Source organism: Parasteatoda tepidariorum, chromosome 11 (genome assembly GCF_982258835.1).
Source record: "Parasteatoda tepidariorum strain Cologne lab strain chromosome 11, Ptep-v5.0, whole genome shotgun sequence".
Lineage (NCBI taxonomy): Eukaryota > Metazoa > Arthropoda > Arachnida > Araneae > Theridiidae > Parasteatoda > Parasteatoda tepidariorum.
Genome location: NC_141765.1, coordinates 8,926,919 through 8,994,505, shown reverse-complemented (window position 1 = coordinate 8,994,505; position 67,587 = coordinate 8,926,919). Strand labels below are relative to the sequence as shown.

Here is a 67,587-nt window from a genome sequence, read left to right as displayed (position 1 = left end):
CCTCCAATAGTATGCTGTTTCTTGCTTTTAGCAATATGATATGCAACTTTGAGAGATGTCTCAACCAGAGGCTTTTGTGGAATACCAAATCCAAGTTTGTCTAATGTTCCAGATTTCAAAAACTGAGCTTTCTTCTTAGTAAAAAGTTCTAGATCTAGTAACCTGAGTGGTGAGTAGATCTAGTAACAAGGTGTCAAATATACGTAGCTTGAAAGGGGATAGTAAAAATAGTGTAGCTGACGTCATCAGGGGGTTGCCCCTGATGGTGCAAACTGAAAGCCGGTTAGTGGAGGATGTTAAAAATGACAGGGATATTAGAGGGCTGTGTGCAGTCCGTACTGAATTTGAGGTATCTCGATCACCTAGTTTCAAATATGTATGTATTATCACCTTTTAGAAAGAAAAAAAAGATCAATGTTATTTCAATATTATTGATCCAAACGTTTTAAAAATTAGGAGTAGTCGGTGGACCCCCAAAATATGACCCATGGACCCCTAAGGGGTTCATGAACCACAGGTTAAGAAACCCTGCTGCAGAGGAATGGAAAGAAGAATTAAAATCTTTAATTAAAGGATACAAACCAAAGGACATTTTTAATTGTGATGAAACTGGTTTGTTTTTCAGGATGACATTGGCATTTATGAGGGAACCCTGCCACGGTGGAAGAAACAGTAAGGAACGATTAACCATTTTATTATGTTGTAATGCAGATGGATCAGAAAAACATTCCCCTTTTATTATTGACAAGTCGAAAAAGCCTCGCTGTTTTTAAAAAAAATAAAGCGACTTCCCTGTGAGTACTCAAGCAATAGAGCAGCATGGATGACTTCTAAAAATTTTTTACCTTTTCTTCATTCATTTGAGAAAAAAATGGAAAAGAAAAAAGAAGAGTCCCCCTTTTTATGGATCAATGTCCAGCCCATCCACGAGACTTGCCAACTTTTAAGCATATCAAAGTAGTGTTTCTTCCTGCAAACTGCACGTGCAAGTTACAGCCTTTGGATTTAGGCATGATCCGTTCCTTGAATGTGCATTACAGAAAAACATTGATTTGTCGATATCTAGCAGAACTGGAAACAGGGAAAGCAGCCGACGTAAAGATTTCAATTCTTGACGCTATGAATATGGTATGCATTGCATGGAGAAGCATTGGACAATCCAGCATAAGGAATTGCTTCAAAAAAGCTGGATTTCTATTTTCAGATGAAAATGAATTTATGAATCTTAACGAAATTGAAGAAGATTGGGATATCGATCTTTAGTGATAACGAATGGAAAGTTGTATCTAACGAACTTGTTTCTTTTAATGAATTTATTGTCTTTGATGATAATCTATTAACAACGTAATTCAGTTAGAGACATTGATGACATCGTTAATGAAATGGAGGATGAGAACGTGGAGGATGATACTGACAAGGATGATAAAGCTCCTCCAAATCACACAGCAGTATTAGAAGCTTTAGACACTATTCGTGACTATTTACAAATTAATTCTTCTGAAACTCCCTTATCCCATTCATGTGAACTGGAAAAAACAATTTTTGAAGTACGTCGGAAAAAACAAATACAAACATGTATTAAGGATTATTTTGTAAGAAAATAAATTGTCTTTAGGTATGTTAAAATTTTTTTTGTATAATTACAGTAAATACCAAAATAGTATAAATATTAACCTTTAATCTTTAGAAACATATTTATTCATATCGCCACTGCAATTTACGTTGAGTTTTAGAATTTTGAAGTTCTTCACTTATACGCCTCTTTCACTTATGCGCTTTTTTCTGTTCGCCCCTTACACCGGTGCATAAGTGAGATCATTTTATTATAATTGATCATAATTAAATTTCCTGTCGTTTACATGTGGTCTGTTACCTATTATAACAATCATTTCAAAACAAATGCGTTTAATCGTTTTGCTTTAGCAAACAGATTATGTAAATAAAATATAAATAAAACTGATACACTTTTTCAGTTAAGCTGCTACTCTATTTGTGAATTTACAATAAAATTAGGATTCAATAAAATTCAATATGAAAGCATATTGTGCGTTATAAAGTAATCGCTCACGCTCTTATCAGTTTACACCTTACAGCTGTGTTTCCCAAACTTATGACTTTTGTGTACCCTCTCTCAATTTTTCGTAACGCTGTGTACCACTAAAAAAAAAAAAAATGTATTTTTTACTATAAAAAAATTGCACAAAAGTTAAAAATCACAACTGGCTGTTGACACCACTAATTATTAACTGATAACTCTTCAAAAAATAGCCAATAGAAAAATACGTAATCGTAAATTTTCATGGCTAGCTTTGTTTTGAAATTTTCGTTTGTTACAAGATATTTTGCATTAGAACGCGTACCCCCGCTAAACTGTTCCCGTACCCCTGGGTGTACGCGTACCGCACTTTGGGAAACACTGCCTTACAGAAACTCTCTTTCTGTTGTTATTTTTCACAGAAATGAAGTTCAAAGTGAAGTAATATATAACGGTTCAATTATAAAATTGATTTATTATTAATTTAAAACTTTAACTGTTTTACATTCAACATATTAATTGTAACATTTTTAATTGATTGTAATAAATAAAATAATAATTAAAATAAAATTTTAAACACTACTTTTTTCAAGTGAGCGAAAAAGAAAATAATTCTATTTTGTCACACCTAAAACAAACAAAAAACTGTAAACGCATTACTGTCAAAAGGCGGAGAAGAGGAGTTACCTAATTACCATCTTTACATACAAGAAAGCGAGTTAATTTCGTTAATAATAATAAATGCTGTAGGTAATAAGAAAACGTTTACAAATTCATGGAGAATTGTCACAGGTTTCTCATCATTCTCAGATAATAAAAAAAAGTTACTTATCTTTATTGATTATTAATTCCCTTTCAATACTGAAATTTGTATGTTTTCGTATTCTCTATAAAAATTCGTTCCAGTTCGATATTTTTTAAATTTTTTTTTATGAATATTAACTTGAGACCAACAATGAAAATATTTTCAGCAAAAATTTAAAAAGCATATTAGAAGACACTACGCAAAACCCGAAAAGTTTGATTAAAAAATCGTGTTATACTTAATGAATTTAAATGAAAAAAAAATAGTTTGTGGGTCATGAAACATTTTTAAAAATTAAATAACAAAATTGTCAAAATTATTTTAATTTTGTTCTAAAATAGCAGGATACGTGATTACCGTTGAAAACCCTCCAAAGAGATGAAAAATTTGTTTTCCATCAGATCCTCAGGAAAAAGGATAAAATTTGGCTTTTATGTAATTTTTTTATTTGCATTGTTGTTTTTAATTACATTTAAGGGCTGAGGCTCTTAATCTGTCTGTGGTTAAGGTCCATTTTCGTCAAGATTTAAAAACTCGCTGACGAATTTATTTCCATTAGATGGCGCCACGATACATAGTAACATATATATAACGCTCTCGATTTTATTTTAATGTATTAATAAAAGGTGCTCTAAATAACATTATAACAAGTAGATCATAAGCTTAATTATTACGTCTCCAAGCAGGTCACTACATTGTAAAAAATTAGCAAAAAAAAAAAAATGCTTGCTTATTAGATCACTATACAGAGTTGAGAGTAGTCATAAAGTAAAAAAAAGGAAATCCAAGAATGAATAAGAATCGAGATATTTGCAGAGCATGGACTTGGGATTTCTAAAAGGCTTGTTTGTATTGTTTTGACATAATAAATAAAAATTTACATGACTGATTGAGCAAATAAATATTTTCAGCGCAAAATCCACCTCCTTTTTTTTTCGTTTGCTTTAACGCCAGAAAACAGGAAGCAGCGACGTCGGAATTACGAAAATACAAGCTATCCGGCAGACGGATAAAAATACGGAAAAAAATTTTCTGTGCGTAAAATCGGACAAAATAGCTAAAATAAGTAAAAATGCGGAAGGGTTAGCAGATAGGACGTAGTTAGACTTTTCTGTTTATCTCTGAAAATCGTAAATAAATATATTTTATTTCAACGACTGAATTTTCAAAAAAAAAAAAAAAAAAGCGGGATGTTTATATTAAAAAAAACCCAAAACATTTAGAGAATCGGAGTTTTTGATAAAAAGGCTGAAACTTGAGACAAAAGCGAAAATCCGCAACAAAGCGGAAAAATCTCATCCCTGTAATAAAGGTCAACCAGTTTTATCCCAAGGGAATGATTTTTTGCGAGACTTCAGAGGGAGGAATGAGAACTTCAATACTTTCGCTCCGCGGAAAATTCCTCATAAAATATTTTAACTTGTGCAAAAAAAAAATTTCACGCGGAAATTAGGGGGAAAAAATCTGGAGAAAAAAAAATGGAAATCCGTGGAAGAATCACATCCCTGTATAAGAGCCCAATGAAGGCATTCTGCACAGGACACTCACTTGACAAGCAGCTTCGAGCTAGGAGGGCGTAAAAGCTCCATGCATCTAATCAATTCACTTTCGCTTAAAATAGCGCGATGCCGCAATAAATTATGAAGAGTTTAATAATAATCCACAAAGAATTTTCCTTGAAATAAATGAGTCTCTAAAAGCTTTTCTTGTTTAGTTTAAAAAAGGTTTTTAATTTAGCCAAGGTTTTTAATTTAGGTTATTTAATTTAGCCAAGAAGCAATTGATATGGCGAATTTAATGTTTGGCATTACATCCCAAATGACAAAGTCAAATATAAGTTGACAACGTCTTTGAGGAATGGGATTAAGATCAGGGGACATCGCAGGTAACTCCTTCGACTGGACGTATTCGTCCAACTAAGCTCTATGTCGACGGACGTTATCGTGGAAAAGTATCACATAAGGCGCAAGGATCTTGTCACAGTACCTCGCTCGAACACAAAGATCGGCATGTCCGTCTACCTAGACAGCTGTGGCCCTTTTCAACAATGTTTGAGGGCCCATATCGATTACTGGGTTCATTCAAGATGAGAACGTCTTGAGTCACTGCCCAGACTTAATGGTGACTATCAATGAAGAGAATTCGCCCCCAAACATCCTGTCCAAGATAGGTGTTCTCAGCACCAGGCTAGACAGTCCTTTCAAGAGCTGCAGACTACACCTGCATTAGGCCTCTGGGCGACTGTTATTTGTGAAATGGACTTTCTTGTTGCATTATACAGGTCAGTCCTGTCGAGGTCCTATCCTGTTCGGTTAGATATTTCAACTATCTTGACCAGGTCAACATAATGGCCACATTTTCCGAAACCCCCAGGTGTCAGCGAATAGCGTAGCTATCATCTGATACTTTATCTGCATTATAGGCATTACCTATTTTTTTTTTCTTTACAAAAACGGTCCTCCCTATTTCATAAGTTTATATGTATATATGTCACGGCGAAAGACCGAAATCGGTGGTTGTTGGCTTTCACCGGTGAATATCGATAAACACCAAATACGTCGGAGAAAGATCGTATATTTCATTACATTCTTGTATATTCGGACCCTCACCGCTGTATGTCGACAATCACAGATATGCTTTGGTGAATGTCCGAAATATTTATTACATTCGATTTGATATGAATTTATTCAAGGATATAATTACATTTATTCGATAGTTTAACCAACCCTACACTGATGGTTTTTTAAGGTTAAGTGCCACTGCCCGGTATACCCTACACTGATGTTTTTTTAAGGTCAAGTGTATATTATTATATATATTATATACACTTGAGACACACACTACAGTATATATTTGCCCGATACTCCAAACACTGATGTTTCTTCTAATCTATCGTCAGTAAGTATTAAAATATAGAATAAATATAAATATATCAAATAAATATGATAATATTAACGAATAAATTAATATAAAGTTGGATATAACAAATATTTCGGACATTCACCAAAGCGACTATGTGATTGTTGATATTCACCGGTCAGAGTCAGAGATAAGGGTATTTAGCAAATATTTCGGACATACGCCAAAGCGACTACATGAATGTTGACATCCACCGGTGAATGTCGACATTCTCCAGATTTCTGTGTTTCACAGTAACATATACACATATAAGTTCCGCAAAAATTAGTGCTTTCCGACATTGCAATAATACATCTTTAAAAATATATCTATATAAATAGGGTAGGTACACTAATAAAATTTTAACTCTTCTCATTGTTGAACGTTCTTCCATCAATAAAATGCAAAAACATTTTCAGACTTTACTGTGTGATCATAACGAAATAAGTAGTTTTTGACAAAGGGCTCCTTTTTTAATATTATCCACCATAACAATTAAAACTAGGGTGACCAGACGTCCCCGATTTCCGGGGATTGTCCCCGGCGAGGACCTCGTGTCCCCGGTTATAAAATTAAAAAATTTTGTGTAAAATATTTGATAAAAATACGTTATATGCAATTTTTATTTTCTCAAAAATTTTCATACAAATTAATGTAAGCATTGAAAATTAAATGTAAACTAGTTTTTGAGAACGCACTATAACTTATACTACAGAAATTTTGGAACACATAACTTTAATATCTAGTTATGTTTACATTTTTACTAGGCTGTACGCCAGACAAGTTTATATAAGAAAAGAAGTTTAAAGCAAGACGTAACATGAATATTAGTTGCTGCTTTTAAAACAATTAATATCTTGGGTTACATAAACTGCCAATATTAGCTAATTTCCACTAAAAACAACAATTACTACATTTCCGCTTTATTTTAGAAAAATAACTAAAACATTTTAAAATCAGGTAAACATTTTATAAATATCTAACCAATAAAGTATAAAACCATTTTTTATGAAATTATTATTATCACTTACGACTAATTAATTTTCATAAATTCTAATTATTCTACATTTTGAAAACCTCATAATTTGTTATCGTAATAGATATTTAGAAAAATATTTTTATTTCTTTAAAATAGATGTCAATATGGCAACATAAACAAAAAAAAGAAAATGTCATTATTTGGATGATTGGAAAAACGAGTTTCCATTTATTGAACCGAATCCTAATAATTCTTCCAAAGTAAAATGTACAATGTGTAGAGCAGGGGTCCCCAACCCTATGCCCGCGGGCACCATGGCGCCCTTCGATCGGTTTAGGTGCGCCCGCTACTTGTGCTCAACAATAAAATATTTCCGTTTTCAATTTTCCCATAAAACGTTATATAATTTGTTTTGCTTTCTCAATATGGATGATAAACCTAACCAAAATAGAAATCGCCAGGAAAAGGATCTCCATTCCCACAGATATAAGCACAAAGCAAAATATAGCTGACCACTCGCGAATTGAATATATGAACTCTACTTTGTATGTTTTTCAAGCAATTTCGTAATAATTTATTTTACTCAAGGATATTAATACTAATTATATTCATATGTTAAATAAAATTTTTTGTGCATTACATGCAGTGTATATTATTTCCTATGTCTACCAACTATAAATTTATCTTGCAAAAATTAATGGTGCCCGCCACTCGACCGATATTCTGGTATTTGCTCTTAGGTACAAAAAGGTTGGGGACCCCTGGTGTAGAGCAACGTTTTGAGTTGGAAGTGGAGGACGAACAGCTATAGCAGATCACATTCTTACAATTAAACACAAAGAAGCTTTGGCAGCAAAAACGAAATCGGTCAGTTTTTTCGTAAGCTGGAACCATCCAAAGAAGAGTTTGACTTAGCAACATATGAAGGAACGCTTGCATTTCACACCATTCGTCACAACCAATCGTTTCGCAGCATGGACTGTACTTCAAATTTACAAAAGAAATTTGTAGACAAAAAATTTTCTTGTGCCCGAACAAAATGCGAAGCTATCGCTGTCAATTTTTTCTCCGTGGGCATTTCTTGAATTGAAGAAAGATTTACGATACTTCCAATCTCAATCGTGTAAAATTACTTCCTATTTTAGTGCGGTATTTTCAGTGGGACAGTGCTAAAGATCCAATTAATAATAAACTTGTATCACTAAACGAAATTAAAGGAGAAACTGTAAAGATTTTATCTTCAGAAATATTAAACGCACTATTCGAGTTCCAATTGAAGGATAAAATGGCTGGTTTGTCTGCGGATAATACTAACACTAATTTTGGAGGATTGTTAAGAAGAGGAACAGAAAATGTTCATGCTAAAGTTCAAACTGAGTTAGGAAGAGATATTTTTGGTTTTGGGTGTAATGCGCATATTATACATAATGGCGCTAAAACTGCTTTTGATTGTTTGCCTGTAGATATTGAAGTTATGGTATCTAAACTTTTTAGTTATTTTAAAATTTACACAGTCCGAATTGAAAGACTGAAAGAATTTTGTGAGTATGCTGACCAAGAATATCATAAAATTTTAGGACACATTCATGTTAGGTGGTTGACATTACTTCCTGCTGCAGAAAGAATTCTTAAAATTTATTTATCTCTTAACGAATTTATGTTGTCTGAAAAAAAGTGCTCAAAAATCTTGAAGAATTATTTTGAGAGTGAAACAACCGAGTTATGGTTGTTTTTTGAGCATTCGCATGCTGCAATTTTTAATCAAAGCATCTTGAAAATTGAAAGCGATGACAAATGTGTTATTGAATCTGGAACGGTTGTCAAGGATTTGATATTTAAATTGAAAGCACTAAAGAATGCCAAATTTGTTCCACTTGTTATAAAACCTGAATTGATTGCTGAGAATATCATTACTGAAGATTCTTATTTAGAAACGTCGAAAGAATTCTATGAAGCTGCGATTTCATATTTAGAAGCTTGGAACGATAACAACGATGATATGTCTGATTTGAAGTGCCTTCTTTTAGATTGTAAGCCTTCACGGTCTGAATTCGACGAGGCAGTTCTGTCTCTCTCTTCAAAATGTGCAATTTTGAATGTTGATTCCGACGATTTATTTGACGAGTTTACTTATCTTGAAGGTTATTTGGATTCAAAAGACGATAAATGGTACCAATCCGTACACATAACAGACAAATGGCGCGAAATAAACAATTATTTTCAAAAAAACAATATACCATTTACAAATATCAAAAGAATTGTTGAGCTTGCAATGTGCTGGCCAAGCATCAATGCGCCTGTAGAACGGGTATTTTCGCGCGTAAATAACTATTGGACTAATGAAAAATCGCGAATGGATGTGAATACAGTGAAAACGGTTTTATCTGTACTGATTAATTTTGATTTTTCATGTGACATATTTTCTCAATTACTCGAAAAAAATCCTGAAATTTTAAAGAAGATTCATGCTTCAGAAAAATACGGTGCTTAGAAATAGTATAATTTTAAAAGCAATACAATTGTTTTGTTAACAGATTTTAAACTTGTGTAAAAATGTTATGATCACGATTTTAACGATATAATTTATATACTAAATTATAAAAAAAATGTAAACGAAAAAAAAAAAAAATTATTTTTTGAGATAAATGATCAAATTTTTTTAAAATTTTTTTCTGTCGTTTAAATTGGGGGGGGGGGGGGGGGTAGAGATGAGTGTCCCCGGAATTGCCCGAAAAAATCTGGTCACCCTAATTAAAACACAATTTTAAATATTTTCATATTGAGCCACTCATTCTATTTTAAAAATTAATAATTACTTTGATAATGTAAAAAAATTAATTCAAAATTATAATTAAACTATAATTTAAAAAAGTTATTGGTTGTATTTTTTAGATTTAAATAAGAGTTATTTATAACAGTATATTTTAAAAAAAATCAGCAAGATTAATATTATTGATCATACTGAATTTGTAAAGATATGTAAAGAATAAGGCAAACTAAGAAAACCTTTATAAATTCATATTACAAATGTAAATTAGTGAATAGCTCCTTTTCAATGTTTATTAAAATGTGTAACTTGGTTCAGTATTTCTTGAATAAAATGATTTTACAAAATTCAATAATTTTGAAATGTAAATACAATGATTATTGAAGCTGACATTTGTCAGGAGTAAATTATTATATGGTCTCTACATTCATAACGTTAAACAAATCTGAGTTAATTGAATTTATTTCAATTGTTTTAATACTTAATTAAGAGATTAATTAATACTTTTTCTTAGAAAGGTAAATCTGAACACAAGATTTTTCATTGTATTTAGTGTTGAAATAGTGAGTAACTTCACTTTTTAAAAATCTTGTCTCAGAAAATAACTTTAAGAGCACTGAAAATTTTAAGCCTAGTAATACAATAGGTTAAAAGAAAAAAATAATCAAGTACAGAAAGAAGTTTAAAATTTCTAATGCAATTAGTGGACAGTGCTACATGTAAAAAAAAAAAAAAAATCGAAATTTTTATCTTTATTAAATTAAACAAATAAAGGAAATTGAAAAATTCAAGATGACATTGCTACAAAAGAACTTGAAATTAATTTGCTTTTGATGACATGAAATGCTAGCACAAATAAACATATTGACAACAGAGAACAAGTGACACATTCTAATCAAATGGTGAAAGTGTGGACCTAATGCAACAACCCTGAAAGTATGAGGGAAAGATTACAGGATCTTCCACTGCTGAAACCAATGTCCGCACACATTTATACAAAGATGCCCCCAACAGTTTTACAGGGAAAAAAGTCGAACTTTGCACAGTAACCCAATTAAAGAAACTTTCAAAATTTAAAAAATTACAATTGAAAGGAATTTATATATATGGATACGAAAAATTCCAGTAGATTTTACAAAATAGAAATTTCATAATATTATTGCATACTATACTAAATATTTGATATACAAGGAATTTTAGATATTTTTTGTCATCAAAATACAAAAACTTCATTTAACTTAAAACCGTAAAAGGTTTGCAACATTTTCTTGTTATAATTAAATAAATTTGAAATGTTATTATGTTTACACATAATTTGAATATTAATAGGCATTTCATTCAAAGATAATATAAAGATTTCTCAATTAATTTAAAAAAAAAGAGTTCTGAATAAAAATAAGCTGAGCTGAACATTTCAGAACAAAAAAACGTTTTAAGCTGATTTCCATAAATGAGACTTGCTTCATTCTGATTAGTATTACTTATTTAAATATTCAAGCAAGCAATAAACTGTGCAAAATTCTATTTCAATAGGGAATATTTTAGATAACTTACTCAGTTTTAGGGAATTTTATAAACTATACAAATACCAGGAGAAACTGGCAAAAACAGTCTATTGGAAAATGCAGTAAATGTTGGCAGCTATGTATATGAAATAAAATTCTAAGCATAATGAGCTGTTAATGGGATAAAAATTATTTGAAGAACTGAATAAAGAGAACAATTAAATTTTTTAAACAAATTATTTCCACATACAAATATTATTCCATCCTCTAAAAATAGTAAATTATTATAAGAAGGATGCTCTTTCACCTTTTTATAAGATAAAGGACCTATACGAAATATAGGAGGAGTTCTACCTCTGAGATAAGTATGTTGTAATATAAGAGCTGGAAAGATCTTAAAATTATTTTTTAAAGTAAATAGCTCAATTTATTATGAGAATAGGCTTAAGTTTTTCAAACTATTTTATTTAATTTTCAGCTTGAACAACAGTAGTTTTTTCTGACACATAAATACCATCTAAAAATTTTCTTATGTCTTTTTTCTTCACTAGTGTGGATTGATGGATCAATGCCGCTGGAAAGAAAGAAGCAATCATTAGAAAAACAGAAATGTCACAATTCTAAAAAATAAAAGTACTTATCATTTGAAAACTGATAAGAACCAAAAGGAATTTCTTTAAAGATACTATTTTTTAAAGAAAAATATTTTCGGTAAATTTATCAAAATTTAAAAAAAAGTTTATGCATACTGCACTGAAGAATGGTCTCATTATCATACAGTCAGGGTTCATACAGAGATCAGAAGAAGAAATCCAAGGAGTCCAAAATTTTAAGAACTTATCAAAAATTTAAGAACTCTGTGTAAAAGATAGTTTTTTTAAAAAAAAATTTAAAAGCAGTTATTATAAGGAACTTGCAAAAATGCATATTTTAATTTTAATTTCTATCCCCTTTGAAATAAATTTTGACTTTGTCAAACTTCGTCAAGAAAAATAAATTAAGTTATCACTTAGACACATAATACATTTTCAAATATTTTAATAAATCTTGTTAAAGTACAGACGTTAAGGATTGACATAAAAACCTACCAATCTTATATTTTTAAATTTGAATACATAAGAAAAATCTAAGGCATTTTATACCAAAAAATTATAAAAAATCACAGCAAATTATTAATCAAGTTTGCTAGTAACATGTAAAATTATTTGCCGTTATTTTTCTTCTTCTAACTCTTGCAATTCAATTTTTATTCTTTTAAAAGTTTTCTTAAACTGCTAGATTTTGACTGCTAAGTCATATCCAGTGGTGCAAGTGGCTAAACATGGCTTTGGAGCAACAAAAAAGCAATTTTGCAGCAGCGAAACGAAGATTTGGAGCATATGTAATAAAAGAATTAAAACAAGAATGTAATAACAAGAATTTTCAGTTTTGTTCATTAATAACATGTCTTTTTTTTTTTCATTTTCATGAAGGTCCCAGCATTAAAAAATTAAGTTTCTATTTGGTATCTTAAAATGCTGTTAAATATTCTGCTATCCTCGACTTTTCCTCAGATAAGAGGATCTGTCCGATTTCTATACTCAACATGTCTTTATTATTCAACCCATCTTTAATATTTTTTTCAGCTGTGGCTAAGAGATTCTGAGAAGCCTTCAATTTTTTTTGCAAATCAATTTCAGCAGCTTTCAATTTGCTTTCCTAAGTTTCAGTGTTTTCACATTCCTTTTTCTCAACCTCTAATCGAGCAGAATAATTTTTAAATGCTACATGAGCCACTTTAATCATATCTTTGTCAACTTTAAAGTTATTTAAACCCCCTATTTTGTTGATATTTGACACAACTTGTCTCAAATCATTAACACTATGCGAATTTAAACTTGCCCTAGTGTCAAGTAGCTTTTCGTTCACACTAAAACTTCTTTCAACATCGGCATTCCCATGTGGTATGCACAAAAGAGATTTAAAAAGCTTTGCTAAAAGAGGATATTTGATATTTCTCAAATTTTCTTTCTTCACAAAATAGTTTTTCCAAAACATATCAATTGGTGCATATTCATTTCAGTCAGAAGAATAACCTTCTGGTTTTCTATGTAACCTTGTCCATTCATCTAGGAACAAAGATGCCTTAATAGAAGTGTCTTCCATTCTCATTATAGGATGCAACACTTTAAGATGGAACAGCAACCTATTTTCAAGAGACAATGCTTTTAATAACTTTTTTGCACATGCCATAGACCTGGCACCTAAATACATGAATTTTTTTCTGAAGATAAGGATGTCATCACATTTGTGGTATCTAGTCCAACATCTATTAAATTTGAATTTTGCCAAATATCTGCGTTTTCTACATCGAATGATTTTAAGTGCTTTCCTGACAAACTAAGAAAAGAAGAACTCTTTAAAAAAAACGCCCTAACAATGCCTTAACTAGAGACATCATTTCATCATACAGCAAGTGAATCAATGGTGTCTCAGTTTGGAAAAGACCTAAAAATTAATTTAATATAGCCAAAATATTTCTTTAAAAAAAAAGAGCTTTTGACAAAAGCAATTTTAATAAATTCAATACAGCGTGGCTCATACTATTTCCTAAATTAATAATTACTTTATTTAATTCTGTAAAAGGTAATTCAAGACTCTAATTTAACTATTATTTAAGGTTATCGAGTGCATTTTTCTTTAAAACTTTACCAAGTACAGTATTTCACTAATGAAATGATTAAAAAAAATTTAATAATTTTTAAATGCAAATTCAATGAGTATTGAAGCTAAAAAAATTTGTCAGAAGTAAATAATTATATTGTCCCTACACTCATAATATTTCACAAATATGTGACAATTAAAAATTTTTTTATATCGATTGTTTTAAATCAAAGATCATTTAAAGATCAAAGATTTTAAATCAAGAGATGAATTAAAGTATTTTTGAATGACAAATCTGAAAAACCTAAGATTTTTTGCTGCATTTAAAATATTGAAAGCCCCTCTCTTCATGCTTGCCTCTAAATATTATTAAGTTTTTCCTTGAACAAATTAAGAGCACCGAAAATTTTGAAAGTAATAATACAATAATAAAATGCAATAAGTAAAAAACAGAAAAATATTATTTAAAAAAAAAATCAATTAAGTAAAATCAATGTTTAAATACAATATGATTTAGTGGATGGTCCTTCAGATAAAAAAATTACATTTAAGAAACTCAATTAATTTTCATCTTTATTAAATTAAATGAATAAAGGGGAGATGGAAATTTTGAGGTTATGAAGCTTTGTGATTCTTGACTGCTGAGGATCAACATGAAAATATGTACTTAGTGAATGGTTCCTCAAATTAATTCAAAGATCATGGTACTAATCTATAAATAGAACAGCGCATGAAGGCCATTAGCTTGCCATTGACGAAGTTGATAGCACTTCAATAACTATGAAATAAACAAGAGAAATAGAATTTTCTCTTGCCATTAAAATTTGGCAATGTTTAGTTGGTCCCCGAAAATTCGACAAGTTTCGGTTACATTTCAGAGAGTGGAAAATGAAGCCTGAAATTGAGAATATCTTGCAAAATAAAGCAGAGTTGCACATGAAAGTGCAAGAATCCTTCCCACTGAATCCTGAGCAACCCACATGGCAGTAGCTTGGTTGCCGCAAAATATCCTTTTTGGAGCAATTTAAGCCAACTACTTCAATTTGGAGCATGTGGGAGCAGGTTTCCACAACTGGCGTGGATCGGTGCAGCACTTGCACCACTGCATATCATTTAGTTACCCAGCTACGACAGCAAATTCATCAGCGGACTTAGCAAGTTCATCTATGCAAAGCAATAATCTAAGGAGTTATCTAAGGACTAATTTGGAAATATAAGTTGTTCCAAGTACTCCTGGGAGACTTTTATTTCCAAGGAGTCAGTACGCACCCTGCATATAGTGGACTTGTCTAAAATATGGGCAACAAAGCTAGTTAGCATAAATATATTTCTCTATGAACTATGCCTTTCACAAAATGTAAAATCTTTTATGTTACTTGAAATACGTAACAATAATTCAAAATAAGTGTTATCCAAGGAATGTCACCATGTTGTAACTTGGACTGCCGGTTCTTTTAAAAATATATTTTTCGTATACGACATACGAAATACATATAAGTATACGACAGAATTCTTTCACAAAAAATGTAAGTAAATTATTATCTTTTAAAATGTAAGTTATTCAAATTTTTCAAAAATATGTTAGACAAGAGAAAAAACCAATCAATCTCATCATTGCCTTTTTATATATGCTGTTTGCAAGTCCTTTCAAGTTAGCTCTCTTCTGTTCACTTCTTCTCAAAGCATTTGATTTAATAATAAGAAGCTCGCCTTCTCACTAGAGTCAGCAGCAGATTTCACCAGCTTTGCAATATCAGCTACTTCAAGCTGCTTTTTGTTTCTCAAGATATTGTGAATGTGACTATTTTATCATCAACACTTTTCACTACTGAACTGTTGTCATTTTGCTACATTAGAATGTTTTTAATTTTTTTACTTCCATGGACCTATTTCCAAACTAATGTGGCGTCATCAAAGACTCATCACATCAAACGTCATCTTCATTAAAATGCAATGCGGCTGGAAGAAACTGATCTTTCATGATGCAAATCAGCTTTCCCGGACTGTGCGCACCTACACTCAAGAAGGATAAAAACCAGCTCACCGTCGATCAGTATGCCACTTGGATTTCAGCTCTCACCCGGAGATGTGTGCTGGACCTAAGCCACTGAGTCCCGAAGTACTGATGTCTTTCTACTTACTTTGATGATGGATTTAATGTTTTAACACAAAATAAAATAGTTAGTGTTCAATTTAAGGGAAGAGTCAGAAGTAATAAAAAAAATCACTATCTTGAAGAAAAAAAGCACCCATCAGCAAAAAATGACATATTACACAAAAGAATTACACACTAAAGAGCTCAAAATTTTTTCTTTCATGAAAAAAAATTTTAATTTTTGAAGATAAACAGTTTACTTCTCTGATAAGTTTGCATGCTCTATAAATCAATTTTAAAATTAGTATAGTTTTGTCCTTGAAAATGTTAGGCACGGCGCGTACATTGTAATAAAAATGTCAGATTTTTAAAAACTATGTAGAGATAACCAAAAATGAATGGCAGAAAAAGCTTTGTTTTCGACGTGCGTAACTTTAAGGTGCATAGCAAGTGCACCAAAAAGTAATACATACTTTAGATTTGAAATATGCACCCAACATCAAATAACAGGGTGCATAGCCAAATTTTTCAACAAAAAATAAGCACCTTTTAAGCAGGGTTGGCAAGTTTTTGACAATTGATGGCTTAAATCATTGTGTCAAAAAAAAAAAATAAACTTTAGAAAACTGTCAAAAATCACCCAAAATTTTGGCATAAGGATAAATATGTAGTATTGAATTAACATACATGTAAAATTATAAGTGTTCCATCAATCATGTTCTTAAATATTTTAACGTAAAACTTTTTGTTTTAAAAATTACTGTCGAAAATCCAAATTTTGGTGTAGAAAAAAAATATTAAGTAATTAAAAAAAAAAAATTTGTGAAATCGCAAGTTATCCAATTCCTTAATTCGTCTAAGTATTAAGAATACAAAAACAATTATCTTATTATTCATTTATCCCAGGCCATACGTGATAATTTTTCGATTACGGCGGATTAATTCAAAAACAGATGTTTACCGAAAATTTTCCGAAATTACGAACTTATTTCGTAATGTTTGCTCTGAAAACGTTTTTTTCTCTCACTAAAATATAGTTTAATTAAAGAAGTTCTCGATTAACAAAAAACAGCATGATGTCATCTACAAATGGTGTTCCAATTTGTAACTTAAGAATAATTAAAGTTAGTACACTTTATTTTTAACTCTCTTCTCATCTATATTTTCCTTACAAATATTTTATTTTCTAATTGTCACAAAACTCGAAAATAAACTCTTTGTTCTATGCATCGATCCGATTTCAGTAGGTACTTTTAGTTGTATTTCCTTTTTTTTTATTTTTCAGCGCAGGTTAAAAATTTCAGTCCCACTTGCGAGCCAATGCATTCAATATATAAGATATAGAAATAAAAACAAAAAGAAAGAAAAAATATGCTTCTGCATTAAATAAAAGCATGGGAGTTTTAAATTGACACTGATCTGCGATTGACTGATGTGAGAACTGTCAAAAATCGACTAGAAAAAAAAAATTTATTCGAAAGAAAGAAAAAACAAAAAATAGAAAGAAAAGAAAACGATATTCTTCAAAACAAATCCCACTACTGACTTTATAAAAAATATTAAAGATAAAATGGAACATTTGCTTTTGTCTCAGAAACTAAATTCATTCGCCATTGAAATTCATAATTTATTTTATTTTTTCTTGAAAGTAAGTATTCTGTTATATCTTACATAGTCTTTCGTTTAATCAATTTCAGTAGGAAAAAAAATTCTTAGCGTTTACCTCAGCATTTTCTACATCATCTAAAAATCAAAAATAAACTTTTTCAATACTTTATTATTTCTCATTATCTATGAACTTAATTTACAAATATGTCCTTTCTTGAGTTTATGATTATAATAACTATTTACTGATAAAAAATTAATATTAATCATGAATATAAGCTTATAAAGTATCTGGCTCTCCCTTACAAACAAATAAAATAAACTGTGTTTTTAAGATCCACCTTGAAAATTTGATTTTCGGAAACTTCTGTGATCAATGATTTTTTTAAACATCTGGACCTTCGATTTCCGGATCACTGTTAGTGAAAAATCTGGATTTTTTCCAGAGCAATGAGCTCTGTTATTACAAAGTAGTTTTAAATTGATTTTTTTTATGCTTAACTGTTTTGGTTAGAAAAGATTAAAATTTTTTGTAATGATAAACAATAAGATGATTTTTTAATTATGAGGAAACTTGTTCCTTTTAGAATTTATCATAGCCTTTTTTATGAAGCTAGAACGAACCCAGCTAAAAAAAGTTTCGTAACACCTGTCTACAACTAGTGATCAAAAGAACAATTTGTTTAATTTTCCATATGTTCTGCTGTCATTCCTAACCCTTCCTCACACAGGTCATTGTGCTAGAAAGAACAAAACATTTTCTCTTCCTTCCGAATTTCCCAGTTCAAAGAGGAGAGGAAGTGTATAATTTAATTTTTACTCACACTAAACTTATGTTAGGCTGTCAATGTCATAAATATTTTGGACATCATAGAATTCTTCCGTAAGTGTCGCCCCTCCTATGACTGCAGTGACCATTAATTTTCTTTTTAGCAAATTCATTTTCTTTTTAACTATTCATTTCCTTTACTGAAAATTGAAGGTCATTGGAGAATCTACATTTCGAAGGCTGCGGTTACACATGATGCACCTGGAATAAGATGACCTAGTGTGGGAAGGGGTGCCGTTTGTATTTCCACATATTCCACTGCTGTCTTCACGTTCTTCAGTTTGTCTGCCCTACCTGTTCTACAGGTCTTCATACATTCCCTTCTCTTTCTCTTACCTTACCACTACACGCTTTTGCGTGAAAGATGTTCCTTCCTTGAAGTCGGATGATGACATAGAAAATAAACTAGATGATTTACAACCGTTTGTTTTGTTCTGACAGTGAAGAATATGATTTCAATGATTTTGAATAAATATATAATCAGAAATATTTGAGAAGTAAATAAAAAAATGGTTGATTTATTTTTATTGCGTGATCAGTTTATTTTTCATCGCATACACATTCTCAACTTACGATTTTGATTGGTTATACATGCTTCTTCTGTAAGTAAGTATCATTCTCAATTCTTCTTTTTTTTTATAATAAGGGTATTCATAAAAAAAGATTTATCAATGACTATTTTTAAGTATAGAGTTTATGTTTTAAAGATTATTATATTTTAAGTGTATTTTCACACATGTGATATCTGATAAACATCGATAATTGATCGGAAAAAACGAAAGTGCGGCTTTGGCGGCAGTGCAGCCTTTAAGATGAAAATTGAAATCTTTCGCAGTGTTTTTTGCGGTTGCAGCTTGTCCACCAGATATTAACTCTTTTCTCCCAAAGCAAGCGATTAAAAAAAAATCAGGGTTTAAAAAACTCAGGAGAAATTGGGGTTCTTCATTTAGTGCTCACAAACTTAAAGTTTTACTGTGTAAATATTCATTTATTAAAAAGTGTTGTATAAGCTTAAAAATAGAAATAAATCCAAAAAGCTATTTTAATTTTTTTTATACATTTTATATTAAGTTTAAACAATGCATTATCACTAATACATATTTGAATCTTCTTAATTGTTATGTACATAATGTTTCACAATTTTGAACTCAAGCATTATAAAATATAAATGTAATAATATAAAAGGAACAAGTTTATTAATCTTTTTGTTTTCACACACATATATTTACTATATTTATTAAACATATATATATATATTACTTACTATAAAATTATATTCAGTAGATATTTATAATCAGTAAAAACTAAAATTTCATCTTACTTTTGACTTTAATAAAAACGGAAATAAATATTTAATGGTCCTTTGTGTTTTTATAATAAGATTAGTAGAAAGTGGAATTAAGCATAATTATAAAGAGTATTCGTTACTTGTCCCATTTTTTTTTTACAACTAATTAAATCTAGGAAAATGATATCATTTTTAGATAAATAACTTTAAAAAGCTCTCGCATAAAAAAGTTTTAGCTTGTTTTTTAAAGCCAGAAAATAAAACTGTTTAAATTTGTTAATGTATCACCTAGTAAAAAAAAAAAAATTTCACTTGGCGAACCCTGCAAAAAATAGTTGCCAAAATATTAGCAATAGGTTGTCGAGCAATATGCTTTTCCCCTGATCTTAACTGAGTAAGTCCCCTGATCTCGACCTAATGTTCCAGTTTAAGCGCTTGTAGGCTTTGTACACTTGGCCGATCACGTGCTAGGAACATTAGGAGGAATTTGATTGGCTTCAGACACGCTTCGTTTTTGAAGCAAGTAGTAGTGCAGTAGCGACAAACTCAGCGATAAAAAAGTAGAAAAATCTGAAATATTAATTAAAAACCGAAGAACAGTTAAAACAGGAAATCTTACGGATAAACTGGACGAGTTGGCAGCTATGACGATGGAATTGAGCATGTAAAAAAAAAAAGATTCTAAATATTAGTGCCGTAATTTTACGCTCCAATAAGTCACGTGTAAAAGGCTGAAAAATTGACAGACCATTACCATGAAATTATAGTGAATCAAATATGTCAAAAAGCTATTACTCAAGTTTACAACTCTCAAGTCTTAATAAAATAGTATAAAAAAACAAATTTGGAACTTTGTAGTAATAATTCTAAAGCCCAAGCATATCCACAAGCATACTAAATTTTAAGCTGATCAATCGCATATTGTGACATGGAATATGCTTATGATAAATCAAGTGAACCAGTACATAGAATTAAATACATATTTAAGAAGCAGTGCATTAAGAAGCATGCTGAAGTTCTCTTGAAATAATAAACGAAAATAGAAAATCTTTAAATCTATGTTACTACAGTGCCCGCCGTTTATTAAAATCACTTTCGTGTTATGCTCTTTTGATTTTATTAAGCGGCTGATTTTATTAAGAGGCGATTCAACATTTGAAAAAAAAAATAATTTTTACGATCGATTCTAAATGCACACACTTTAAAATTTGAAATAATGACCACATTAATGCTTTATTTTAACTAATTTAATTATTTTAATAAAGTAAAACCCAACATAAGATTAAATTTACAAAAGTTTTGCAAAAAACCGATCAATGGTTGCTTGAGTTGCAGTATTTAAAATTAACTTTTCAACACCATTTGAAAGTTTATAGAAGTTCTTATAGTTTTCGATATTCCTCCTCTTTGTTTTAAAGCTTGCCGCAATACATTAAGTGTTTTTCTGACTTCCATTAAAGATGGCACTGATGAGTTCATTTCATCTTCTGAGTCTGATTCCTCCAATAGTTACGTAACGTGAAAAATTCTCGTCCATTTCATTTTCTTCATTGCTGATCATTTCTTCGAAACAGTTATGAGCCCTATCTCCATCTCCATTGAAGCTTCATGTTGACTACATTTAGGAAGCTTATCATAGTTTTGCGACACTTCGAATTTATCTTTAAGACTCATATCCTTCCTTTTCGGCATGCTGATAAAATTTAACACTAAACGAACTTAAAAATGATATGTGCTCTAACTTTAATTTACTCAAACGACTTAAATAATATGGAACATGCGCACAGACAGTTTTTGGAAATCTATTCATGTTCTCTGTTAAGATAGATAACAAAAGAAGCTTCTCTCCCTTCTATGGTTCATTTAATTAAAATTAAGATAAGAATTCGACCCCCTGTTGAGTGAGATAGGTTTCTCCAAACTTCATTCAAGTCAAGGAATTAACATTGATTTCTATGAACTCGCCGCTTACCACCCACATTTTTCCTTAACTCTTACACTATGTATATCGCAGGAAAGTGCTAACCACACCTGTTTCACAGGATTGTGAGTAACTGTTGCCTCTTCTAAAAAAATCTTTAAACTTCGAAAAAATAATATTTTATAAATAAGAACAAAAAAAAAAGCTGAAATATTGCACCTTTGATTTTAAAAAGCGGCGGCATTGATTTTATTAAAGGATGTTTTTAACATGTATTAATATTGTAACGATTCGGTTCTCGCCGATTTGATTTTATAAAGCGGCTGATTTTATTAGCGGCGGGCACTGTACAATTAAAAGTTTATACATAAAAAATTTTTCAATATGAACTTATCAAATAAATCCCATCATTAAGAGTAGCAATAGATAAAACACAATGCACATGAATTAATCAAAATATAAAATTTACCTGATCGAGAAACTAATTCAATATCATTTCCTTGAAGAATTAATTCATCTTTTTGCTGGGAAGAATTTTGACAAGTTACACCAGGTTGCATTTCCACTCTTCTTACAATTTTCTCACCCAAGAAATTTCTAATTTCAACCATTGATCCATCTTTAGACGTTGTAACATTGATTGGGAAATGAGCATATACTGATCTCATTTTGTATTGATAACCCTAAAATTGCATCAAGAAATTTCAGACTCATTTTTATCTAATATCACAAACTAATGCATTAATTTATAGGGTCAGGTGGGGGTAAAAGTTGGTATAAAATCAAGCTTCCTTTTAAAAAGGCTCTAAAACCAAACCATTAAATTTATTTCACTGAAAATTTTGATGCATTTTATATACACTGGATTCATATAAATTAAATATGAAGCATAATTTATCTATTTTGTTTGATTGTTTTCTTACTATAATACATACAAAAGAACACGTTTTGATTATTAATTTCACTAAAAAACATACGTAAATATTGATTTAGAAATAAAAATGCTCTTAAATAAATGCATCATAATCATATTTTTAAAAAAAGTAAATGCTAATGGCTATTAAAACTCAGTTTCACTTCAGGAGTAGTATATTTTGCTGAATTCTACCTAATTTCATCAAAAAGCATGAAAGCTGCAATAGGTTTTGGTTCATTTGAAATATATATGAGAAAGTTAAAATAACTATAGTGGTAAAAATATTTATTTTGATCAAATCAAATTATCTATATTTTAAAAGGAGGATTTCTTATTTAGCATATACCCTACATTACCCTTGTAATTTAATTATAATTTTAATGATCTTATCAATCAAATCAAGGCACCACTAAAGTGTGACAGCCATAAGACCCCTTAACTCATTAAATGAACTGGATCAGCAATGAATCACATGTGAGAGATAGTTCAGGTATAAGTAGGTGCTATTTTAAGACTTAGCAGTAATAGCTAAATTACACCAGCCAGCCTCAGAAATTCAAAGAGACAGAGATTTTTGGTGACCACAGCAAGGTTAGGGATTTTTCCGAAAGAAACTTATTACTTTCAAGCAGGCCCGGACTGGGATCTAAAATCGGTCCGGGCATTTTAGAGATATCGGCCCTCTACTTCAGATAAACACTGCGTACGCGACTCCTAATGTATCATTTTTAGGCATTTTTTACTTATAAATTTTCATACACGCAAGTTAATTTATTGAAGTAAGAAAGTAGATAAAAATTGCTTAATAATTCTTTATAGAATATATTTCAGTTTAAAATGCATGGTTCTTATGAGGAAACAGGTTGATAAAATCAAAAAGGTGAAAGATGAAGAGTAAATAAAAATATTTACACATACACATATTATACTACACATACATGAATAATTTATACAAACATTTTTTTAAAAATAGATTTAATGTTCTTCAAAAGTTATTAAATTAAAATTTAATTTAATGACTTTTGAAGAAGCTAACTATTTTCTGCCACTTTATCGATTATGTTGTCGCTATCTAATTTCATTAATAGATCTTTTTCTATTGCCATTACCATGAGAGCATTCAAATTATCCGAAGATAAAGCACTCCTCATTCGATTTTTAATTACTTTTAATGGGGAGAATGATATTTCCCAAGCCACCTGACTTATTGACAATGTTAGTAAAAATTTTAATGCTGGACCAATTAAATTGTAAGAATTGGTCAATAAATTGAATCTCTGTAATATCTTGTAGCAACAAATAACACAATTTTTGCACGCACTGCGTGTCTTCTTCTTCTGTTTCCAAAGTAAACTCGTTATTATCTTCATTTGAATGGTCTTGTCTGATTATTTTATAATCTTCTAAGTCTGAATTTTTCAGTTTTTCCCAATGTAAAGCTAAATTTCTTAGTTCAATCCACAAATTTTCACCTATAGCTGTTTCGTCAAATTTTAGCAAGAGTTTGCTTAACTCATTTAGTTCGCCTGATTGAAGCTTGTTAAGACACCTTTCAGGGAAATATTTCGGATCTAGATAGGAAAAATCGGCGTACAATTTTCCATTTGCGGGAAACCGGCGTTCCATTGACACTACAACTATGCTGAAAATAATGTTATGGACGTTTATCTTAAATGCAGTGGTTTCAGCATCAAAAACTGTTTCATTCGGCGCTATCTCACCCGGCATCAATTTTCTTTTCTTCACTCTTTTTTGTGGAAACTTTTGTTTGAATTTCTATTTCAGTTTCAGTTACTTCTAATTCCTTATTTGCACGAATAATAAAATCATCTGTAACTTTTTGTACACCTTCAAAATCTCTCACTATTCTTTTAGTTCTGAACACGTTTGTGATACCATTTCAAAAGCTTTTAAGATGTCTAAACCAGAGGTTTGCAAATATAGTTAATTCAAATATTCTTGAGAATATTTTGGCAGTGACTACTGTTTCATATTTGCAAAATGATTCCAAAAATAGTTTTGCCTTTCAAGGATATCAGGCTTGAAATTTGAATTTTGCTGTAAAGTTTCTAAGCTTGTAATCAATGTGACATATAACGGCTTTATAGTTGAATCTGAGTTTGAAAATAAACCAAAAATTTTATTTAATGCAGAATTTTTGGACCACCAACATGCTTCTCCAACATGCTTTTCCGTGCTCGCTACTTTGTTCCCAGATGTTCATGCGTTGGAATGATTCACGCAAAAATACTGTGACCCTATTTAGTAGGCTGAAAAACGATGCACTTTCAATTAGTGTCTCCGTGGTATCTCCTAAAACTAAATTTAAGACATGTGCATAACACCAAACATGAATTTGACCAGGGGACTCTTTGGAAAGCCATGAAGAAAATCCTTTATATTCACCTTGCATATTTGCAGCCCCGTCAGTTGAATTACCGATGCACTTTGTTATATCTATATTACAAGACTTTAAAATTGAATCCACTAAAGAAAACATTCTGTTTGGTTGAAGATTTACACTCTATAACAGCGAATCGACCACAAGGAATTCAATAGTGATATTGTTAATTCCCGCAAGTAGCCGGAAGTACCGGAATTTGAACACAACTTTGACTTTTTTAAATAGAAACCTATATCTTATTTGGCATCAATGGAGAGAGTTTTTGAAAAGAAATAACTTTTACTTCAAATATTTTTTAATATCTTTTTCTATTTTCAAGATAATAGATAAGAAAAAATACATATTAAATAGATTTTGACATATTCACTAAAAAAATTTTTTTCGTCATAATGTCTTATACCTTTATTAAAACACATTTGTGCTTTTCTTCCCATGTTTTATAAAAATTGAAGCTATTTTAATAATTTAAGTTAATTATTTTTGGTAAAAATGATAAATTGAAGTAAAAAATGATAAATTGAAGTAAATAATCAGAATTTTTTTGTATCTATTATCTTGAGATATAAAAAAAAAGAGAAGTAAGAGATATAAAAAAAAATTTCAAGTAAAAGATACTTTTTTCGAAAACCCTCTCCAGTGATGCCAAATAAGATATAGGTTTCCATTTAATATATCAAAATTGTAATTCCATTTAATATATCAAATTCCGGTACTTCCGGGAATTAACAATATCACTATTGAATTCCTTGGGGTAGATCCAGTTATTAGATTTTTCATTTCAAATCAATTATTTGCTCCATCCTCGAAAAAAATGGGTGGCACGCATGGTCTGAATCACCCTGTATATTAAAACAATATTATTACTACATATATCATATGTATGTTATTTAATATTATTATTTGCACAATATGTTTTGAAATTCATGCAATGTATAAAAAAAATTTGCGCTTCTCGCTCGGCCCAACCGGCCCTCAGGTCAGACAGGCCCACCGGGCATTTGCCCGGTCTGCCTACTTGCCAGTCCAGGCCTGCTTTTAAGACACTGGAAGAAAGTGGGAAACAGAACAAAATGGAAAAACTGTCCAAACAAAACCAAAAATGACCAAAGATACTATATGTAATTTATTTTGAATTTTCCAATCCCTTACTTCCCTACTTAAATATGTACAAGTATATCTACATCAACAATGTAATTTAGCATATGTTAAAAATGTTTGATAAAAATAACTTTTTTGGTTTGGATCTGAAACTTTATAGCATGGCTGTATACTTTCTCACAGGTTGCATTTCTTTAAGTAATGACCAAACTTTTCAGTACAAATTACTAATTGGGACAGGGTAAACTATCATGCAATATGGTTTCTTTGCATAAATAAAACCATACTATGTAACAATATTATGATTTAACTTGTGAAGATTTTATCCCACACAATAAATCAAACACACTACTGTTCACCGTCAAAGACTATCTTAGTTTCTTGTCTCTAAATATGAAGATGGGTCTAATACATGATACTGAGCGACATGAATCAGAAATCACTTTTGTGCATGAATCAACCGCAAAAAGTATATGATGTATCCTTTTTATTTTTAATGACTTCATTTTTGGAAAATTACAGTGAGACTCTTATAGCTTAGCAATTATAATGCATTATTCTGTTCTGAACAGAATTAAAGAAAGAAATAATATAATAAGTTTCATAGTTTTCTCTAACCATGAAGATGGGTACCACGGTTCATACAGAGATCAGAAGAAGAAATCCAAGGAGTCCAAAATCTTAAGGACTTATCAAAAATTTTAAAACTTTGTGTAAAAGATAGTTTTTTTTTAAATTAAAAAGCAGTTATTATAAGGAACTTGCAAAAATGTATATTTTGAATTATTTTTCTATCCCTTTTGAAATAAATTTTGACTTTGCCAAAATTCGTCAAGAAAAATAAATTTTCACCTTTACACATAAATACCTTTTCCAGTTTCGAATATTTTAATAAATCTTGTTAAAGTACAGATGTTAAGGATTGATATAAAAACCTACCAATCTTATATTTTAAAATTAGAATACATAAGAAAATCTAAGGCATTTTATATTTAAAAAAAAAAAACAGTAAATTATTAATTATGTTTGCTTATAACATGTAAACTTATTTGCTGTTATTTTACTTCTTCTAACTCTTGCAATTCAATTTTTATTCTTTTTTAAGTTTTTCTTAAACTACTTGATTTTGACAGCTAAGTCATATCCAATGGTGCAAGCGGCTAAACATGGCTTTGGGGCAACAAAAAAGCAATTTTGGAGCAGCGAAACGAAGATTTGGAGCATATTTAATAAAAAGAATTACAGGGTGGCCTCTCAAATCAGATTTCAAATTTCCCTGATTTTTTCAGGTTTTTCAGGTAAAAATCTTAAAATTTCCAGGTTCATGTTTTTTTCCTCTCTTATAAAGTGTAGGATGTGTACAGTCCGCAAAAAAAAAAAAAAAAAAAAAAAAACGAATCACCATGAATAACTTTCGTTCTAATGATCGGATTTTCACGAACTGAGTGTCAATCTTAATGATTCATGGGGGTGATCTCAAATATGCTAATTAATTATTGCTAACTAGTAATTAAATTACGAAATCAGACACAAAAACTTACTTTCTCTGAATAAACACATTTTTTTTTACATATTTGGATTCTTAACCTTCAAAATATAGGGGGTAGCCGCAATCTGGGAAATATGGTCCCCATAGTTTGGTCAGGAGAGCGATCCAAAGTTCGTACCCCTTAATGTTAATTTCACTTTTTACGTTTTTAGTCATATTTTAAAAACTAATAAAGCAATTCGAAGAAAATTTCACCCAGTCATAAAACTCATTTACCCAAAGATAATTTCATGAAAAATATAATTTTTAATAATTGTTAATTATTTTTATTATTTAATTAAATTAAGGATGAAAAATTTTTGAATTATAAGGTATGAATTTTTTTATACCATATTAATCTACATATTTTTCAATTGAAAAATCTAAAGTTTCAACTGTTTTTATTTATTAGAAGCTGAGAAAAATTAAAATTAATTATTTTTAAAAAAATAATTTGGCGACAATGAAGAAATGATTAAATGAGGCGATTAATATTAAAATGTGATAAACTTGCGAGGAACTTGACTTCGCGCGCTTAGCATAAAATGTCATTCATATTTTTTTCGCTAATAATCGTTTGCTTATCTTTTCATTTTTATTTTTTAAGCTATAAAATACGATGTTTCTTTTTCAGTCGTCTAAAATTCTATTTGCAATTTAGTAAAGAATTTTGAAAAAACATTTTATTGAATAAAATACATTTTATTCAGAGAATGTGGAGTTTTATAAAAGCATGCTTCTGATAGAATATGATTATACAACAGATTGTGCTTCTTTAATGTGATTATTTTTTAGTTTTTTTTTTTCTCAATAACTGATAAAATTTCAATAATATACATACGAATGAATAAATTTGGAATAAAATATTCATCAATTTCTCGAATATATATTTTATAAATATTAATAAAAATACGTAGTCAACATTTTTAAGCATCTCTCACAACATCGTAAATTTCTCAAAATCTTATAGGGTAAACTAACCAGTGATGGAATACTTAAGCTTAGCTTGTCTTTAAAAAAAAAAATCATAAAAATTTCAAAATTTGTAATTTTAGCTAAATGACGTATTTGTTATTAAATGCATGTCAACATATTTGATATTAAATGCAAATTATGTAAAAAAAATTTAGATAACTTACATAATATTGTTTTAAGCTTTAGGTGGCTTAAATAATAAGTAGTAAGATAACCAAGTGAAGGAACAGTTCTTAAATTGAATAAACACTAAATTTTCCAGTGAATGAACACTTAATTTTGAGAATGTTCGATGCTCGTTAGGAATCCTTAGGCCACACAAATATCTGTCGGCCTGTAGATGCCTGAATTGACGGATGTTAACACAGGCAGGCATTAGGAAAAAAAAATCTTTTAAGTTTTCGTGCCCCCATTTCAGTATCTTAAGGGCCTTACGAGCTCTGTTTAAAAAGAGAGTATCATATCAGATATATATATATATATATATATATATATATATATATATATATATATATATATATATATATATATATATATATATATATATAAGAAAACAAAAATAATCATAGTAGCAGTATTTGGTGGTAAATGTAACTTATCGTAATTGAAGAATATGCTGTGCGACATTTTATGGTGAATTTGCGAACGTAAGTTTCAGAATGTATCGAAACATGTGGATGCTATTTGCTAATCATCTTTATCCAAAGAAAACCATGTAACGTAAATATCTAGCAAAATGAAGCAGTTTTTTAAACAATGAATCATACAATATGCAACATATTATTTCAATATCTTATTCTTAAACATAAAATATTTCAATGTTCTTAAAATGTCATTAAACATTCAGCAATTCATTGAGTTATAGAAAAAAGAAATATCGTAAATTATAGAAAACCTTGTGAATGTGCATTAGAATTACTATACAATCTACATTTTATTTTTCAAGCACTTTTTTTATCTTCAAACTTTCATGCCTAGGAGACTCGATTAAAGCTGTAAAAATCATTATCCCTAAAATTTTGTATATAGCTAATTTTGTATATAGCTAAAATTTTGTATATAGCTAAAATTTTGTATAAGTTATGTTAATTTGATTTTAGTATGAAATCCTCGAATAAACATAGCAAAAATAGCATAATCTAAATAATATCAGATAAAAAGTTCATGTATTTAAATTCTAAAAACTTATAAATCGATTCAAATTTTCTTTTCAAAGGAGAATAAAATAATTGCTTTTTTTTTGCTTTTTGGACATAAAAATTGTTTATTGCCTAGAAACTTTGAGATGTCTTCTATTAACTATTAATTAAACCTCTCAGAGCAATCACAAAACATTATTTCAATTTTTTTACAGTCAGAAATTGGTTGCCTAACAACCTAGTAAAATTAAGCGTTTCTCTTTTGAATCAGTCAATGGGTTATCTTAAAATATTTATTTGCGCAGGCGACTTTTTTGGCGGTTTTCTGGACTATCGCCAAATATATAAACTTTTATTGCAACCTAATTTACGACCCATTTATTTTAAAATTTTGTCTACCCCCCCTAATTCAAGTGTCTAGATTCCAAATATGTAAGAAAAAATATATGTTTATTCAGAGAAAGTACGTTTTTGTGTCTGATTTCGTAACTTAATTAATAGTTAGCACTAATTAATTAGCATATTTGAGGTCACCCCCAGGAACGATTGACACTTAGTTCGTGAAAATCCGATCATTAGAACGAAAGTTATTCAGGGTGATATCTTTTTTTTTTTTGCGGACTGTACTACGTCTTTTAATAAATGATCTTTAGAAAAAGTACATTTTGGTTTCACTACTTAATTTTTGACCAAAAAAAATTCTGACCAATTAATTCAGATGTTTTTCTGATAGCAAAGAATCATATTTCTTGATAAAATAATGTTTTTAATTCAACGTAATTTACTATTTTTGGAGAATGTCTATTAGATTATTAAATCTAGAAGAAACTTTACTAATTTAATAAAACAGGATGAGTAGCCAAATTATTCAACAAAAAAAGCACCTTTTAAGCACTCAAATAATATTTTTAAGCAATTTTTAAAAAATATCATAACTAGGCAGGGTTGGAAGTTTTTGACAATTGACGGTTTTATCTGGTTTTAACCGTCATGTCAAAAAAAAAAAACTTCTGCCATTGACAATAGTCAAAATTTTTAAAATAACGTAAATCAAAAGGTGTTTTCATATGCTACGGACTGACGATGCCCCGAAATAGATTGGGATTGAATTAATTGTGAAAACGTTGAATAGAAAAAGGTGAAGTGTCTTTCTGCATAATTCATAGTTAAAATCAACAGGGAAAATTAAGCACTTTTTAAAAACACCCAATGAAATTAGCACCTTAAAGGGCTTTAAAAAAACGAAAATAGGCACCCTTAAGCACTTTTTTAAAATGCTCCGCACCCTGTAAAAAAAATTTTAAAGTTAACTGAGATTATCTTAATATTTTCACATATAAAATTCATATATACATACCACAGTAACACCTTTAATCATATTTTCAATATGAGAACAAACTGTTCGTACAGTGGCCAATTCTTTCCTTATTCCAAACCATTTCTGAATTACAATCTTATCTTTGCCAATAACCTGCATATCAACTTGTGCATGGCGGAAACTTTTTCTCAGCAGACCACGAGGACCTCGAACTGTTACAATTCGAGAATTTACTTTGACATCCACTGTAAAAAAAACATTCAGGTATTTTAAAATCATACATAAAATTATTTTCAGACTTTGATGCTAAATGCTTTTGAAAACATTAAAGATAATATTGTATAACATCAGATATCTATAAGATAAGACAGCAACTTTTTAAAAAAAAAATTTAAAAAAAAGCTAGACATGGAGAAATAGCATAAAACAGGGTGATTGTGACAAAAACTGAAAAACCCTGAAAATTTTATATGTAAAAACTAGATATCAATATAATATAACTAATTAAACTAGACATAATATAATTTTTTGCCCACGTAAAATGACATCAAAACTTTAAAGTGAATACTTTAAGAATCATTGCATTGGATTTTAAAATTATGAATTTAAATTGGATTTTAAAATTATGAATTTAAATTGCGATTTTTAAATCGTGTAAATACGAAAATCGATGTTTGATAATAAAATTGCGGGAATATGAACCATGCTATCAGCACAGTTTTAAACATTGAAAATAAGACAAACCAAAGGAATGAAATTGGTGGCCTAATTATCGTAATTTTTTAGAATTTTTAAAATTTAAACTTCAGATTGTAAAATTCTAAAAAAAATTTCGGCGGATTATAAGCTTATAATTTGCGGGACTTAGAACCTATGGTTTTGATTTACAGAGAATTTAAATACATAACTTTTGGGGTGCTTTTAATCGAAAAATTAGAAAAAAAATTTACTTAAATTTACTTGTGGAAGTTTACTTAAAATATATTTAAAATTTTACACATACCTATGTCGACCTGGAGAAGCAATTGAAATTTACAAATATGTCTCTTCTGAAGTTTATGATTATCGTTATAACTATTAACTGATAAAAAATTAATATTAATCTTGAATATAAGCTTATAAAGTAGGGGTGCACAACCTTTTTGAGTGAAGGGCCACATTCACAGCAGATTGACCAATGAAGGGCCGCATACCAAAGTATTTAGACAGATATATTAACAGCAATTGTAGGTAGTAATCATTATATAAACACCATTGTTCTCGGCACTAAATTCTTTTTGTCAGTCAACCTTGTAATATGTTTGCATAAAATCAAATACTTTTAAATGTTTAAAATTGGAAACTGCAAAACTGATTACTTAGGAAAAAAACAGAATCAGAATTTTTTTTCCAGATAAATTGAAATAATTAAAAACTATGGGAAAAAATTTTTTTTTATCATATTAGATAATAGAAAAGTCAATTTAAACATAAATTTTAACATTAAAAAATTTGTTCACAGAATTAAATTTAAAAATAAATTTATATTCATTTAAAGAAAATTTATGTACCGTTTCTAAATTTTCCGTAACGCTAAAAATGAATTATTTACTATATAAAAATTACGTAAGAGTAAAAAATCAAAACTGGCTGTTGACACCACTAATTAATAACTGTTAACTCTTCAAAAAATAGCCAATAGAAAAATACGCAATGGTAAATTTTCATGACTAGCTCTGTTCAGGGTTGGGTTTTTGACGTCAAAAAGTGGTTTTTGACATGACAAGGGTATAATACTGGTTTAAACCGTCAAAAACTGAAGTTTGCCAAGAAAATATATAAACTTCAAAACTACCAACAGTTGCCATTGAAATTTAATTATACTATAGGTAATCAGCAGGTTTTAAAATATTTTTTAATTAAAATTAATGTATAATAACAGTTTTAAAATCTCAGAAATTGATATTCAAATGCATGTGCAGAAAAATTTTGCACAAAATTTTTTTAAATATTTATATTTTGAAAAAAAAAATTTTTTTTTTGATACTTAAGAAAATTAAAAGTTTATTACTATGCATTTTTGACATATAAGGAACATATAACTAATACTTATAAGGAACTCACAAGTTATGTTGTATAAATACAAACTTGATACAAGTGTATGAAAAAAAATTTTAATGTTATACCGAATATCTTTATTATCCAGTATGTTAATTTGAATTTAAAAGTAGTTATATTTGGGAATAATGATAAATATAATTCATATTGTTTATTATATTTATTTATAATTATTACACTTATCATTTTAAAACAATTTTTACCTCTTAATTTTTTTCCCCCACTTGTATTAAGAATACAAATAATGCATATCTTGAAAACAAAAAGTAATTATTCAACAGCTGAATATTTAGATATTCAAAAAACTATATAGTATTCAGCAAAATGAAATTCACAAGTATTTGGATAAACTAAATTTTCAGCATAGTAAATGAATAGGCTGAATATACTGTAAATCGACACTAACTACTCTGTGTATTTAACAGAAAGCACTTAAATTTGTATTGTCTTATGTTAAAAAGATTATTAAGAAGATTTAAAAGAATATTAAAAAGATTTTTCTTTAAAAGATGTCTAATGTACAAAACTGCTAATGTTTATCTTTAAAAATGTCTAATTTTTAGTATAATCTATACTATACACTAAATTTGGTTATAAATAAATTTCTTAATAATATCACTGCAGATTTACAATAACACATGAAAATGAATACATAATATTACAAAAGATGTGAGCTTTCAAAAGTAAAAGATTTTGGTTACTATTCAAAATATAAGTGTTTCTTCAAAATTTTAAATTTATTTTTTCTAGAACATATTTAGAAACGCTATCCTTTTTAAAAAATATATAAATTTTATGTATTAATTAAATTTCACAAATGAATATAGGTTTTTGACATTTTCGACAGTGAGGGTGACGGTTTAAACCGTCAAAAACTGTCACATGTCAAAAACCTGACAACCCTGGGTGTTTAATAAAATTTTCGTTTGTTGCAACAGATTTCCCGTAAGAAAGCGTACCCCCGCTAAACTATTCCCGTAATCCTGGGGATATGTGTACCACACTTTGGGAAACACTGTAGTAGGGAATACACTTTAACTTTAAAACATTTATTTTAAATTAATTATAAGATGCTGGGGCTGAGAGAAGGAAGAGGAAAAAAAACATTAATTTCGAAAAAACTATCTTCCTTAATAATAAAAAACTATTAAAATACTTGTTTACAACTTATGACAAAAAAATTTTTAACACGACACTATTTAAAATTAATACACAAATATAATTAGCAATTAATTAAAATTTACATTACTTTACAAAGCTTATCTTGATTACATTGTCCTACAGTTAAAATTTAATAATAAACAAATCATTTCCCACCATATGATCATATATGATATAAAATGGTCTAACTTGGTAGAAAATAGTTTAAAAAATTTCTTATTGGTTATCCTGCTATTTACAAAATTTTTATCATCTTTTTCGAGTCATTAAGTGAAAATCTAATGATTTTTTTCAAAGACTGCTCTGTAATTTTGAACGGGCCAAATTCATTCTGGAAAACAGTCGTCCGACCGCAGCTGTTGTTGTGGGTAGCATTAAACTTAATCAGTTTTGGAATCTGTCCCATATGGTGTTTTTTCTTTCCTGATTTTAAAATTGTGTGAATACGAATAGCGATGTATTATTTTTAAATTGCTTGACTACGAATTGCTATGTGTGATTTTTAAATTTCGCAAATAAAAAAAACGTTATTCGTGGATTTCAAATCGCGTGAATACGAATCGAGATGTGTGGTTTTTAAATTGCTAGAAGACTCACAACGCATGATTTTTAAAACGTGTGAATATGAATAGCGGTATATGATCTTTGAATTGCGAGAAGAGTAACAGTGTACGATTTTCAAAACGCCAGAACACGAATCGCAATATGTGATTTAAAATCGGGTGAATGCGAACAACGATGTGTGACTTTTAAATTGCGAGAAGAACCTTAAGGTGTGATTTTTAAAATGTGTAAATACGAATTGCGATATGTGATTTTTAAATCATGTAACAAAAGAATGAATAGGTTGGGTGTGTGTTGTTAAACTTGCACGCGTTCATGGGACTAAACAAATATACACGTGCTTTGAATTATTTTTTTGAAAAAGAAACCGCGCTTTAATATAAATTTACACATCTCGCTTTTTTTAATCTCTTCGGAAGGCGTCGATTTGGCGAAGATGCTTAATTGCTTTTTAAGTTACAAAAAAATAATAATAATTAAAACGGAATCGAATTTCACGAGTTGTAATATTGTGTTAAAATATCAGGATATTCAAAATCACAAGTAAAAGGCAGCAATAACAGGAACGGAAAACACGGTAGAAAAACCTCATATATTTATGTTAAAATCGGCATAAACCTAATTATTTTAATGCACGATTCAAACCTCCCGTGCTGTCAAACTACAGAATTAAAAATATCAGAATTTTTTAAAATCATGAGGAAAAGCATAATAACTAATAAAAAATTAATCAAAATCCTTTTACATTTGCGATGAAATCAGTGTAAATAAAGCGAGTCAACAAGTGATGTATTTAAATGCGGGATTCGAAATATAAAGTATTGCAATTGTGTATAAAAAAGATTAGGACTTTCAAAACCTTGTAGAAATGAGTAGCAATAATTGTCAAAAAAGCAGTTGAAAAATAATTTGATTTGTGATAAAATCAGAGTAAATAAACCACGACAAAAAAATGGTTATCAAGATAAGCGATTCTTTACTCGCGATAAACTAAATTTTCAGCATAGTAAATGAATAGGCTGAATATACTTTAAATCGACACTAACTACTCTGTGTATTTAACAGAATGCACTTAAATTTATATTGTCTTATGTTAAAAAGATTATTAAAAAGATTATTATAAATTAAAAGATAGAAAGATTTTTCTTTAAAAGAAGATGTCTAATGTACAAAACTGCTAATGTTTATCTTTAAAAATGTCTAATTTTTAGTATAATCTATACTATACACTAAATTTGGTTATAAATAAATTTCTTAATAATATCACTGCAGATTTTCAAAAACACATGAAAATGAATACATAATATTACAAAAGATGTGAGTTTTCAAAAGTACAAGATTTTGGTTACTATTCAAAATATAAGTGTTTCTTCAAAATTTTAAATTTATTTTTTCTAGAACATATTTAGAAACACTATCCTTTAAAAAATATATAAATTTTATGTATTAATTAAATTTTACATATGACTATAGGTTTTTGACATTTTCGACATTTTTGACAGTGAGGTTTTTGACGTGACGGTTTAAACCATGGTTTAAACTGTCAAAAACTGTCACATGTCAAAAACCTGCTAACCCTGAATATAACACATCAGTATTTATATTCACACAATTGAAAATCAGAAAAGAAAGAGCACCAGCTAGGACAAATTCCCAGTTAATAAGTAATTTGTCCTTAGATTAATACAACACACAGCAGCTTCTGTCGGAAGACTGTTTCCAAAATGTATTTGGCTTGTTTAAGGATATTTGGACATGGGATTTTGGAAAAGTCTATAAACAAAATAATTAAATTTTCATTTAATAGCCCAAAAAAGCTATCACATAATCAATTAGATAAAACTATCACAAAATTTTAAAATTTTGCAGGATAACCATTAAGAAATTTTTTAAACCATTTTCTACTTACGCTGACCATTTTACATCATTTATGATCATATACTCGGAAATTATTTATATATCATTAAATTTTAACTGTAAAAAAATTTAATCAAGATGAGTTTTGTAAAGTAATGTAAATTTTAATTAAATGTATATTTATAGTAAATAGCGTTATAACAAAAAAATTATTGATCATAAAGAGTTGTTGTTGTTGTTAATTTACGTCGCACTAGAGCTGCACAATGGGCTATTGGCGACGGTCTGGGATACATCCCGGAGGATGATCCAAAGACATGCCATCGCAATTTTGATCCTCTGCAGAGGGGATGGCTCCCCCGCTTCGGTAGCCCGACGACCTGCGCGCGAAGTCGAGCACTTCACGGTAGAACAGTTTAACGAGGACACCCTCGGTCCCTACGCAGACTGATCCAAGTGGTCACCCACCCGCACACTGACCGTAGCCAGTGATGCTTGACTTCGGTGATCTGCTGGGAACCAATCAGAGAATAGTAAACAAGTATCTTAGTTTCTTAATATTATGGAAAATAGTTCCTCCAAAATTAATGTTTTCTTTCTTTTTCATTGCTCTCCTTTTATAATTTATGTAAAATAAATGTTTTAAAGTTGAAGTATATTCCTTACTAAATGTTGAGTATTATTTTCGTATTATGTAAAGCAGGGTTGGCAGGTTTTTGCGGTTTAAACACTGGTTTAAACCGTCACGTCAAAAACCTCACTGTCAAAAATGTCGAAAACCTATATTCATAAGTGAAATTTAATTAATACATAAAATTTATATATTTTTTAAAAAGGATAGCGTTTCTAAATATGTTCTAGAAAAAATAAATTTAAAATTTTGAAGAAACATTTATATTTTGAATAGTAACCAAAATCTTGTACTTTTGAAAGCTCTCATCTTTTGTAACATTATGTATTCATTTTCATGTGTTATTGAAAATCTGCAGTGATATTATTAAGAAATTTATTTATAACCAAATTTAGTGTATAGTATAGATTATACTAAAAATTAGACATTTTTAAAGATAAACATTAGCAGTTTTGTACATTAGACATCTTTTAAAGAAAAATCTTTTTAATATTCTTTTAAATCTTCTTAATAATCTTTTTAACATAAGACAATACAAATTTAAGTGCTTTCTGTTAAATACACAGAGTAGTTAGTGTCGATTTACAGTATATTCAGCCTATTCATTTACTATGCTGAAAATTTAGTTTATCCAAATACTTGTGAATTTCATTTTGCTGAATACTATATAGTTTTTTGAATATCTAAATATTCAGCTGTTGAATAATTACTTTTTGCTTTCAAGATATGCATTATTTGTATTCTTAATACAAGTGGGGGAAAAAAATTAAGAGGTAAATATTGTTTTAAAATGATAAGTGTAATAATTATAAATAAATATAATAAACAATATGAATTATATTTATCATTATTCCCAAATATAACTACTTTTAAATTCAAATTAACATACTGGATAATAAAGATATTCGGTATAACATTAAAAAAAATTTTCATACACTTGTATCAAGTTTGTATTTATACAACATAACTTGTGAGTTCCTTATAAGTATTAGTTATATGTTCCTTATATGTCAAAAATGCATAGTAATAAACTTTTAATTTTCTTAAGTATCAAAAAAAAAATTTTTTTTTTTCAAAATATAAATATTTAAAAAAGTTTTGTGCAAAATTTTTCTGCACATGCATTTGAATATCAATTTCTGAGATTTTAAATCTGTTATTATACATTAATTTTAATTAAAAAATATTTTAAAACCTGCTGATTACCTATAGTATAATTAATTTTCAATATAATGCATGGCAACTGTTGGTAGTTTTGAAGTTTATATATTTTCTTGGTAAACTTCAGTTTTCGACATTTTTGACGGTTTAAACCAGTATTACACCCTTGTCATGTCAAAAACCACTTTTTGACGTCAAAAACCCAACCCTGATGTAAAGTTATAAAAAACATGAATTTTCCCATTGTTTTTTATCATTTCAATCTATTTTAACTTTATTCGGATAAATTGATTTTGATTTCCTGATTCTGTTTAATTTTCTAAATTATCAGTTTTGCAGTTTATAATTTTAAACATTTAAAACAGAGTTGGCAAGATTGAGGACAGAATGGATCAATCCACGTTTTAAACCATGCTGTCCAAAACCCCTTTGTTCAAAATCCGTTTCTTCAAATTATGCCACAATTTTTAAAAAAATATTGCGAAAAATAAAAGGTTAATTTTTGAACAAGAAACAGAATGAAGACAAGTTTTTGTTTTATTAAAAATGCTTATCATCAGGGGTCTGTTTAGAAGAAATTTGGGTCCGTTAACGGACCCTTCACAAAATATCTTTTTATAAAAACGGACCCTTCACAAAATATTTTAACTTAAAAACGGACCCTTCACAAAATGATTTTTCTTTTAATCGGACCCTTCACAAATTTGTTTATCTTCATTATTGTTTTGTTAATCGGATAAACCCTTTCCAGGGCAGAAAACAAGAAAGATGGATGAAAACGAATTAAGTTTTGTCTTCGGCACACGATTCTTCCATTATTCGTCCGAAATGAATATTCTGTGTTCAGCAGTATAGGCTAAATACCAAATATTTGTATGTTGCATCTCTAATTTAGAAGCAGCAATTGTTGTTTATTTTTTAAAATAAAATTTTTTTAATTATAATTTTACAGTGTTGAGCATAATTTTGTATGTCTTTACAATTTAAAAACTCCTTGAAAAAGTTTTTTTTGTTGTTGCAATAACGGACCCTATTTGCACAAATTCATAAAAGCGGACCCTGGTTGAAAGAATGTGAGTAATTTTTTCACAATTTCACGAAAAACGGACCTTTCACAAAATATCTGGACAGACCCCTGATCATTATTTTTAATATTGCATTTTTTTAACCTTATGCAAAAACATCATTTTTCAGTATTAAAAGCACATTTATTCATATTTCAAGGATAAGGTATTCACTTTTGTTGTTCAATGAATTGTGGAGCTTCAAAAGTTATAAATCTTTTCCTACAATTTTATTTTCCTTTAATAAGTTAAAGTAAATTGAATAAAAAGAGAGTATCAAATATTTATTAACATATGTAATTATTACGTGTGCATTGGTTAACGTCAATAGAATTTTTACCTTTCACCAAAGTTCAAGGTTTTGGGCACATTAAGTCAGTTTTAGTTAGTTTAGAAGAGATTTTAGAAAGAAAAAAAAAAGGAATTATATTAAATACAATTTTTTTCCAAACACGATAGATCCCTGAAATTCTTAATAGTTGATATTCACATTGAATATACCGACAAATGTCAAAACTTAGCTTCTATATAACTACTTTTCAGATCTAAATAATTTCCATGTTCAAGACGTTAAATCATTACATTTTAAAAACAATAGCATAAATATAAAACTTCTATGCCATACAAACTTTCGAAAAAGCTAATATCAAGCTGCGCATATAATTACGCCTTTGAAAATCATAGAAAAATTAAGATTTATCAATTATAATCGCCAAGTCTTGGAAACTTCAGGGCAGTTGCACGCGAGAAACTATAAAAAACATCACAGAAAGGGACCAACTCGAAAGGTATAACTCGTAGCCAGTCCCAGCAAGCATCTACATGTTTTTTCTTCAAAAAAATTTTCAAGTTTTAAAATGTATTTGGCACCTCGACAATTATAGTTGGCGCGTCAGATCACGATACGGAAATATCCCCAAAATTTACAATCAATTTAAATTGTTTACATGCAGAACACTATTGACATATACCAGATATGAAACAGAAGAATTAGGCATTATCATTATTCTTACACTAGAAAAACAAGGTTTTATCTGATAAGTTTTCTCAAAGATACTCAAGATTGTTATCAATTTCCTGAATTAACCCCTTAACTGCCGCGGGCGTATATATACGTCTCGGCCAGACGATGTGTTAACTGCCGCAGGAGTATATATACGCTTTCCCGAAGTACGATGCTTTGCATTGCGCTGCTATAAATAGAACTACACCCCTACTTCAGAATGCAGTAAAATGACCTTGAAAGTGTTTGCTTTGCAAATATATTACTAATTTCGGAGGAGGGGGAATGGGAAAAGGATGTTATGGAAAAGTGATATCGTATTAATCGTTTGCTTGTCTCTTTTTGAGTAAGGTCTGGTTTATTCGTTTTTCGATTTCATTTCCCCTGTGTATTTTGGTGCTTTTTATTCTTTCCATCAACGTCTTCAAATGCATCGCGAAAATGTGCTGCTTGTTCAAGAAAAAAATTCATCGTGAATCCCACTATCAGTGCAATGAATGTGATGTTGGTTTATGTGTACAACCATGTTTCAGGATTTATCATACAACAGCTACGTTTTAACATCTTTTATATTGTATTGTTATTATTTAATTTAAATTTTGTATTTTCTTTCTTTCCTTTCTCTTGTCTTGTAAAAGTAAACTGTTTTTAAATTGCAACGCGTGCATCATTTTACCCCACCAAAACACCACGTAAGAAAGTTCACTTGAGCGAAAAACGGTGGCACTGGGAAGTGAATCACGTAAATTTTACTCGGCAGTTAAGGGGTTAAAAAATATTTTTGAGAAAATTTTCCTACCTTAGTAGTTAAGCTTTAAAACAACAAAAAGTATCAGTCAAAAATAATCTAGGAAACTTCGAAAAGTGTGAATTTATGGAAAATTTTAATCACTCTAAAAATGAAAAAACGAAATATTTAATTTGTTCATGTACATAACAAATTAACTATTTGTAAGCAAAAATTGTGTTTCCAATAGACAAATGAAAATTTTATAAAAAAAATCATTGTGTTTCTCAACTAAAAATTAATCCTTAACTATTATCACCTCAGTATATTACACCCTTATATAAGGCAGGAGTTAAAGCTATTTAGAACACACGCTACAAATCGCACACAATGTTATGCAGGAGTTTTAATTTTATTTTCACACATTTCCTTTTTACCGATGTCATAATAAATGAATAATCATGAAATATCCAACATACCTCCTTTAGGAATCTTTACTGTTTGCCCAGCCAAAATAGTCTTCATCGTGAAGAGTTAACTAAAAATTAACAAAGTAATCAAAAAATTAACAAAGTATCAAGCTATTTGAAGATAATTTTATTCAATCAAAAATGATTAATATTTATTTTAATGCGAATCGATCACACTTAGATTAACCAATTCATCTGCAATTTAGGAATTAATCAGCTGTATCACGGATTTTATAACATGTAAGTTCAGTATATATATCGCTGGTTCAAAATTAAAACGACACTTCATGAAAACATAATTATTGTTGTTTGAATGAGAAATGAGTGCAGAAGTGTCATTTTAACTTTAAACCAGCTATATCATTTAGGTAAGAAAAAAATACTACAAAGTTTCTAAGCGATTAGCTTGATCCTTACAATATATATCAATACTCACAGCTTCACATAAATTGTTATAAATGCTATATATACAGTTCTACAGTGACCATAACTAAAAACAACATTAATAAAGTTAAGCATTACTAAACATTCCATTCATTCATCTGAACATACAGCTAGATAACATGTCAAAAGAAAAGCAATGCAAAAAATTTAGAAATAACAAAAATAACCACTTAAGGATACAATAGCACTAAACATATTAAATAGATTAATATTTTATTGAGAATTAATTTTAAGATTAATGAAGATTTTTAACTTACGATCTCGCTCTACCTAGATCGACGGCAGGACACTTGATTACAAACCATAAACCAAACATACAAACAGTGTTGCCAGAACTTATGATTAAAAAGTAGCGAATGGGAGCTCCGAAAGTAGCGGATTCGAACATTTTGTAGACCAAAAAATAAACGAGTAAATAAAAAAAAAACAATATATATATATTAACAAAATTAATATCACAGCATTAATAAAGTGTAAAGTTTGCCATGTTTTGAGTGTTCTAATTTATTTGGCTATATTTCTGTAAAACAGCGCCGTCTGCTATATTTTGGGTAGCATCATAGCAAGCTTGCGGAGTCTCCCGAATTCATTTGTGGTTTGTTTTGCTGAAAGTGTTAAATTGTTGTTGTTGTTGTTAATTTACGTCGCACTAGAGCTGCACAATGGGCTATTGGCGACGGTCTGGGAAACATCCCGGAGGATGATCCGAAGACATGCCATCACAATTTTGATCCTCTGCGGAGGGGATGGCGCCCCCGCTTCGGTAGCCCGACGACCTGCGCGCGAAGTCGAGCACTTTACGGTAGCACAGTTTAACGAGGACCAATACCGCACACCCTCGGTCCCTACGCAGACTGATCCAAGTGGTCACCCACCCGCACACTGACCGTAGCCAGTGATGCTTGACTTCGGTGATCTGCTGGGAACCGTGTCTTAACGATCAGTCCACTGCGGGACGTGTTAAATTGAAAGAACGCGTTATATGAAAAACACTAATATTATAATAATATTGGATAGCGCGTTTTTTCAAGCTTTTTAATGTGTAAAAATCAGTCGGGAAAAGTAACCCCACTTTCCAATCTTCTATCAAAATTAATATCCTGGTTGTGAATCAAAATATGTTTTTTTTTTTTTTTGCATAAGAAATATTATTTTTTCATAATCTTTTTTTAATACGTAGAAAGCTAGGTAGTTCTGTAGAAAAAGATACTATTGATAAAAATATATTTTTAAATTTCGTAATTAAATTTTTAAAATAAAATAATTTTCAGCAATATTTAATTTAGAAAAGAAGGAATAAATTGCAGAAATTTTTGAAATATCGTCTTAACACATTAGCTTATTCTTTTGACTAAGTTAACCCACTAAAAATGCTAAATGCAAAATTATTGTAGTACAAGATATTAGAATTGTATAACCGAAAGTATTCGCGATCGCAACACTCGAATACGCCATCTGGGGAGAGACCGGTTTCATGCCTTTAGCCCTTCTCCCTTCCCTCTTCTCCTCTTTTCAGTTATATAGGAATGTACTACGATATTTTCCCTTTTCTTAATATTTTTCCTTTTTTCTTAATAAAAATATTTTCTAAAATTTTCGTGATACTTTTCTTTAGAACTATGTTTAATGTAGTTTTCAGTTCCATATAGTTTTTCAAGTTAAAAGATTTCAATCTATATGAAAATCAAGAGAGAAACTAACGTACTTCCTTCCTCTATGACTTTCCACACGCTAATGGGGAAAGCATGTGAAGTGTTGCCATAGGAAAAGAGTTCTGCTCTACGCCACCTGCAGCCCATTTCGATCGCCAATGTTATCTGCCTCTTCATTTTCCTCTGTCGATGATTCCCCATGATAAATCGATGAATTAAATTTGAGCATTTTAGCTGATGGTACAAAATCATAGCAACATGTATTTCTATCTTCAAACATCATTTTAATTCGAAGAATTGATTATAAAAGTTCAAGTCTCATTCTGTTTCAAAGCTTGGTTTTTGTTGACGTTACCCTTGAAAACACTCTCTCAACTGTGGTATTGCTAATCGGTAAACTTTACATATTTAATCCAAATTGAGACAATTTCTTAAAAGCAAGATCATCACCTGCATTTTTAATTGTTGTGACCTTGCACCAGAAATCTATCCCATTTGTAGGAATGCCATCAGGAAAAAAAAATTGTCCCACTTTGTTGGTAAGAGACAGCGCCACTGATTTTATATCTCTCCAATTTGGGATTTTTGCGGTAATAATTCTATTGGCAAATCTGAAAATGGTGGACGTGTATGCGATAAGCAAATGTTCAGAGAAAATTTTTCAATTTTATTTGAAATTTCCATATTTCCTGGAATGCTATTTTTCGTGAAACTGTAAATATATGGTAATTTACAAAAGTAAAATGAATTTACTAAAAATCATTTAAAAGTACGATATTTTTTGGAAACTCATTGTCATTCACAACAACTATTTCATTCAACATGTTTAATGACTCTAGATTTAAATTTTCTGAGTTTCAAAGCGAAGCGAGTCACGTGATTTGTTTTTCCAGAAGATAACCGATTAATAGTGGTTGAAGACTTTTTTTCCCCATCACACTCTCCGTATATTTTTCCATATAAATCTTCGCGATTTCACGAGTCTACGATTTGAAACATAGATATGGACAAATCAAGAATCCAAATCTAAAGTTAAAGCGTTTTTAACAACAACAAAAAATGTCCTCTTTGAAAAGGGTAAAGAAACTGCAAACTTTCAGAATCATTTTATAACGGGAAGGGGAAAATTTAAAAAAATTTATATATATTTCTGTGAGGAAAAAAGTAGCGCATTTTTAAGATTTGTAGCATTCGAAAAATAATAAGTAGCCCAAAAAGTAGCGGGTAGCCCACTGATTGGTGAGTGTTTCGCCTGAAAATTTATATATGTTACCGTTAAAGTATATAATGCAGTTATTTCATAGAATACCTAGTTATTCCATGAAATAGCAGATCATGTCCGTTAAAGTGTGTAATATGTTATTAATTTGACACTTTAACTAGTTATTCTATGAAATAACTAGGTATTCTATAAATTAACTAATGAGAGACAGTTAAAGTGTAAAATAAACAATTGATCTAAAATGAAATAACTAGGTATTCTGTAAATAAACTAATGATAGACAATTAAAATGAAAAAGAAGCAATTTATCTAATTTATGCAGCGTATAAATGGTATTTATGGAAACGTACCAGAAAATCATTTGTTACAACAAGGATTACTAAAATGACACTTGGAATTACAAAGAACATTATTTCTAAAACAAAAACATTTTTTGTTGAATAGCTCATAAATGCAGTAGGGGTGGATGGTAAAAAATGTTGTCGTGAGGGATATATGATTATAATGTAGATTATTTTACACTTTAACGGGCTGCAGATCGTTATTCTATGAAATAACTAGTTAAACCGTGAAATGCAAGAGAGTTTTACACTTTAACGGACACGATCAGTTATTTCATGGAATAACTAGGTATTCTAAAAAATAACGGATTTCATACTTTAACGGTAACATATACATCAATCCAGGAGCTGTAAACAACTCTAGTAGGTGTTGTCTGAACTCGCAACCATCGAACGAGCTAGGGATAGAAAAATGACGTCATTTTGACGTCACGGTTCTACTCCTATGGAAAACCTAAAACCTCACGCTTTCGAACGGATTTTGCTAACGGGCTGCGATCTTCATTTTTCCTCCCATCTATCGGAAAGCTTTCACCTAACAATTTGCTGGTGAAAGCGATTCGAACGTTCGAATAGGATGCGTTTAGCGCTGGGATTAAATTAGATTTCCGATTTCAAAGATAATTTTTACCCAGATATTTTATGATTTTTTATAATCATTTACCTAGATATTTTATGAATATATTTCAGACATAATTTTTTCTCTCACAAACTTATTATTTCATATAATGAATGGATTAAATAATTAGTTTCGGTTTCTAGCAGAACTTATAATAAAATCTATAATAATCTTGCACGACTTTAAATAAAACGTGAACATTTTTTCTGTTCCAAATTTTTGTGTATTCTTAGCCATAATATGTTTAGTATAATTATTGCCATGTTTTTATTAACTTTTATTTTAATTACCTCGTAATATTTTCAAAATATCTGCTGAAAAAAAATGGAATTTTTTTCTTTAAAAAATTGGTGAGTTATGACTGAGATTAGTGCCAAATAAATAAAAAAGATTACTATAACTAAATAGTATAAAATTTAAATAAGAATTACTATAAATTGTATGCTTATTTTTAATCCGCTATGCAATTTTCTATCATAGATTTGAAAGAACTGAAGCTTTTAGAATATGATCGGATTTGTAATTTTTATAAAGTAGTTGATTAGTTTAGATGCATAATTAAGAAGCATAATTTCATTTATTTTCACTTGTCTTTTGAGTTGGGTAGTATATGAGTGGGTAATAAAAAGCATGGAATATGAAGAGCGGAAATTTTTTCGATATAATCGTTTTTGAATTATTATTAAGTTGCAGTTAAATATAGATGCATAATTAAGAAACATTTTTATTATTTTTTTCATTTTTCTGTTCATACTTTAAATGCGAAAATTTCATCTTTTATTTTCTAAGACAAAAAGATATTTTTACTCTTATATCTATCTATAATGCCAAAATATATTCGACAATTTATTTTTTGAAAAATTATCTATTATTTTTAGGAATAAAATTTGTTAAGATTAAGATTAAAAAAATTCTAAAATCACCTTTTTTAAATTTTTGTTGTTGTTAGAAATAGCATTAAAAAAGCAATTGAATAAGAAAAGCGTTTTAGAGTTATTTCTTAATCTTCTGTTTGACATTTGATCTTTTTAAAATAATTACTCCTTTAATAAAATGGTAAGTAATAAGTTTTAGGGTGGAAAAAAAACTTAAGCATTATTTTCTTTTCTGTTTTGAGATTCTCCATTAAGTATCAGCTAAGTTATTCTAAAGATATTCACTTATATTTATTTGTTATTATTAAACTAGCGTTATTATGTTTTTATTCAAGTAATACTTTAAATTATCTTAATGTATGCGATTAATTTTACTTCAAAAAGCTTTTTTCGAATTTTTGCGACGTGTAAAAAGAGAGAATTTCTTTTGAATTGCTTTTGCATAATTTATTTATATACAGAATGGTAAATCATAAGAAAAAAATATCCTGCGTCAATCAGAAAAACAATTGAGCAAATTTTGTTCTTAAAAATGTGTGCAATAAAAACTAGTTGATATTTGCATCGAGCTAAACTACTAACACTAATTTGTGATAAAATAAAATCACGAATAATCCTTATGGCTAGACCATTTTCCATTGCTGTACAATGGAAATGTATAACTAAAAGTTCTAACTCCCAAAAGTTCTAACAAAGTTCTCATGACTTGGCACCCTTGTCTTCTGAGTTGGATTCCATATAAGAGCATAATAAAAAGACCGGAATATAAAGAAAGAAAACTTTTTTAATAAAATTGTTTTTGAATTAATTGTTTTAAAGTTGCTGGTAAATTTAGATGCATAATTAAGAAACCTTTTTTAATTATTTTTTTCCTTAATTTTCCTGTTCTCAATATTCCAAGAAAAAATTATTTATATTTCTAGTCTTATAATTATGACATCGAAATATACTCAAAAATTTGTTTTTTAAAAATTATGTAATATTTTATGAAAAAAAATTGTTAAAATAAACATTAAACAATTTCTAAAAAAATCACATTGTTTTAAATATTTTGTTTAAAAATTGTACTAAAAAAATTCTAGACTAAAGAAAACTTTTTAGTTATTTCTTAAGCTGTTGTTTGACATTTGAATTTTTGAAAATACTTATTGTTAGTATTACAAATTTTAGGGAGAGAAAAAATCAAGCATAATTGTTTTCTCTGTTTTGAGATTTTTTTTTAAATATTAGTTAAGTATTAATAATTTGCTAAGTATTATTAATTTTTAAATATTAACTAATATATTCTGTTTTATCTGTATTCATTGGTAATTATTATACTAATCTTTTTTTGGTATTATTCGAATAATATTTTAAGTTATCCTCATTGATGCAATTAATTTTAATTCAAAAAGTCTCTTACAAATTTATGTGGCACTTAAAACAAATATTTTTCCGAATTACTTTTTCATAATTTATTTACATACACAATGGTAAATGATAGGGCAAAAAAAAATAAAATCCAGCATCAAATATAAAAACAATTGAGAATATTTTGAAATTGAAAATGTGTTTAATTGAGAGTATTAAAAATACTTGTAACGAGTTAAACTTTAAAAACGAAGTTGTGATATAAAAAAAATCACGAACTGCCCTTATGGTTAGAACGACAATAGTGAAATTGTGTAACTAATAACTCTAACATGAAATTCTTAAATAAAGTACAACTACTTGGCATCCTTCTCTTCTGAGTTGGGTTTAATGTAAGAGGGTAATGTAAGGCAAAAAATTCATTGCAGAGAATTTTTTTCCAAATCTAGTTCAATATAACACAACGATTGAAAATACCATTTCCAAAAAAGAGATAAATTATTAAATTTGAAAAATAAATATTGCATTGTTTGAGTTGCGAATTGTAATTTATTATAAAAAATATTATAAAAAAGAAGAAAATAATGTTTTTCTTGAAAAAATAACTTACAATTATTTGTAGTCCGTGGATCGAGATTCAGACAGAAAGTAAAAGTTTATTAACAAAAAGCAAACAAACACATACAAATTTAAAAAGAACGCCATCTGGCGGTATAAAAAGAAAAAAACTTCGTAGCTATCCTTCCCAGGGAATGACAACAATCTCCCCCTGCGAGAAGGATTTTACTTTTTAACACATATAACAATATACACATAAAAATATTAATTCTCTTAACATAAATTTCAAATTAAACTTATTTTTTCCAAAGAAAAAATTAACTTCTCAAAAGTTACAGCTTTAGTTAAAAAATCAGAAATATTATCATTAGTATTCTTATAAACAGTTTTTAAAATTTTATCTTCAATCATATCTCTTACAAAATGAAATTTAAGATTTACATGCCTGGTTTTGTTAGAAGATTTACCGTTGTTCAACCAGTCAATAGCTGCTTGGCTATCAGAAAACATAGTAACAGGAGCATCAATAAATTTTTTACAGTTCAGTTCATTTAACATATTTATTATCCAAGTAAGTTCTCGAGCTGTGTCAGCTGCAGCAAATAATTCAGCTTCACATGTTGAAAGTCCAACACATCTTTGCTTTTTACTTTTCCATGTTATAATAGAATTACCTAACATAATTACACAACCTGAAAAAGATTTTCCTCCTTCTGCATTGCCCCAACTTGCATCCGCACTACAGTTTAAAATACCAAATTCTTTACTATAAAACAAGACTCTATCTTTTGAACCGTTCAAATATTTTAAAACTCTCTTGGCCAAAACATAATGCCTTTTTTCAGGACGTTTATTAAATTGTGATAAATAACTAGTTACAAAAGCAATATCTGGTCGGGTTCTATTTGCTAAATATAAAAGTTCACCGACTATTTCCTGATAATCAGTTTGATCTACTAAATCATCAGTAGGATTAAAACATCTATCTTCACCTTTAGTTATGGGAATATTTGTTTTCTTGCAATTTTCCAAACCATATTTTTTCATTAAAAATTCAATGTAATGAATTTGAGATAGACCAATTCCGTTTTCTTTTTGTGAAATCTCAATGCCTAAAAATTTTGAATCATTAGTTGTTTCTTTTAATTCAAATGTTTGATTAAGTTTTGAAATAATTTCCTTGTATAATTTCGAATTATTAGAAAATATTGCCAAATCATCTACGTATACACAAATTGCGAAAAAATCATTATCATTAATTTTAGTAAATACGCAATTGTCAGATGCAAGTTGAGTGAGACCAATCTTTTTAAGTTCATTTTTTAACTTTATATGCCAATTTCTACCAGATTGAGGTAGACCATAAATACTTTTATTTAATTTGCACACTTTATTTTTACCATATTTATCTTCAAAACCTGGAGGTATTTCCATGTACAGAGTTTCATCAATATCATCATATAAATATGCAGTTTTAATGTCAAAAAATTTAACAAATAAATCCAATTTTGCTGATAAAGCAATTAATAACCTGAATGATTCAATATTTACCACAGGTGAATATGATTCAGAATAATCAACATTTTTAATTTGATTAAATCCAGCTGCAACCAGTCGCGCTTTGTAAATTTTGTTATTATTGTCATTTTTAATTGTATACACCCATTTACTTTTTATTATTTTATCCTTCTTAGGCCTCTCAATTAATTCAAAAACCTTATGTTTCTCCATCGAAAGAAGTTCGTTTTCCATCGCGGTTTTCCACTCGGAATATTTATTACTGTTTATCGCCTGGTCATAATTTTGAGGAATAGATGATCCTTTCAAGGCTAAGTTCGCGTTAGCTGATATTTTATTTTTAATTCTTTCAGAACGTCTTAATGCAGGAGTATTTTGATTATTTTCTTTTTGTGAATCAGCACTTTCTTGAGAAGATTTATGAGAAAAAGAATGTTCACTGCTTGATTCAGTTGGAGGGGAGTTTTGGGTTTCAGTTTCGATCTGTGGTAGAGTTATATTAAACTGGGTCAAATCCTCAATGTTCCATATGCTACATTCATTTTTGTTTGTTAGAAATTTACTTCCTCTTAATGATTCGTTAAATTTAACAGATCGCTCTTCAATTACAATATTTTTATCGACATCATATATTCTATACGCACGCCTTTCTCTAGAATAACCGACGAAAATGCCACGTTTTCCCGGAACATCAAATTTATTACGGAATTGTTTAGGTATATGAAAATAAACGACACATCCAAATACTTTTAAGTAGTTAAGTTTCGGTTCTTTTCCTGACCATATTTCAATCGGAAGATTCTGTTTATTTTTACGTGGTGTTAGATTAGAAATGTGAGTGCTAAAATTTATCGCTTCAGCCCAGAATTTTATTGGTAATTCACTTTCATATAATAATGTTCTAGCCCTCTCTACTAATACTCTTATGGCTCGTTCAGCACGTCCATTTGACGAAGGATTATACGGTACTGTTTTTTCATGTATGATCCCATATTTTTCAAGAAAACTATCAATCTCGTTATTAACAAATTCTAAACCGTTATCTGTTCTGAATCTTTTGATTTTCTTATTCATTAAATTTTCATATCTTTCTTTAAACATACAAAACATTTCAAATACTTCATTTTTATGCTTCAAAAAATAAGAAAAGTACATCCCAGAAAAATCATCCACTAGTACTAAAAAATATTTTGAATTTCCTAATGAATCACAATTTATAGGGCCTGCAAGGTCCGCATGAATTAACTCTAATATAGAATTACTTTGTGCAATATTAATTGTTGGATGACTTTTATGAGTTACTTTACTTATATCACAAGATTCACAGCGATAATTTTCAAAATCTTTAAAATTTATGCCAATAACATTTTGCATCTTTACCATGTATTGTGGATTTAAATGACATAGTCTTTTATGCCAAATATTATAAGTATCCAAATTACATACTTTATTACATTCTAACTCAGAATTATTTACATCACTATAATCAAAAAATTTAGGTGAAATGTTATTACATGGTTCCATTAAAATTTCAAAACGATTGTTTACTTTTACGGCTTTTAAAACATTGCGATTATCATTAGTTAAAATCAAAATATCATTACCGTTAGATTCAATTTTATATCCTTTATCAATTAATTTAGATACTGAAATTAAATTGTTTCGTAAATCTGGTACATATATTACATCGTATATTGTTAGATTTTTACTGCAATTATCAACTGTTGTTGTAGCTTTTACAATACCGATTCCTTTTGAAATTAAATTTGACTTCTTACCTGCTAATTGTATTATTCCATTAACATGATTTAAGTTTTCAAAAAAGTTTAAATCTTTTACCATGTGTGAAGTAGCACCAGAATCCAAAATAAAAACAGTTTTGTTTTTATCAGTAGCACTAGAATTTATTTGGTTTTGTTCTTGTTCAGCGGTAAGTGCGAAATTTTCACTAGAATGTTTATCTTGATTTTCAAATGCACAATGAGCGTTATTGTTTTTGGTTTTGTTCATACCCGATTTATAGTTCGTAAATGTTCTTTTTTCTTGAGATGTTTGGTTTTGATTTTCCTCATTCTTGTTTCGGAAATAGCAGTCTTTAGCTAGGTGATTCGTTTTATGGCAGATGAAACATTTCTTCCTGCTTCTATTTTCATTTTTATGTTTTACTCCGAATGCTTCTGTTCGTCTGGGAATATCATTTCTTAATTTTGATAGGATGTTTTCTTCTTCCCGCAGTATTTCTAAAATTTCCTCCATTTGTTTTTCGCGTTGGGTTTTTAGGATTTCCCTTACGTTTACAAATTTTCCTCTTAATCCTCTAACAGTATAATAAACAAGTTCTCTTTCAGAAATTTCCAGTCCAAGTGATGAACATTTCGTTTTAAGTCCTCGTGATCTTGCAATATAGTCTGACACATTTTCATTTTCTTTCATTTCAAGATTTTTTATTTCGTTACTTGCATCGATTTTTCGATCTTCGGTTTTACCAGTAAATGTGCTTTGAATTTTTTCCCATAGAATTTTTGCGTTAGTTTCGTTTGCGAACTGAAGACTTTGGTCATCAGAAAGCGATAGTTGTATGTATGCAACTGCGTCATCATTGTTTAATGTCCATTGTTCCCGCAACTTTGGATCAACGGGGGCTTCTTCAGTTAGCACATTAGCAATTTTCTTAAGTGTCAGCAAAGCCTTGACTTTAATACTCCACTGGTAAAAGTTCTCACTGTTCAGCAGTGGGATACTCGGCAGATCCCTGTTCATTTTGATTTTGGAATCCAAACGATGTAAATCACGGCGAAACTAAGTGAAACTTTTTACTGCGTCATAATTTTCAAAACCACGCTCTGCTACCAACTGTAGTCCGTGGATCGAGATTCAGACAGAAAGTAAAAGTTTATTAACAAAAAGCAAACAAACACATACAAATTTAAAAAGAACGCCATCTGGCGGTATAAAAAAAAAAAAACTTCGTAGCTATCCTTCCCAGGGAATGACAACATTATTAAAATGTATAAGTTTACAATTGCGAAAAAAAAAAAAAAAAAGAGGAATCATAACAAAAAAGAAAGTGAAAAATTGAAAAAGCAGTTTCTTTTAAAATTGTAAAGCAAATTTTTTTAAAGATTATTTAAACTAACAATTATTTAAAAAATGCTAGTTTAAAGTTTATTTCATGCATTCTACCGATTTATTAAAGTTTATTTATTGCGCGTTATTTTGATACTTATTGTAGCTTTAAAACTAAAAGATTTTAGTGTTATAAAGTATAAAGCTACACATTTTATCAATTGCAAATAAAAAAAAAATATTATAAATAATAGAAGGTAATAAAGTAATCATAAATATAATAAAAATTTTATAAATAATAAAATAAGTAAAAATAGAAAATTGCAAAATTTTGTGAAATTAAATATTAATCATTAGTTCTTTAAATCTAAAAGCACTCGATAATATACATATAATTTCTAAAGTTTCATAATCTAGTGATAAAATTTCTGATTGACTCAATTACATTTATTTAAAACAACATTCAAAGTATGATTTTTAGAAAAGGTAATAAATAAAGATGTATTGGATTTGTATTATTTGACGTATTATTTTTTTATTTTAAGAATATTTCTTTTTTTTTGGCAAACTGTCAGTAAATATAGTTATAAGTAAATCGATTCTCTAATAATAAATACAATAATGCAAACAAGTTTAAAACGAATACTACATATTAAATTCTTGAAGAAAGATCAAAGATTAAAATATGTAAATATTTATTTTAGGGCTGTTGCTTGGCTGACCGCCTTTTTAATAAATAGAGGCATTTGATTGGTCGATTACATCATCGTTTTCATCTTTATCGCTTAATCGTATTGTCAGGATTACTAGAATGGCATTTTTAGCATTTTTGTTTGACGTAATTTTACTACTGCGCATGTTCGGTTTGATAATTTATTCGAACCAATCAAAGCACTTCGTAGACAATGAATATAGATGCTTGTATCCCCTCCTTTCCTTGTATGTACTCAGACAAAGACATAAAGATATAAAGATCAATCACTATACCAAACGGATGTTAGGGTGAACTTTGGCATAATTGGTCTCTACTCTATTTTTTCTTATTTGATTTTTATAAATTGTCATGATAAATAATAACATTCTATCTCTGTAGCAAAAAAATCTGAACACATTTTTTTCAAGTTTTTTAAAGATTTATAGTTAGTAAATTTTAAAATGAAAAAATTAATATAATCTTAAAAATTGATTTTTATATTGTTCTGAAATTCAAATACTTGAAATAAATAAATAAAAAAAAACAATTTAAGTACTTATTAGCAACATATAAATATAACTAAAAATTAAATAATTAAAATAAAATAAAGAACAGTTTTATAAGCAATCGAAGCTGACCAAAACATTTAATTTCATGAAGAACAGTAAATTGGAAAATGTTAATAATTGTTGAGATAGAGTCTCATAATTGTCTGCTAGCGTTCAATCAGTTTGTTATTAAAACTTTTTCATGGTTTTCATTTGTGCGTAATGTAAATTCTAATTATTTTCATTTAAAAAATTCCTTCAAAATATAATTTCATTCCTGTATTTAAATTACAAGTAACTTTGATATCTGGGTTATGTACAAAAATACAAAAACGTACAAAACAATTTTTAGAGCATTTCACAACATTTCCTTATATATCAAAGATGGCTATATATTAAAGATGATAAAATAAAATCATTGATTATTAAAAATGATTTCATTGCTATAATGAGCATTTCGAAAAATTTGACAAACGCTTTCTTGCTTTTCCTTAGCTCGTATCGCAGAATTTGGTTACTACAATAGCTTTCATAAGTATGCTTTTATTCTGATACTTAAATTACAAGTTACTTTGATTCCTGGGTTGCGTAGAAAAATATTGATATAAGAAGAGTGTTTCAGAATATTCACTAAGATGACAGATTGTTTTTCAAGGATGATAAAAAAAATTATTGATTATAAAGAAAAATTTCATTGCGATAATCAACATTTAGATGGAAACCTATTACCATTGAGCAATTTAAAAGATTTTTTCGTGGTTTTCCTTCGCATATAACGCAAATTTGATTATTTTAATTTAATTAAAATAAATAATAATATCTTCATTAAAATAAACTATTCTACTTACTTTCATGAATATGATTGTATTAAGATACTTAAATTGTTAATTACTTCGATTTCTGAATTGGATTAAAAATAATAAGGGCGTTTCGTTACATTCACAAAGATGATAAGCTTCATAAGGATAAAAAAGAAAAAAAGATTGGTTTTTAAAAAATAATTTCTTTTAGATAATAAACATTTAGCTAGAATCCCATTACCGATAAAAGTGATTTAAAAAAACATTTTCGTGGTTTTCCTTAGCGTGTAACAAAAAGTTTTATAATTTCAATTAAAATAGGTTATTTTTATAGCAATTGTACTTCGATACTTAACTCACTTTTCGACTTACTTTAATTTCTGGGTTCAGTTAATAAGAAGAGCTTTTCGTTCTTTTCAGAAATATGGTACCCTATCTATAAGAGTTAATAAAAATTAAAAAATGGCTGTTCGTAAAAAATATTTTCATTGAGATGATGATGAACACTTTGCTTGAATCCTATTACTATCACCAACCAATTTAAAAAAACATTTTCATGGTTTTCCTTTGCGTGTAACGCAAAATGCGATTTTTTTTTTGATTTAATCTTAATTAAAAGAAACTAATCTTTTAATTTTCATAAATATAATTTTGCTCCGATGCTTAAAGTGCAAATTATTTTATTTTATGTACCAATAAAAGCAATCTGAAAAACATTTTCGTTTGTTTTTCTTAGCGTGTAACGCAAAATTTGATAATGTTAATTTCAATTTAATCTTCATTATAATGAATTATTTTTATAACTTTCATAAATATGGTTTTATTCCGATACTTAAATAGCGAGCTACTCTGATTTTCGGGTTGAGTTAAGAACTACAAAAATATGAAGAACATCTCGTTATATTCACAAAGAAGTCTCTCAAAGATAATTTTAAAAAAATGATTCATTATAAAAAAATTCATTGCGATTACTGAACTTTTAAATGGAATCAAGCAATCTGAAAGATATTTTCGTGGTTCCCATTTACGTGTAATGCAAAATATGATTGTTTTCTCAAACTTTCATTCAAGCAAGAAAAGAAAAAAAAAAAACATTAATACCACTACTAACCACTCCAAAAACCAGAGTAAACGCTTTATTATAAAACTGATACGCCGAAAATTTGGAATTATGAAGAACTTGCCTGTATATTTTGATTCAATAAACTGGTTTATTTTCTGCTTCCCTTCTTACAGTTTTAAGTGAAAAATGAGAACTTCTTACATCTTCTGACTCTTCTACATTACTGTAAGAAACTTTGACGGGTCATTAGATTGTCCTTTGTCAACATCTGAATGAAATTAGAGTAAATAGTATTGTATTTGTAATGGCGAAAATATCAGAATGATGAAATAAACATGAACTTTTTATTCAGTGTTAAAATTCAAAAACTTAAGTACTTGAGTTCCTGTGATTTTATTATTTTACTAATAACTTATTCTAGTATGTTATATTAAAATATCTGATATATCTGGAGAAAAAAAAATTTCTAGCCAAATATTCTTTGAGTACTATTCAGCTATACTATTTCAGCTTGAAAATTGGGTTTTAACTTCTAAAATAAATTTATATAAATTAACACATTTAGTTATATTTTTTAATCAAACCATTTTATGTAAAATAATATGTTTCTTAAAAATCTAGCAAATCTTTTTCGTGTATTACATGACCAAGTTTAATCATAATGAACAACTGAAAATGTGTTTCGCTCATTATAATTATGTAAAGTCACACTTTAGAGCCATATTAAATACTAAATAAAAAAATTTAAATAATTTTTTCTTTTTCAATTTTGTTGTTATGTCTTTCTGTTTTGCGCGTATTCCACAGTGTAATTAAACACTGATATATTCATTGTTTACTCTTTTTTACTCCATACGAAGAACAGGTTGTTGTTGCTGACGTATGGAATTAGGCATAGGGGGTGCGATTGTTCTTATTTTTCAGTGGCGCCATCTGTGACCAAGAATTCGACTTCTGCCACACCATACATAACACCCATTTATAAGGAGGACCCATTCATTCATCCACAGATCGTAATTTTGACCTGAATCAGAGAACGATCGATCTCCAATCCAGTACCCCCAGAGGTTTTGATTTGTTATGGGAACATGGAGGACTTTGCGACACGGCAGAATTTAACGTGCATCAGTCACCAACTACACGGGGAGACTTCGGCCGGTGGGGTTCGAACCCACGAGCTCTCGGACATGGGCCCAGCGCCCTACCGACCATGCTACCCCGGCCATAAGTAAAAAGTGGATTTTGCAATCGTTCTTGAGGCACAGTTCAGGATTTTAAAAGCAGACCGAGTAACTCCTTCTATGCACTACCAAGAACAATGAAAAATACATACTCATAATGGAAATTCCTATCCCGGTAATTTAAAAGTTTAAGGTTTTCAGTAACATGGCTAAAAGGGAGACTTAAAATTCCTTTTGTAAAGCTAAAATATCTCAAAAATTTTACTACATATTTAATTAAGTAAAATTTTTATATGTATCTTACACTGTACTGTAAATACAAATTTTACATACTAAGTAAAATTTGTATATGTATCTTATGCAGTGGCGTATGCAGAATTTTTTCAAGGGGGGTGTTCATAATTTTCTGAAGCTACTAAAAGAAATTCGAGTATGCAATGAAGCACTATTATTTCTCTAATTTAGACAGCTAGACAGTTTTGACTTTTTATTTAGACAACATTGTTTAGTTAAATTTTGATTTGATTTTTTAAGTTTAAGAACATAATGTAATATCTTCTCGCATGTAATATCTTCTGAAAAAAGTCCAATGTCATATGGGTGGGAAGTAACATTTTGAGAGCCACTTTCACATTCATCAGATTTTGTTATGCTAGAAACGTTTTCTTCAACGGAAGTATCACATTTCTGTACAACAGAAAAACTTACATTGTACTCCGTTCCCCTTTTTATATAATTTTTCACCGCATCTCCAAAATTCTCGAATTGTCTCAAAGACGACAGAACGTCTAAGATTCCAGAATCATCGCGTAAAGACCTCGCGAATGACAGCCAGTCTCGAAAACTATCGCGACTGGCAGAACAGAAAGTCCATAACAGTACCACGTGAATTTGGTTTCAAAAGTACAACCCTATTATAGTAAATGTTTTTTTCAGTATTCTGAGAAATACCGTGAGATAAAAAGGTAGGCATAAGGCAAATAAAAATGTATAGACTTAAAAAATAATACCCGCATAATTTCTACTAAAATGTTTATTTTTGCCATTTTGTCTGAGCTCAAGGGGGGTGTTCAAACCCCTAAACCCCTCCCTTGCGTACGCCACTGATCTTATGAATCAAGTACTTAAAAGTACTTTTTTATACGTGATGAAAATGAAATGAAGTTATCTCCTAAGTTTGAGTGCTACTTATAATGTTTAAAGATAGGAAACATTTATCGGATTAAATATTAATAGCGGGGGTGAATTTAATAATGTGATGTCATAAACTGGTTAAAATTTAATTGCTTAAATTGTCTTTGTATATAAATAGTGGACGGTCCACAAGTATGATTTCTTAGATTTTGCTTCTTTTACTAGCATTATTTTGTAAAATAAAAAGATGCTTGGTCAAAATTCTAAATCTTTCGATTCTTCAAATCGATTATTACAAAATCTTTGTGTTGATACAGAAAAAGATGTTCTGAAGAGATGACTGAAAACTAAATATCAGGACAAATGAGGATAATTTTACATGCAACCCATTTGTCAATTTTGTTTCTATCCATCGTGTCTTCTTCTTAAATTTCTCCTTAAATCAACTTAATGACTATTAAAATAAGAGAAGATTGGTTGCAAACAAGACATTAATATACAGGGTGTCTATAAAAGAGCTCCGGGGTTTTAAGAATTCATATGTCACTAACTATAAAAGATAGCAAAATTTAGTCGATTTCTCTGAAAAGAGTAGCTCAAAAAGTTTTACTCATACCAATTGGGAATGTTTGTATCAACTGTTGGCGGCGCTGCAGGGCGTTGACCTTGAAATGACATCGCGAAATTTGAAATGAAGGCGACTACGCAACAAAAGGCTCAATGTGTTATTTGGCTCATAGAAACGAAGTCTTTAGTTACCGTACAAAGAAACTTTCGACGTAACTAGATGGGGCCCGGCCACACTTCAGTTTACGTGTGCGTGAGGCATTGGACGCTCAGCTCGGCAACAGGTGGATCGGAAGGGAGGGACCTATTCCATGGCCTCCAAGGAGCCCTGATCTGACTCTTTTGGATTTTTTCTTCTGGGGGCATATCAAGAATCTTGTGTATGCAGAGAAAATTCGTGATGTTCAACATCTCAGGGAACGAATAGTCAATAGTGTGGCAACCGTCCCCCCAGACATGCTCGCCAGGACATGGGAAGAGGTAGAATACCGTTTAGACGTCTGCCGTGTCACTAACGGAGCTCATATAGAACTTTACTAAGTGTTAAAAAAACTTGAAAATGTAAGCTTTTCAGTCATGTATAAAACATGTATGTATGTTTTTTATTTCATTAAAATATTTTGCCTCAAAACCCCGGAGTTCTTTTATAGACACCCTGTATAATTTATTAAAAATAATACATAAAGTAATCAAGACGGATAAAATAAAATTGTCAAGATATCTGGAGAAGTTTATTTTTTATTACAACCTTAATTGTTATACTAAATAAACCATGTGTTCATTTATTAATTCAATAACGTATCAGTAAAAACTTATTGCAACATTTCACATATTTCAATAGCAGTTTTGACAACTGTAGAGATTTCTTACCTCTACTATGTTAAATATAAGTTTAATCTGCGTAATTTAATCTACACAAATAATCAAATGAAGGCTATTAAATCAATTAACCAGTATGTTTTGGAAAGCTAATTATATTGTTTTAAATTCTGATTTTAATTATAAAATCAGAATGTGAGATATATAACTTGCAACATTTTAATATTTCAACAGATTTTTTCTGACAAAATTGTTATAAGTCGGAACAAATTAGATTTGACAATAAAATTCAGTATCATCTTCTTACATGTCATATTTTGCTGGCATTTCAGTATTTCTTTTTCTCTTTAAAAGATAGAACAAGTTTATGTTACATTGGAAATAAGATAATTTTCAATTTTCTATAGGTTCAAAGTATATTAAAAACGAAAAATAGGTAATGGGTGTAAATAAGTTTTTGCTAATTTGGTTGGCTATAGTAATGGAGATAAACTATCCTGTTCAGTTCTTGCTAAATAGCCATCTAGGTCCTTAAGAAGTTAAACATGTGGCAGCAAAACTAAGAAGATGTATTTTATTATGTTTATATTCACCACAACATTCAATATTTAATTTCAAAAACTTGTAAATTCGTGGTAACGAAATGTGTGGTTTTTCAAATTTTAATTTTAACTTTATAATTACGACACTAATGCTACAGTTTTCTTAATTTATTAAGGACAATATAAGTCCTGTTAAAATATTAAGATACAGACTACTACAAGCATAAAAACTTAATTTTTCTAAATGAAATTTCAAATTTAAGAAAATAAATAAAAAAAGTTTCAAATCTTTGAAAAAATTAAAATTCGCCAAAAATTGACGTCTACGTCCTGAAGGTTCTAGTAAATTGCAGAGTAAATTTTACTTAGAGTTTTTCGTTGAGTTTTGCCGTTGTAGATTATTTAGAGATTGGCAAGTTTTTATTGGAGTTTTACTAATTTTAATTGAATTTAATTTTAGTAGAGAAAATAATGTTCCACTGCTCATACATTCTAAAAGAAAAAATAGTGGCACTATATAAAAATGGAAAATCCATCACAGAAATTGGTTGGGTATTGAATATGTCGTATTATACAGTTAGAACTTGGCATTTGAGGCAAATAAATTGTATTTTTAAGTTGAAAATTAGTAATTTAAAGGTATATATTTCGAAATAAATTCCTTATTACTTAAGTGTATTAAATTGTAATCAGCATCTGATTTTATTTTTAAATTTTTCATGTATTGTTGCAAAAAAAAATTAGCTTCTCAAAACTATTTGCATTATTAGCTCTTTAAACGAACCCTCTATTTTTTTTGTAAATTTATGTTAAACTACATTTCAGATTTTTTTGTAAAATAAAAGTTCATGGAGCCTATTATTTTTTATAGTTTGCCTAAAAGTAATTTGGTTTTTAAGACCTTTGATGAGTTGTAAAATTTTACCTATAGTAAAGTATTGACCATTCAGTACTTAGAAAAAACCGGATTAAAATTATGAATAATTTATAAACAAACGGATAAATATCCAAATATGCAAAAAAAATTTTTTTTTATTCAGAGAAAGTACGTTTCTGTGTCCGATTTCGAAACTTAATAGTTAGCACTAAATAATTTTCATATATGAGGTCACCCTCAGGAACCATTAAGATTGACACTTAGTATGTGAAAATCAGATCATTAGAACGAAAGTTATTGAGGGTGGTTATGAGGGAAAGTTATTATTATTATAATTATTATTATTTTTTTTTTGGTCCACTGTACAATGCTAACATGAATTCGCAGATATACAATTGTTAATAGTTTTAGTAGTTCCTGTACTTAAGTGAAAAAAGAAATATTTCTTAAAAATGTGTTTTCTTTCTCACAAAAGAGAGAATAAAATTGTCTAAATATAGAAATTCGTTAAGTTGTAGCAAAATACGAGGATTTTCTTTTGAGAAACAGTAGAGTACGATGGGAGTAGTGAGGTAAGAGATTTTTCTATATTCCTCTCACACATCGAATATGCTATCAAATTAAGAGTAATTGTCTCTAATACTGGAAGTAGATTAATATCGTACTTGAGAGCTATGAAGACTTCGTAGTTCATTTTGTTATTTACTTTGTTTCATGACATTTCTTCAATATTTTTTTAGATAAATAATAATTTTTCTCCCTATTAATTTCAATAAAATTTTAAAATCACAAAAATTTCGGGACATCTATTGAAATGTTTAATAATTAAGAATACTTTCTTTATTTTATTTTTTAAAGGAAATTAAGGATTACTTTCAGCCCTGATTATGTACTACTATAAAGCAGTTACATGTTTTGGTGCATGAAATGTTCTGTTATAATTTAATTTTCATAGTGTATTTCAATTATGATTACTTTTATAAAACTTAATTTAATTAGTTATGAAGTTAAGCTTTTAAGTATATTTAGAAAAATTCAATTTATGTTTAAAAGTAGTATTCCTCTTCATTTTATAAATTTTTCTTTAGTAAACACAAAGAGAAAAAAAAAGGAAGAGAGAGAAAGACTAAGTCAGTAGAAAAATCATTTATTTATTATAAAATGAAAACAATTTAGACATACATTTGGATTAAAAATACCACTGCTACCTACATTATAGGAAAAATCCAGTACATTTTACAAATTAAATTTTTAGTCTATGAACAAAATGTAAAATTCTTCTTTTACAGGAGATCTTTAAAAGCAGTTAAGATAAATAAAATACCAAAAGTAATAGTTTTCGATGTGAGTGACAGTCATACATTTCATTCATAATTCTAAATATTTATTAGGCACCTATTTAACTTTTGAAAGTTTTAGATTACAAGATATAAATATGATAGGCATGCTACAAAAATTTGAAAACAAAATGACAAAAATTTGACAACAGTTTAGAACAATCATGTTTGAAATTACAAAAGTGCTGGTATTTCTTTTTAATGTTAAGACACTTTAGGTAATAAAATGAAACAAAACATTCTAAAATACTATTTATATTGCAATACCAGAGCCATTATAGGGGTAGACGAAAACAGAGCCATAGGACTAGATCTCAATGATTTTACACTGAGATCAGGGTTGTTCAATAATTATCAGGGTAAACCCGAAAAAAATTGCTTTTTATAACAAATCAACTCTAGTTATTAAGTTTATAATAGAATAATATTTATATTTCCATCACTTCTATATTCTGCGCTTTAAAAATTTTTAATTAACTTTTTTAAAAACATTTATTATTAGAAGAGAGAGATAATGTACTAAGGTGTTGAGTTAATCAATCACAATATAAAAAAAGGGATGATATAAAAAAATGCTACTATATACAGGGATGTGATTGACAAAAACACAAAAAAGAGGAAGTTTATAACTATAGCATTAAACATGCAAAAGAAAAAATGATATGAATTCAATAGCCAATCTGATAATGATTACATTATTATCTATTCAAATAAATATAAATGAATGGTAATTATGTTCTTAAATAAAATCTTGCTTAAAATAATTTTTTTTAAATAATTTAGATAACTTTGAGTAATTCACATGCATAAGCACGATTTTATGTATCACATCATTTTAAAAAACATTTCTTTAATGGTTAAAGGTCCTTTATGGACTTTCTCATCAGTTCTTTGTTTTTTCGATAGTCTTTTATAAACATGACTGATCTGTAGACTGCGTTTTGCAGACTTTTGATCATCAGTGTTGATAGGACAAGAAAGTTCATTTCTCACACAATTTTTAGAGGCCTTAGATTAAGAATCGCGATGTTGGATTTTAAAATCGCGTGCATAAGGCGATATCGGATTTTAAAATCGCGATGTTGGATTTTAAGATTGCGTGAATAAGAATCGCGATGTTCGATTTTAAAATAGGGTGAATAAGAATCGCGATGTTGGATTTTTAGAGTGCGTGAATAAAAATCGCGATGTTCGATTTTAAAATAGGATGAATAAGAATCGCGATGCTGGATTTTAAAATCGCTTGAATAAGAATTGCGATGTTGGATTTTAAAATCGCGTGAATAAGAACCACAATGTTTGATTTTAAAATCGCGTGAATAAGAATCACGATGTTCAATATTTAAATAGCGTGAATAAGAATCACGATATTGAATTTTAAAATCACGTGAATAAGAATCACGATATTGGATTTTAAAAGCACGAAAATACAAATCGCGGTATTGAATTTTTAAATCGCGTAAATAAGAATCACGATGCATAATTTTTAGAGTCCGTGAATACTTATCGCAACGAGTAATATTTAAACCGCGTATAAATACGAAAATCGATGTTTGATATTACAACCGCGTGATAACAAATCGCAATATTGAAATTTAAAAATATATATGAATACTAATCGCGACATTGGATTTTAAACTAGCGGGAATATGAATCGCGATATTGGGTTTTAAAAACGTTTAAATACAAATCGTGATATTGAATTTTTAAATTGCGTGAATGGGAATTGCGAGTAATGATTTTTAAATCGTGTAAAAACGAATCTCAACAAGTAACTTTTAAATCAGTAAAATACGAAAATCGATGATTTACATAAAAATCATCTAAATAAGAATCGCAATTTTAGCAGATTCTGGCCCAGTTCCTAACATTTAAAATTCTGTAAATCAGCCAATCAAAAGAAATCAAATATCAGCGGCCAAAACGAAACTGCTTAAGACTTAATTTTTTTTCCTTCCAAACTATAGCGGAAGTCGGGGTTGTCAAGGCAACGGCGTACATGCCGAAATTCTACAAATTTTCTTCTGAAGATCATTTTCTCAGGAGGCTACTGTAGGGGGGGGGGGGAGTTCGTCGCAAGTCCGACTATATCGTTCATTCGACTCCCCAAAAGTTTTTGGAACATGGTCGGAAATTTTAAAAAAGTCTTTCATCCCTGAAAAGATAAGAGAGTAGTGGAGTAGGAGACGGCATTGTTTTACCAAGGTCAACCACTTTTACCCCAGCCAGCAGATAGACATGTGAAGAAAGGTTTATTGGGGGCTTCAATACTTTCGCTCCGCGGAAGAAAAAAATTTTCAACAAAATGTCATTTACTGCAGAAAATTTTTTTCCGCGCCGAAATTTATGAAAAAAGAGCGAAAGATATGGAAAAATCTGAAAAAAAGCGGAAATCAGCGGATCCGCGGGAGAATCACATCCCTGTATATACTTTATTAACTCAAATTTACCCAAGTACTATTAACTATATCATTAAAACAAATTAAAATGTTCAAAACATTATTTTAATCAACATTACTTTCAAGTAGTCAAAATGTATACTAATCCAATCAGCTTTCTTCATAACATTCATTTGGGTCACCTAGAAATATCTATTTCTGTACTGAGGGACCAAAACTGGATTTTCAACAAGACTGACCTGGCAGTCGTGACAATACTCAGGTCAGAACTGTGAAAAATTCAGTCAATGCAGGAGCCTTATTTCCACATGTAACTGATGATGATAACAACCAAGAACAAAACTAAAAGCATTGCAACTGAATATACATAACACGAAGCACAATTTGTGTTACAATACAACTTGTGCTTTTCAATATTATTCTAAATTTTAAAAATATCACTTATAGTAGTAATGTTATCATAGCAGCATCAAACAAATAATAAAATATGTAAACAGAGAACTTTAACACATGTAAACTAATTTTTAAAACCAACAATATAATAAAATGGGAATCAATATTTTTATTTTAATACCATTTAAGCATATTCATACAAAAAAAGTTGATAATTTTAATGGGTATTTTAAAATCACGGTGCAAAATATTATTAATTTAACCTTTACCTCATGCGAAATGCGTGGTTTCCTTCCAACCTTGTTTTATTACAGTTATAACTTATTTGTCACTCCTTTTTCCTTCCAAATAACATTCAAGAAAATTCAATACACAGAAGTAATTTAACAAATTACACATAACTCCCACTTCAGACAGTATACAGGCACACTGAGGTTGTTGAAGGAGCTTTAAAATAATGTGTTTTAAGAGTTGATGATAAGAAAGTCAACCTATAACAAAACAACACATTACGTTACAATTGTTACATATTTGTGCTTCCTATCAACCATCAAAATTTTATTCTAGTCTTTTCGTATTATTTCAAACTATAATATCAATTTTCAAAATGTCACTTATAGTAATGTTTAATAAGCAGAATCTCACAAATAACAAGAAATGTAAACTATATATAATATATTAAATCTAATTTACCGTAGTACTATTAACTACATCATTAAAATAAATTAAAATGTATACTAATCCAATCAGCTTTCTTCATAACATCCATTTGGTTCACCTAGATTTCTATTTCTGTAGGTACTGAAGGATCAAAACTGGATTTTCAACAAGACTGACCTGGTAGTCGTGACAATACTCAGGTCAGAACTGTGAGAAATTCAGTAAATGCAGGAGCCTTATTTCCACATGTAACTGATGATGATAACAACCTAGAACTAAACTAGAAGCATTGCAACTGAATATACAAATCACGAAGCACAATTTGTGTTACAATACAACTTGTGCTTTTCAATATTATTCTAAATTTTAAAAAAATCATTTATAGTAGTAATGTAATCATAGAAGCATTAAACAAATAATAAAATATGCAAACAGAGAACTTTAACACATGTAAACTAATTTTTAAAACCAACAATGTAATAAAATGTGAATCAATAGTTTTATTTTAATACCACTAAAGCATATTCATACAAGAAAAGTTGATAATTTTAATGAGTACCTTAAAATCACGGTGCAAAATATTATTAATTTAACCTTTTACTCATAAGAAACAAAAAAGTGGTTTCCATCCAACCTTGTTTTATTACAGTTATAACTTATTTGTCATTCATATTTCCCTTCAAATAATATTCAATGCACACACAAAAATAATCTTTATAATTAACAACAAAAATTCTTGCTTTAAATAAAAACACAGATCCGACAATAATGCTAAGAAAAGTGATGAAAATGATACCTGCAATTTTACTGATTTCAAGTAGTGAGGTAGCTGCAATATGCAATGCTAGCCAGTAAAAATATCGACACCAAGAGCTATTTTATATTAATTCAGCAAGCGGTGCAATACTAATGTCCAGTATCTAGAAATCACTTTGCATGAATAAAAATATTGTAGTAAAAAATATGTATTTCCTAGCGTATTCGTTGCATCTTTCCAGCTCAAACATTTTCGCCATTTTCAATCACGTTCAAAAAGCGGGCATCCAAGCAGTTGGCGGTAGATTTCGTTTGGCAATCACCCATTTCAGCTGATCGCCAAAGTTTAGGGTTATAAAAGGGCGGGCATCCAAGACAGTGCGTTATTTTAGACTATGTATGTAACTGTCAAAATGAAAGAAGAATACATTCTCTTTCTGAAAGAACACTGTAAACTCTGGGATAGAGGTCACGACCCCTAAGCGAAGGGAGAACGATTAAAGGATAAACAAAAGCCATTGGTCACTTTCTTATAACTATCGATACAAAACGTCACTTCCTAGGGGGAGGGTCCGAACCTTTGTTCGAGGGCTGGGATTCCCTTCACCGCTCTCTTCGGGAGTTGCGAGGTTTGGATTTTGTTTTACTATCGGACGGTGGTATAGAATAGACTCCGGGGAATAGTGACG

The 67,587-nt window shown here is 29.2% G+C and overlaps 1 protein-coding gene across 3 annotated transcripts; it reads right to left on the bottom strand.

Moving 5' to 3' along the window:
• Positions 1-11,433: 11,433 nt before the first annotated feature.
• On the bottom strand, positions 11,434-42,225 carry LOC107449384 (large ribosomal subunit protein uL6). Of its 3 annotated transcripts, none has more exons than XM_087154959.1 (5): positions 41,901-42,225; positions 41,493-41,551; positions 30,788-30,993; positions 21,840-22,053; positions 11,434-11,563 (listed from the first exon to the last, which is right to left on the bottom strand). In XM_087154959.1, the coding sequence occupies exons 2-5, from the start codon at positions 41,536-41,538 to the stop codon at positions 11,457-11,459; spliced, it is 573 nt and encodes a 190-aa protein (XP_087011085.1). In that variant the 5' UTR covers positions 41,539-41,551; positions 41,901-42,225; the 3' UTR covers positions 11,434-11,456. The 3 variants fall into 3 exon arrangements, with proteins under 3 accessions (XP_087011085.1, XP_087011084.1, XP_087011083.1); XM_087154958.1 differs by having other exon boundaries at positions 41,920-42,225; XM_087154957.1 differs by having other exon boundaries at positions 42,185-42,225.
• Positions 42,226-67,587: the final 25,362 nt, after the last annotated feature.

Coding starts and splice junctions, on each gene's coding strand:
- LOC107449384 (XM_087154959.1), bottom strand. CDS start 41,538: ATGAAGACTATTTTGGCTGGGCAAACAGTAAAGATTCCTAAAGGAG. Junction 22,054..30,787: donor TGATTAAAGGTGTTACTGTG/GTATGTATATAT, acceptor ATGCAATTTTAG/GGTTATCAATACAAAATGAG. Junction 11,564..21,839: donor TGAATTAGTTTCTCGATCAG/GTAAATTTTATA, acceptor CTTTCTTTCCAG/CGGCATTGATCCATCAATCC.